This window comes from Aegilops tauschii, chromosome 6 (genome assembly GCF_002575655.3).
Source record: "Aegilops tauschii subsp. strangulata cultivar AL8/78 chromosome 6, Aet v6.0, whole genome shotgun sequence".
NCBI lineage: Eukaryota > Viridiplantae > Streptophyta > Magnoliopsida > Poales > Poaceae > Aegilops > Aegilops tauschii.
In genome coordinates this window covers 68,624,262-68,696,350 of record NC_053040.3, presented here as the reverse complement: position 1 = coordinate 68,696,350, position 72,089 = coordinate 68,624,262, and the positions used below count along the sequence as shown (strand labels likewise).

The 72,089-nt window shown below is 48.4% G+C and overlaps 1 protein-coding gene across 1 annotated transcript in view; it reads right to left on the bottom strand.

The window, feature by feature from the left end:
- Positions 1-71,636: 71,636 nt before the first annotated feature.
- LOC141025828 (uncharacterized) overlaps positions 71,637-72,089 on the bottom strand; it is a 1,196-nt gene continuing 743 nt past the window's right edge. The window contains exon 2 of the mRNA XM_073501756.1: positions 71,637-71,681. Coding sequence (XP_073357857.1) covers positions 71,637-71,681 — 45 coding nt within the window. The remainder of the gene's footprint in view (positions 71,682-72,089) is intronic.

The following is a 72,089-nucleotide window of genomic DNA, read 5'->3' as shown; positions in this document are numbered from 1 at the left end:
TTTTCGGTTTAAACATGTCTCTTCCGCTTAGATCTGTCATGTTTTGCACTGGACAATTTGATACAGTCATGTTTTGCCCTGGACAATTTCATACTGAATTGATTTGCTTGTTCAGAGCAGAAATATAGCGCCTATTCTTCATCAGACCAAGGATATCCATGTTCGCAGTGATGGAAGAGGTGAAATCGATACAAACGAAATTGAGCATCCAGTCATTGAATCATGTCCTACACCTCCAATGTAGGTCCACCCTGCCAATAAATTCACATGCAAACCACTAGTATTACTATATAATGATAGTACAAAAAGAGTAGCAAGATAGTAGCAAACCATGTACCTTCTTAATGAACAGCTCATAGTGCCACCAATTGGATATAAAGGTTTGGGAGAAAACATGCTCCTAATGTTGAACCAGTTGGACTTTTTGTGCAGTTCCACTAAACTTGAGCATCCCTGTTTGCATAGATATTGAAAGTGTCATTACTATAAAAGTGGCACTAGTTCAAGCATAGACTCACAAATATAAGCATTCCAATTTCTTAATGTGAAAAGGTAGCAAGACTGTTTCTAACCACCTTTTTGAAGGAATAAATAAGGCAACAGAGGCTGATGTCAGAAAGGCATATATAGTTCTTTCTGAAAGAATGATCGATTCCTGACCTTTCCTCTTCTTTTAAGCATATTTTATGTAGTTCAACTAAAATAAAATGCCATCACCGCCTTGACAATTCAGTGACACTGTACAAAAGGAAATGACTTAAAATTACATCATGATGTCAGGTATGTAGTCGACAGGCATTAGAGACAAACTTACAGACCTCCTCCGATAACATAATGAACATTAATTTTAACAAAGGTGTGACTAGCTTTACCGGGATAATTTGACTGAACTCTACACCCTCTGTTCTTTAATATAAGAGGTTTTTGCGGTTCAGTTTAAAGTACCCAAACGTCTACTGGTATTTAGAAAAACAGGTAGTAGTTTTCTTGAGCACAATCTGGGAAAGCTTGCCACCCTTTATTTATGTCCATACGCTAATGCAACACCATTCGAAATTTCAAATACTACAAATATACACTAATCCAGTGGCACTGGAAGATTTTAGTTGTGGCTGAACAGATTTCAATAAACCCTGGCACTGGAAGTATAAGAATTAACAATACAAAATGTAAAGGTAACACGTTTCAACATTGGTATACTAGCTGTGCATGAGCATTAAACCAAATACAAAAGTCTGAAGGTAACTAGCATTATTAACTAATGACAGTATAAAAAAATTGCAAACCATGTACCTCCTTTCGAACTCGGGGGGACCTTAAAAATTGCTATCCCAATCTTCATAATCGATCAAACATAAAAACTTGATCGAACGAATCAAGAGAACAGCCGGAGGAGGAGGTGCCCACTCTGAACCTTTCCTCTTGTCTTCATAATTTTTTGTGTAGTTTAACCAAAATAAAATGACATCAGCGCCTTGGCATTTTGGTGACACTGTACAAAAAAATTAACTTATCTCATGAAAGTGAGGTATGTAATCTATAAGCATTAACAGTGCAAAAATCTGAAGGTAGTAACAAGTTTCATCGTTGGTATACTGGTTGTGCAACATCATTAGAATGCCTTAGTTGAAAAATCTTTAATACATCCACAATCAACAGCTAACCCTGAAATAATCCAGTGACATTAAATGGCATTGCTTAATTTATCGGTGGCATTAGACTGAGTGCGGCATTAGTTAAATTTGGCATCACTTTAGCAGTAGCATTGCTTGACTTGACTGCTGGCGTTATACTAACAGCAAAAATGTTAGACTAAGAGCATGCGAGGCCCATGCGGACAGTGGGCGCACCAGTACGATGTACCTCCACGGACGCATAGAGTGGTGAGGGAGGTATGGTTGCCCAGAGCAACAAATATCCAGGCACCATATGTGGATTACGTCCCATTTTTGTTATGTTTAGCCACCTTTTTCCTATGTGAGGACAACAAACCGATCGACCTGGTCATTCTCTATTGCGTTGTCATGCCTTTCTACCCTTCTTCAACCAAGAGACACGAGACTCGTTCCTTAGCTACTGATTTTCCCCTTCTCAACCTAGATGAGGGTTCGATGCCTACTCTCTTGGACAGTACAGTCTCCCTTCCTTTCCTTATTCAACCCAGACATGGATTAGTCTACATGAAGTAGGGTTTCCTTTAATAGTGCAAATTAAGGTTTTTGTCTGCGTGACCAGCAGAGCAGAGGATAGCAAATTGGGAAGATGGTGGAGTGGAAAAAGATCCACATGCAGCGACGTGGCAGATGGGGCAATAGAACAAGGGTATGGTTCGAAAAGAGGTAGCATACCTGAGGGTCGGCGGGAAGTGGCTTCGCTCGTGATCATGGTCCTCCACACGCACTACGACAGTGAGCTTGGGGACGGAGGCCATCCCGCGCGGGCGCTAGGTCTGAGAGGACGGCCTTGTCGTCAGTGCGTGACCTCACTCGCCGACGACGAGTGCGTCAATACTGCATGTCTTTTTCTTCCCCAGTGGATCTGTGACCACCGGTGAGGAGGGAGAGAGAGGCCGTCTTTTTTAGATGTGGAGAGAGGGTGATAGTGTGAGAAGCAAGTGGGAAGCCCTTAGCAAGAAAGCTCTGACGCTCCAGCCTATATATCTTTTTTATACTACTAGTACTAGAGGTGGAGTAGTGGTAGAGTAGTTTATATTTTCTCTGCAAACAGTACCAGTTAGTCGTGCTTCAAAACTGAACGGCACGCCACTAAAAAAATAAAGTCGAGAAATAATGCGGCACCTCGGGCCAACACGGCCAGATCGCATTTTGCACGAGAAATTACACACGATGTTTCGTTGACATGTGGTCCCGTTACAACATGTCAGTGAGACGACGGCGAGTCCTTTCGTACAATTTCCAAAAGGACGTGTAGGCCGGGGCGCCTCTTCGTGTACCATGGGAAACTGGCAACCGTCCACCGACTCTTCGCCTTTCCCTCTTGATTTGGAACTGTTGTCGCACGCTCTTCCTCCCTCCTCCATTTTCCTTCACCCTTCCTTCTGCCATTGTTCGATCGTCTTCTCCATGGAGGGAACAAGCCGGAAACGACCCCGTTATTCTTGCCCCGATCTGAAAGATGACGTGGTGGGGGAACTCATTGATCGGTGTGACATCATCACCTCGGCTAGCATGGCAGGTTCGTTCAAGAACATTCTCGACTCAACTAATAACATCATTACAAGGAACCCAAGGGTCCAGGAGCGGTTTGATCTCCCTTATCTTCTTTGCTATAAGCCTGTTCGCATGGGCGCGGACGACGGAGGCCTCGCCTTGTGCAAGTTGATGCCGCTTGATAATGATACGTGTGATGTCAAGATGCCATCGCTTAAGGGTAAGTCCTGGGCTGGCGCGAATGGAGATTGGGTTGTTTATATTGGGTACAATTGCGAGTGGGAACTTGTGAATGTGTACACTTGTCAGCGGATTCCACTTCCAAAAATCTCCGAGTGCCCTGAGGTTGAGCACACAGATGATCTACGTACGTTCAAATACGATCATGGTGACTGTCGTCTACTGAAGATAGCAATTTTTTGAGTTCCCAACCGCTCTTGGAATTACAAGAACTATCAAGTTGTTGCTATCTTCGACAAGCTTGTTGTCGTCCTTCGTGGTTCGACTGGATGGATATTGCTCAAAAATCAGTTTCTATACACGGATGTGTACTGTGATGCAATTGAATACGAGGATCTTGTGTTTGCTGCCACCACTCGTGGCACTATTTTTGCATGGGATCCTCGTAGTTTCGGTACGTTTGTCTTCCACCGTAATTATAATTGTTTCATCCACATGCATGCGGGTTAGCAAGTTTCCTTTACTAATTAACCTTCTTCTTGTGTTTCCAAGGTCCTGTGAACATTCCACCACCTATACTTGAAAAAATTTATAAGCAAGGGGGATATGACGATGGTGATGATCACAAGCATGAGGAGGAGCGGAACTTATATACTCAGTGGCGCCTGGCAACTAATTCCGATGGGTCACCTCTTCTTGTCTGTATACAATGCACTCAGACTGTTACTACTGAGGAAGCAGGTGTTGTCTCCCATGGTCACCCTCTCCTGACGTATTCCAACACCCATTGCATGGTATTCAGGACAGATACTAGTGTGCTAGCGCCAACACCTTCTCCCTGGTTCAGTATTGATAGTCTTGGAGCAAACTCGCTCTTCCTTGGACCAAACTATCCAATGATGGTGAAAGGCAATCCAGCTGCTGTTGACACAACGTTACTACCATTTATGAGAAGCAACTGTATCTATACCTCAGACATTTTGGTGTTTCCCTACCCTGGTCCTGATATATGCCGCTTCAGCCTGGATGATCAGTCCTGCGTTGCTCTCGATATTGACAATAGCTGGCCCTCCCCAGAGCACCTATGGTTCAAAGCAAGCGTTTCCAACGCTGAGGATTGGTTGAGTTGAAGTTCATTTCATTGCTTGTTATTTGTTGTGTGATGAAAACTTTAGTATTTGCTAAAATGTTTTGTTGGAAATAATCTATAATCCAACATGTATCCTCGTTGTAGTTGTGTGTTGATGACTTGTTGTATTTAATGAATGGTACATTTCAGTTGCAAATGCATGTCATAGACTCAATTTATGAATGGTTTTCGAGTCACTTCTTGGAGTGTGAGTACCGTCGTAGTATAGCCAGCATCCGATTAGTATATGAAGTTGCCACATCACATAGACCCAACCTAATATTGGAGTATGCTAGTCCTCCACCGGCGCGCCGCTTCAAATGGCGGAGGAAGTGAGAGGTCGCGTCACCTTGTATCCAGATCTGAGATGCCACGTGTACCAGATGAATGACTCCAAATTCGACCACCGTGATGCTAGGTGCGAGCCCAAGAACACTGTTGGAGAAAACCCCCTCATAATTTTCCTACATTGGTTGTTTGATTCATAGGATAGAATGCTATAGGATTTTTTTCTATGTAATCATGTTTTAATTGGCAATCTAGCATCCACTCCAACTTTTGTTTCACTTCCTTTGTTCCTACGAAGAGAGTACTTGCTCTAAATGATGTGCCGCTGCAAGAGCCGCCTATATTTATTAACCTTGCTCTAAAAAGGTGGACCAGCTTTGGCTATAGTAGTACTGTATTAGGTTAGTAGGTGACCTTGCGCTTGGCTCTTCTCCTCTTCCCGAAGTCGAACAATAATGATGGTACTACAGTAGTACTTCTAGCAATCTGACACCAAATGAACTGCTGCACGTCCACCGCTTGTAAGCAAAAGTTTCTCCTCGTGCTACGAGCCACCGCGCACGCGTTGGCGAGGGAGAAGGCGTAGTAAGCAAGCTTCTCGTCATTCTGCGAGTTGACGGGACACATCAAAGTTATTTATTAGTACTCTCTTCGAAAAGGGCCGGCCATGTCCATGGCTACCATCCCATGCTCTGTCATTGAGTACCTGCACTATTCACGTGCCATCGAGGAGAAACAAATATTGCGTAGTACTAGGTGCCATCGAAGTGCATAACTCACTTACGCACTACATATCTCCATTTTCTTGCATGACACACCACCTTGATGCTAGATTTCCCGCGTCGTTGGAAATAATCTCCATTGCATATCTCCAGTTTGTTGCAAATAATCTATAATCCAACATGTATCCTCGTTGTCGTTGTGTGTTGATGACTTGTTGTATTTAATGAATGGTACATTTCAGTTGCAAATGCATGTCATAGACTCAATTTATGAATGGTTTTCGAGTCACTTCTTGGAGTGTGAGTACCGTAGTAGTATAGCCAGCATCCAATTAGTATATGAAGTTGCCACATCACATAGAGCCAACCTAATATTGGAGTATGCTAGCCCTCCACCGGCGCGCCGCTTCAAATGGCGGAGGAAGTGAGAGGTCGCGTCACCTTGTGTCCAGATCTGAGATGCCACGTGTACCAGATGAATGACTCCAAGTTCGACCACCGTGATGCTGGTGCGAGCCAAGGAACACTGTTGGAGAGACCCCCCTCATAATTTTCCTACATTGGTCATTTGATTCATAGGATAGAATGCTATAGGATTTTTTTCCTATGTAATCATGTTTTAGTTGGCAATCTAGCATCCACTCCAACTTTTGTTTCACTTCCTTTGTTCCTACGAAGAGAGTACTTGCTCTAAATGATGTGCCGCTGCAAGAGCCGCCTATATTAATTAACCATGCTCTAAAAAGGTGGACCAACTTTGGCTATAGTAGTACTGTACTGGGTTAGTAGGTGACCTTGCGCTTGGCTCTTCTCCTCTTCCGGAAGTCGAACAATAATTATGGTACTACAGTAATACTTTTGGCAATCTGACACCAAATGAACTGCTGCACATCCACCGCTTGTAAGCAAAAGTTTCTCCTCGTGCTGCGAGCCACCGTGCATGCATTGGCGAGGGAGAAGGCGTAGTAAGCAAGCTTCTCGTCGTTCTGCGAGTTGACGGGACACATCAAAGTTATTTATTAGTACTCTCTTCAAAAAGGGCCGACCATGTCCATGGCTACCATCCCGTGCTCTGTCATTGAGTACGTGCACTATTCACGTGCCATCGAGGAGAAAAAAATATTGCATAGTACTAGGTGCACGACTCACTTACGCACTGCATATCTCCATTTTCTTGCATGACACGCCACCTTGATCCTAGAGTTCATTTGGTGTCACGCCACCTGACTCATTAAGTCGCCGGAGTTGGTTCCTCGGGCACCGAGCCTCTTAACGACGACATACGAACGGACGGCATGAATGCGGGCAGCTGGCACCGGCTGGGAACGCACCGCGCGACGGCGCGAGGGACGAGGGTTTTGGTGTGCCAGGGTAGTCAGCTGCGGTCGTGGCAACGTTGGAGATGCCCTTTGCTCACATGCGATCCCCGCATGTCATTGAAAAAGAAAGACGACCCGGCATGGTCTGAGGTCCCGAGGATGCAGTTGGCCGCGCTACACCACTCCGCGGACGCGTCGCAGCGCCCCGTGCATCCTCGCCGAGCCGGGTGTTGGGATGTGTTTCCATTTTGGCCAAAGTGCACCTTACCAAAATTTTGGTCATGACCCAAAGATTGGTCTTTGTTTGGATGGTTGCCATTTTTTTGGCATGCCAATGAACTCTAGCCAACTCTAGTTCATTTTTCTTGCCAATGTCGGCCAAATCATGGGCAACCAACACCTCAACCAAAATTTTGGTCATGACCCAAAGATTGGTCTTTGTTTGGATGGTTGCCATTTCTTTGGCATGCCAATGAACTCTAGCCAACTCTAGTTCATTTTTCTTGCCAATGTCGGCCAAATCATGGGCAACCAATACCTCAAGCAAAATTTTGGCTACCCAATGCTTTGATGGGGCAACCTTGGGCACAAACCAAACATACCATTGGTCGTGCCACAGCACTAACGCCACCCTCGGCACACTGAAACCAACCGTGTCTAGCGACGATATGAGCGTGTCGCTCACCGCGGTCGCCATGTCCAGAGGCGGTGTTGGAGCTGCGCCCCGTTGTAGGACCCAACGACCCACATGAACGGTTGTCGGTGGCGAGGAGGTCGTGGGCCAGCTCCTCACATGGACTAGTCTGCGCTACGTCGTCCCGACGGGTGTGCCCCACATGTCGGTTTCCCTGTTTTCCCGGCCATATTCGAGCGTCAGTGCTCCGCGTTGCGCATTAGGCCTTTGTGACACCCCAAAATTTTGACCTTGTTTTATTTATTAAAATGTTGTCAGGAAATAAAACTTTTCCTTTTGTCAAGATTTACCCTTTGTGATTTTGGATTTTTGCCTCTAGTGGAAAAACCTTCAAGGAGTATTGTTTGACTTGAATACTCTCTATGATAAACCAATTCTTTATCAGTGGATTTAAATTGCAAGATTTGTTTTCTCAGAGCTTTATTCTTTTAAAATAATTTATTTTGAATTTGGAGCCTGTTTTGCACTACAACCATTTGACAAATGCATTTAAAATTTCCACCAAAATTTGGGGATGTCATGTGATGTTTCCACATCACTTTTATGCAAAAATACCTTTTGGCCATTGGAGATTTTGAGCTCTACACCAACTTTTCCAATTTGGTCCAGTAGGCACTTTTGCCCTACAACCCATTTAAATATTTCTTTAAAAATTCTTCCAAGTGTTTGGAGATGTCAGTGGATGCATACAATTCATCTTCATGCAAAAACCCAGTGATGTTCTCTGAAAAATTTGAGTGAATCACCCTCTTTTGCAGTCTGGTCCAATTTGGTGGTTTGTACTGCAACCCTATTTTCTTTAGGTCTAGTGCCCCTGAGCTTTTTCCTCCTTGAAGCCCTCCCTGCAAAACCCTTAAGACCAGGAGATTGGACTCATTGGAGGATTTTAAGTGCCTGCAATGAGCCCCTGTTCTTTCTGGCCAAAACTGAAGTTTTGCAAAACTTGCACTAACAAGTTTCTGGTTTTGCCCAAGTAATCTTGCCACCATCTCCTGCATCTAAAGAGACCCTGATCTGGAGATTTTGGCCACTCCAAGAGTTGCCTAAGTGCACTTGGCATTCTGTCGAACACTTAGTGTGCACAGTCAGTGTTGGGCATGTTTCCTAGTTTGCACTGTGAACTTGCTCCAATGACCCAGCAACCATGTCCACTGAACTCCTAGTTGCCTCTATCCTAGTCCTGTTAATTGCCAGCCCCACCCTCGCGCTCTAGATCGCCCTGGCATATCGTCGAGCATGTCCCGTGCGTGCTCTGGGCGCGCCCAGAGCGCACGTTTTGCACGCGCGCGCGCACTGAGCCGTCGCGCCGCACTGCCGCACTCGACGCGACCCGTCCCTGGCCCCTGCTCCACCGCTGAACCACGCACTAGCTCGCCCCCTCTCCATGCCATCTTAGGCGCCCTGCAGCGCCGCTGGCAGAGCCCTTGGCGGCACGCCGGCGTCGGCAGTGGCCTCTGCCATGTTCGGCACCGCCCAAGCCACCCGCGCACGCCAGCTGCCCCAGGGAACAGCCCGTGCTTATCCTCATGCTCGTCGGCACACGTTCGCCGCCGCCACGACGCCCTGCAGCTACAGCAACGGCGCCCCGTCGTCGATCTTATCCACCACCGCGGAGCCAGCCCCGTCGTGCTATATAAGGAGGCCGCGTGCTCCTCCGAGCACTCAGGCAACCCCAGTCCACCCCCGTAGTGCTCCCACAGCCAGCAATGGTCAGGGAAAGTCCTTTCTTCCTCGTCTCCGGCCAGCTCGGTCGCCGCCGCAATCCAGGGCCATTCGTCGCAATCGGAGCTTCCCCCGCCAATCCAACGCCACCAAGAGTTTCCCCATGGTCGTGCGGAGCTGCCTAGCGCCTCAGCTTCGACCAAGGACCACCGCAGCCCAAAACCCACTCTGCTCCCGAACCTCCGTCCGCCGCGGAGCTCGCCGCCGGTGACCTCCTCCGTCCCCGCCTGCCTAACACCCACCGAGAGGACCGCCTCGGTCTGGCCGACCCATCCCTGCCCTCAGATGCCCTCGAGGAGCCGCCGTTCGTCGCCGACGATCACCGGAGCCCCGCGCCGTTCGGGCAGAGAGAAGGGAGGGAGAGGGAGAACGGTCAAACCTGACCAGTGGGCCCCTTGGACCCACTGTCAGTGACCCGCGCGGCCGTTCTCTCTGTTTAAGTGAAAGCGCAAAGATCCGGAGTATGTCACCTCTGCTTTGAAAGCGTATTTTCCCCGAAGCGTTTTCCTTTTTCTTGTTTTATTAAAACAGAGATTTGACCAGACTTTGACCAGCTATAACTTTTAAAAAAAAGCTCGAAATGAGTTGATTCTTTTTCCTACCTCTCCCAAATTTCACCTAGTTTATTTTAAGATTTATTTCAAAAATATTTGAGACAACTTTTTGTACTATGTTTGAAATATGTGTTGTTTGGATTTTTCTCAAAATAGGATTTTTGGAGAAAAGGGAAAGCTTTCAAAAAGTGCATCCTTTGCATACTCTTGAAGGCAAGCATTTCTAAACTCTGGCATAATATTTTGTGTATGGTTACAGCACCATTTGACTTGGAGCATACATTATTTTATGTGACGATTAAAATCATTCGCGTATGTGCATAATGGAGATATTTTTGCTATTAGTAATGGATACGCTGGTGATGATATTCACCCTCGTGAGCTTCTCATGTATACCGGAAGGAAGCCGGGAAAGTCGTGGTCTTGGGTAGACACGAACTTGTCCCTAGTTCCTCGTTGAGACGAGTATGTCCGGTATAGCATGGAAAGGCTTGATGAGTGGTGAGTTTATCTGTTAATGGTAATATTGTTGGAGGATGCTTGGACCACCTGAGTTGGTCGTAGGTCGAGTCTTGATCAGTAGCTTCCCTATTTGTTGGTACCACCACTTGTCCCTGTCACAGACGGGGTATGGTTCAGTAAGTTGTCAACCCCTTACCAAAGCACACGCCGTACAGAGAGGCCATGGTGGAAGATACCGGAGGCCTCCGGTAGGCATGCCACCTGGTCCGGGGGCATGGGTGTTTCCGGTTGGAGCCGAGGGGGGTAGCTCCCCTAGTGTGCGCGCGTTATAAATTTGTGATCCCATGCTACGTCGAGGTTGTAGCCTCCCCACTTAGAGTTTTGCTTGGCAGGTGTCGTGGGTGATTCCAGACATCGGTGAGTTAAGCTGGTGTGTGTGCAGGTCAGGCGTGTTTTCACTTAAAAGGCCATAGGCGGAATTAGCCCCGATGGACTAAGTAAATCCATTACTCGTGGGAAAATAGTACCCCCTCTGCAGAGGATATATCCTGTTGGATAGCCATGTTCATAAGTAAGGACCACAGTCTGAGTTGAATCTAGTAACGGTTTTCGGATGGAGACACGGCTAACTGGATCATAGTAACGGTATTCGGATGGAGAACGAATTAGTTAGAACTCAGCGACGGTCTTCGGATGGAGAAACGGCTAGACTAGATTTTTGTTTATGACCTGTGACATCTGAGGATCATGTTTTAATTTTGTTATTATTATGGACTAACCATTTACATTATGTATTTTATTGAGTATCCCTGGGATGGTTCTACCTCCTGGATATTCACTGTAATTATTCTGTTATAAGCCTTTTCTGTGGTGTCGCTCAGACGCCCGACTGCGGCATGCTTGTTGTTTATTTATTCTTTTATAAGCCCTTTATGAGATGTCGCTCAGACGTCCGACTGTGGCACGCACTGTCTTTCTTTTTCTGTTATAAGCCCTTTATGTGGTGTCGCCCCGACGCCTGACTGCGGCATTAATATTCTTGCATTTTCCTCTCGAGGAGTCATTCAGACCCTCGTTTGGCACCGGCATTATTATTCTTGCAGTTTCCTCTCGAGGTGTCATTCAGACCCTCGCTCAGTGCATTTCTTTTACTTCCGTATTGCACGTCCATATTTTTCTCTGCACGCGTGCATTCCCATATTTCTGTTTACTTCATGGCAGACTTATCATCATAAATGTTTGGGAGTATGATTATCTCCTGTTATATTATGCCCATGTTCTTAATGTTTGCGAGTACATTCAAACGTACTCACTGGCTTGTCCCTGGCTATTGTCTTGGCCATATTTTCGCGCATGGAGATAAGCATCGCGGTGACAGCCTCGGAACCTACGTGTTGACGATAGCAGCCTTGCGAAGATAGGAGTTATCCTGGTCAGCTGTTCTTGTGGGAAATGGAGTCCCATAGGCGCAGATGTATCCAACCGCTTCCGCCCTCAACCATTAGAAACCAAATGTTGTACTCCTAGGCCACAATGGTCTTGTACTACATATTTTTGTACCTTGCTTGGAACTCTTGTATCAAGTTGGTGCCTCCTCAGCTAACAGTAATCCTGGGGCTGGTGAGCACAAAGGCCGTTTTTCTGGGAAATTATTATCCCGAAAATACGGTCGTGACAGACTTTCACTATGTAGGCCAAGCGAGACAACTTATTGTTTATTTGAGCCGTTCAAGTATAATCATGTGGCGTTTGCTTATTTCTCATTCCTCTCCAACCCTCTTCTCCATCGATCATGTCGCCCTCCAGTCGAGTCCATCCTCCCGCACGCCTCATTTGAACATTCCGCCGAGTATCATTCGCATGTACCCACCCTAGTCCTCTTTCAATAGATCTCCGGACCCCGAGATGAAATCGAGAGGGAACGAGTGGGGGCACGTGATACCTAAGGCGGATTCAAAATTTTGAACCGGTGATCATAGCATCCGCAAATCATATATAAAGGGTATTCAATGTTTGTTTCGTTTTTGAACGTACAATATACTCCCCCTATCCTTTCTAGTGTACATATAAGTTTTATGTGTAGCCAAAGTATCTCTACTTTGATCAAAAAGGTATCAACATTCAACAACGCCCAATCAATATTGTTAGATTCGTACGTACTCCTAGATTTGTACTCGAGATGGTTTCCAATTTGACTATTGACAAGATTAATAGTACATGAGATGTATATTGTGAAAATTATATCATTGGAAACTCCTTTCACATACGAATTTGACCGTATGCTTTGTGTAAGTTGCATGTCATATATTATTACTCTAACATTTAGTCAAAGTTAGCCTCGAAAAACGCATTAGACCCTGTATGCTTTGTGTAAGTTGCATGTCATATATTATTACTCTAACATTTGTGTAAGTTGCATGTCATATATTATTACTCTAACATTTGGTCAAAGTAGTATAGTGGAAGTGGATCCTCTGACGTAGGTATCCCTGCCTTACCCTCCCTTTCGGTCACTTACTGGCGGACCCCATGCTTGCTAGGCCCCGCATGTCAGTTACTCAATGGGTTCGGCCATGTCAGGGGATCCTCATCCGTAGTATACTCCCTCTGTTTTTATTTACTCCGCATAAAATGGAGGGAGTGGTGGTATAATAAATGACGCGGGCGGGGGAGGGGGAGGGACGTCGGTTTGCTCTCAACTGCTGTCCCACAAGCGAGCGAAAACGCAAGACGAAGCGCGTACCATTCGGTGATCGACGTGGAGGGTCCAGCGTGCCGGGCTACAACGCGAACGCGACAAGAGTGATGTACAGTCAAAACCGATTGATCGGTCGTCACCGGAACCACTATTCACACCAGAACCTTCGCTGCTCGACCTACGCCAGCCACTGCCCTAAAACCACACCAAATCTCCAGCCCATTCCCCCACCTTTCGATCCCCTAGCCCGCATCAAGCGTCCCCTAGTTCGCCGGAAAGCCATGGTGCGCCGCAAGATCACTTACTACAAGATGCTGACGCCGGAGCGCCGCGCAGAAATTGCGGCGGCGGTCGGCGCTACAGACCTCCGTTCCCAAGCTCGCTTTGTGGCGGGCCAATCCCCGAGTTCTCTGGAGCCAAGCTACGAGGAGGAGGAAGCCGATCCAATGTTCATGGCGGAGGTCGCAGCGCAGAAGGCCCCCGATGGGTATGAGACGATGGAAGTCGACTTCGTGCCGGCGTCCGAGTCCCCCATGGTGCAGGCGGACCAGCGGTTCAACATGGCAATACTAAAGGAGGACCGGGAGGCAGAGGCTCAACTCGACGTGGAGCGCGCGCATGCCACTGCCATCGAGGCTCTCCTGCAGGCGGAATCGGATTCGTGGATGTGAACCGGGCGGCGGAGGCTCAACTTGAGGCGGAGCGCGCGGATGCCGCTGCCACCGAGGCCCTCCTGCAGGCGGAACCGGACGTCCTGGACTTGAACCGGGTGGCAGAGGCTCAACTCGACGCAGAGTGCGCGGATGCCGCTCTCATCGACGCCCTCCTGCAGGCGGAACCGGACGTCCTGGACTTGAACCGGGCGACCGAGGCTCGGCTCGACACGGAGCGCGCGGATGCTGCTGCCATCGAGGCCCTCCTGCAGGCGGAACCGGACGTCCTCGACTTGAACCGGGCTGTGCTCTCGTCCGTGCAGAGCGCCCGCACGCTCCGCTTGAACGAGTAGCTGAAGGCCGAGGACAACCACGGTGCGGAGACACACGTCGGCAGCGACGGCTGGTTCGCGAGCAGTGATAGTTTTTCTTTATGTTGTTGTTCTTATGGATCTTTTGTTGTGTAAAAACATATATTTGTTATGGAAGTCGTCTGACTTGGGTCAGTCTACCATTTCAGGCGGTTGGATGAATATCCTATGTCTCCTAACCCTTCTTTCCTTCTTCCTCACCTCTACTTCTTCCCCAACAGACCACCGCACGGGCCGTACGGATACTCCCCAACATGCGGTTGGATAAACATATTCTATGAACGAAAATTATGTGTCAGCGATAGGATGGCTGAGTTTGGTTTGTTCACATGCGACAGCACATGTCAGTGAGGGTGCGTTCCCTTGGCTGGGTTTGCGGCGTGCAGGAGCGACTGTGTGAGGGTGCGGTGCGACCGGGACAGCCGTGCGCAAGTGTACCTCCTTCTCATTTTGAAAACTTTAGGCAAGCTTGGCAAAAATGTGTGGCGAAGTTTGGCAATGCAAGGCCTAGACCCAAACAGGATAAGTACGTACGTACTAGGAGTACTAGTGTTAAAAAAGAAAGGCGGGGTTTTCCTTCGCGGGATTTAATCGATACAAATCCTCAACTAGTGCGGTGAGATGGTTTCTCGAAGAAGACGATGGATAAGCGGAGTCAGCGAAGAGTGAAATGATGGTTGCTTCGTCCGTGCTTTTGTGATTTGACGCCTCACTGCTTTGTGATCTGTGATAGAAGGGACAGGGGAGTAGACTCTGTGCTCTACACTGTACTACATGCGTCCAAGCATGGGAGAAAGAGGAGAGACGTTGCATTTTTCTGTTCCTTCAATCAATCAATCAGGGAGCTTCGGTTCCATCTTTTTGGCTTTGGCAACACCGTCCACAATGGTTCCCACGATGCCAAAAGCTATTTTCACATTTGGCTACACATTGTGGATGCCCTTAACCGTACCACTTGGTTTTGCTCCTGTGTGCTATCTATATAAATCTCAATTATATTGATCTACAAATCAAGATTAGTAAAAAGGGGTTATTTTGCCGCGCGGATGGCGGGGGAGGTTTCTTATTTGAGCAATGCTACATCCACGTAATGGTTTACGTAAAGTTACGAACTGATGTGATGTGGGACTATTTGATTGGATTAAAGGAGAGGATTAGGCCCACTCCACCTGAAAATCAGGGGGGCATATATAGATTAGATGGAAAGTATACGTAGCAGCTACGTTGCCCTTTGTAAGTCTAGTATTAGGCTTCTTAGTATCGGAGGACGTTGTCCTGGCGGTTTGCTAACATGCGGTCCCATGTGTCAGTGCTTTACCAAGCCGATCCGCGTCCCACATGAGGCAAAACAACGGCAGAAGCAACATGTGGTTAAGTTGAAGAAGATGAGGGAGAAGCGGATTCAGCAACGAGTGAAATGATGGTTGCTTCGTCCCTCCAACTTAACTGCGGGAAAGGTGCAGCTTTGTGATTTGACGCCTCATTGCTCATTACTACGCCGTCGCCATGACTGGGGTGCTTCACCCTGGCTGCTCTGCACTGTATTCCAGTATGGCACGTGGACCCGGTAGCTTGATGTCCCACATGTCGGCGAAAGGGACTAGAAGATTTATGATAGCGAGCGCTCCACTCTTACGACGGAGGAGTAGACGACACGACAACCCAGTGAACTGTCACTTGTAGTACTATATAGTACTATAGTTTTGCTGTTTCGCATGATCCATCGATACAAACCCGATTAAACATGAAAGGGCGGGAATTTTCCCGCGCGGTAGATGATACTGGCCATACATTTCCAAGGCAATTTTAATGTATGCAAACTAAATAATTATAAGTAACAATTATCTAGTAAAACTAAAAACACATATGATTTATTGTGTTAGAGTGTAGTAGTAGTGCTGTATTGCATAGTTGTTAGATGTAACATGCGAGAACGTGTAGAGATGTAGTTTTGGAGGGCCTACAGAGAAAAGCGTAATACGGTCACCGAACTTCAGAATAAGCTGATTACGGTCACTATATACGTTTTGCGGTGATTATACGGTCACTTGCTCACAGTTCAGCATCGGATTGCACTCTGTTGACCGGCCAAATAGTCTGCGTGGCGCCATGTTGACTAGTTAAATTGACCATGTTCCTGGTGGGTCCCACCTGTCAATTCGCATAGGCAAAAGGTCAGATAAACACAAATTTACGCAGGCACGACAAGGCTCCAACCCGTGCCCGGGAATCACCTGGTTGTGTATGTGTTTGTCAGGGCCTGATGTGTGCGCATGCATGTGTAGGTTGAGCACTTGAGCGTGAGAGTGTGTGTTGGTCGTGTGGTGTACTGGTGTGTGCATGCATGCGTGCGTGTGAGTGTTGCGTGCGTGCGTGGCTGCGTGTGTACGTGTGAGTGTTGCGTGCGTGCGTGGGTGCATGTGTTTGTGTGAGTGTTGCATGGATGCAGTTCGTGTGCATGCGTGCGTGTGTGTATAATCACCACACCAGCTCCTGTGTGTTAAAACAGATGGCTCAGCATACCAATACAAGGCCACCTTGTCCGCTGTGCCCGCGGTCATGACTTCGAACCACCGTCCAAATATTTTTTTGTCGTTTGTTTTCATTCTTACTAGCAAGATGCCCATGCGTTGCACGTAACATCAAGATGCATTTGTATGACTTGTTTATCTTGAGAGAGAAAAGGATGAACGAGGGAAGGCCTTATTTGCAAATGTGGAGAGGTGTGTGGGTACCTCTTTGCAAAATTGCCGTAGTTTCTTTCCTATCCGTCAAATATAAATCGGACGGCCTATATTGCAGGATGGCAGGCACACCATCATCACCAACTCTGTTTTTTATAAGTGTATTTTATGTATTTTATGAGAGTGTAGATGTAGAGTAGATACAAGTCGACAGGGGGGCACGATGGTAGTGAGATAACGTGATGCAACACTAGAGGTGCCACGTGGAGCGTTTAACTGGTCAACTAGTCATGTCATGAGCAAATACAGAGTTGTACGGTGAGCCCGTGACTGTATAATAACCACTAAACGTAAATGGTGACCGTAATGAGTGGATTCTGAAGTCCAATGTACGTATCGTGCTTTCGCTTCAAATACAATGATCGTCATTGCATATATCGCGAGAGAAAGATGAAACATGCGTGAATTTTCTTAGGGCTTACTTTTAGAGGACCTGGAGATAGTTTTGTGTGCATACGTGAAAGGGGCGTATAGGGGGGGTATGCGATGGAGAGAGAGATGCTCTTCGTTTCTCTTTATTATGACTAACTTTGTATATAGTATAAAAATATACAAATTCATAGTGCGGAATAAATATCATTGTGGGCACCATGCAATGCAAATTAGCGTTCGTACACCTCCATATAACTTTGTAATGTTGTATATATGTAGAAACTCTAAAATAATTTTTTGGCCACACTTTATTCAAAAGGAATGTTGTATGCGAAATAAACGTGAAGAGAGGGCTTCTTAGATCAATGGGGTACGTGATGTAACATGTGTGAATGTGTAGTTGATGCATTTGGCGGGGCCTAGAGAGGTGTGTGTGTATTACGTATTCGAGAGAGGCATGGATAGAGGGGCCGACGGGGGGGGGGGGCGTGGGAGAGATAGCACGAGAAATGAGAGTGGTCTAGAGAGAGAGACGAATATGACGTCACGACAAGAGATTCCATTCCCTTGAGTGTGTATATGCAAGGGGGGAGGGAATAGAGGCACCAGGAGAAATTTTCTCTGTGTGTGGTGTTTGTGTTGGTATGTGTGGGTGTGAGAAGATAATGAGACGTGGGGGCAGAGCGTGTGTCACCGCGTGAGGTCCGGTGGGTCGAGGTGAGGCCCTTTGTTCGGTTCCGTCCTGCGCCACATTGGTCGGCCCGTGACGCATTTAGGAAGACCCATGGATGACTATTACTACAAGACAAAGATAGCAAAATTGTGAAGGACTCTGTGTCCACTGACAAAGCCGGCTAGGATTTGTAACCCTAGGTTCTCGGACTAAGGTAACCCCTTTATCTCTGATATTACTATTCATCCAACCTAACTTTAAGGGGCATCCTACAGAATGCTCTGCTAGAATCATACTCGTCAATTAGGAAGAGAGGTGTGAGACAATGCATGAGAGACAGGCGTAAAGATAATGTGCGTACATGAGACACGTAGGCAGGTCCATGTATATAGAAAGGGTCGATGAGGATTGTGCGTGTGTATGTTTGCGAGAGGAAGTGCTTGTGATAAAGGTTAGTGAAAACAGTTGTAAATGGTTATGAGAGGGAGGGAGGGTTATATCTAGAACATGTGTGCGAGAAAGACACCTCGGGAGAGAGTGTGTGAGCATGTGTGAGAGACCATCGATGGAGAGTGAAACTACACGTAAAAGACTGCTCTACACATTGATTAAAGATATAAATTGTATCCAAATATTAGGATGGGATCATGATATTTGCAATTCGCGTAAGGAGCGGTCATTGATCCATCAGACATCTAGATTCTATCGAATTTGAGCATGTCTATGTTATTATTCGACACAATTGATCCACATAGTTAGTATTTTGAAATCCAGATAATGCATCGCTTTAGCAATCGAATATAAACGTGAGTATAGTTCATGTTGTGTGTGTAAAGCACATTATACATACGAAAGTTACACAATGGACATTATAAATAGCTACCTATGAACTAGCATACATTTGAATTCAACTTAAGGTGGTTTAAAAAAATCGAATTCAACATGAAGTCCATTCAATTATTTGAATTTGATATCATGGCATTTATAAACCATACCTAAATTATGGGGGCACCAATCTTTGCTCTGATTTTGTACATAATAGCATATGTAGTCGTGTACAAAATAGATTCAAATTTAGCTCCTCCATTCCAAAATAATTGTAGTTATAGGATTTTCAAGTGTCAAAATTACAAAAAGAAGCGGATAATTTAATGAGGTTTTCAAACATCCAAGGTCAAATATAACATTGTCTATTTAGGTCAATCCTCATAGTTCAAGAGTACTCTAAACGTGAATGCTTGTGTTTCAAAATTTTGAACGAAGCGCCAAAAGAGCCTCTACTCGCCCGAAACCGCGTGAGACCAATGTTTGGTAGTACAAGGAAATTACTTTTCTAATAACTCCGACCCGTGAAACCTACCGGCCCGACGTCCAAAGGTCTAAACCGGGGTAGGTTTGTAGCTTCATCTAGACGCCACGCAACCGCATCCGAAAAACATTAATACACAATGGTCGCCTAAGCACACATGCGTGCGGCCGAAATCGCTCCCGCCCACTATTTGGGACACCTGGGATTACCATCCTACCCCGACCCGCAGTAGGTCCGAAATTTAAGAGGGGGGCAAAGTTTGTACTTTCCCCAAATTTCAAACAAGCACGTCCCATCTTCTGTTGAAAAAAGCCAAAAACAAGCGCGTCCCAGACCGAAACATGGTTCCCCCCACCCGTCCGATTCCCCATTCGTACTCCGTGGGCGCCAAAACTACCTCTCCACCAGCCGTGAAACCCCGGCGTCCTCCGTCCGCCACCCCATCCCACCCATCAACCGCCGCCCTCCTCCATCACGCCGGAGTCGATACCCCGACGTCGTCGTCCACCGCAACCTCAACCGCAACACCCTCCACGGCTAGTAGTTGAAGCCGAGGCCGAGCCGTCCGTACCCGAGCCAGTTCAACCACGCCGTCCTGCGCCTCACCGCTGCCACTCCAACTTCGCCACCCTCCACCGCACCGGAGTTCCTGCTACGCCGTCCTTCGCCACCTCGGATCTGCTTCCCCTCCGCCAACATACGGCCACGGCAACACAGTCAACAATTTGGCCATGGGTTCGTCCAAGCCTGCACCCTCCAGAACATCGGTTTCCCTGGTAAAAAGAAGAAGATCGGCGCGACATGCGGAGGTGACCACACTGGCAACCAAAAAAGGTACTCCTCTTCCCTTATTCGTGCAAATCTTACGTCTCTGCTTGCACGGTATTCATCCCACAAAAGACACTAGTTGACCGCTTCTTCTTGATACTAGATGTTCCTAGTAACTAGCGATGCACAAGGTTTCTCCTCATATACTATTTCACCTTAGCTAGAGGTCCGTCGCCCCCCTGAATTTCAATTTCTGGCCAGTTGATTCACAATTAACGGAAGCATACCCCGGCGTAACAGGCGCTAGTACGCCTATTACGCCGGGGAAGCAGCGCCTTGGTGTTTATCTTAGGGGCGTGTGCGGCCTAGAGCTACTGGCGCCCGATCTGGAGGTCGGCCGGGATTAAAGGGATGGCCTGGGGGCGCTGCCAAGCACGGCGGTGGTGTGAGGTCGATGAGAGGGCGGGGCGGCGGAGGCAGGGGTCTGGGCCGGTGGTCGCTGGCGGTTCGAGAAAGATCATCAACAGTGACTGGCGGGAGGTAGACGAAGGCCATCTGCCCGTTCCTTATAGATCGGACGGTTCATGAAAAAAATCGACTGACCTATTTATTTTCAGTCGACTGTTATCTTAGATATGACCACAAGTGGTGGTGTGCTGGAGGAGTACCTGCATTTCCTGTGCTCATATATTACAAAATCTTACGGAGTAGAATCTAATTTTGTTTGCCATGCAATGTTGTAGAGCTATCATATGTCTCCTGACATTTATTTTTCAGCCACCTGCTATCTGCTACTTTTACAGTGCACTAGTTCTGCACACACTTCACCCTTACTCTCACTATTGTGTTTTTATGCAAGGGTATTTCAGACTCTGCTGCCATGAGAGAAGCCAAACAGAAAAGAGAGAAGTCGCTCCAGCTTCGTATGCGGGTAGGCAAGACACGTTACAACGCTATAAAGGGTGCAGTGTCAGCAGATGGAGACGGTAAACGTAGCTCTGGCGTTGATGACCTCACTCGCAATGAACCACCATCCCAGGTGCTTGCTTTAACTTCGCGGTGTCATATGTGGCTGCATGTTCCATTCGGTGTCTAGCTTGTATTCGAAAGGCCGAAGTCGGTAAGATAAGGAAAGATATTTTTTTTACATGAACCACCATCCCGTGAGCACCAGAAGACAAATAGCTAGTCAGGGCACTGGCCGAGCCAGTGACAAGCCCAACAAAGATAGGCATCACCTGGAAGCCAACTAAAAAGCTCCGATGGTGACGAAGCAGCCCACCTCCCACGAGGCTCTCAGGTCCTAGATGATCATGCTCACCACTCCAGCCGGATGTCTAGCTTGTATTGCTTCCAATTTGGTTAAATTGCATCTGCTTAGCTTACACATTATACCTTTGAATATGACATGCCTTTCTGTTTTTGGTACATACTAGTACATCTGTGTATTAACCATGTTCTTACATCAAATTAATGTTCTTGTGTATCCCTCATCAATCACTTATGATGAGGCAGGCAGGCAAGGGGACTACTCCTCATTTAAAGAATGCAGCGTCAGCCTCCCGACATGATTCTCAGGAAACAGAAATGCTAGATGAAGATAGTGAACGTAGCTCTGTAGTTGATTGCAGCATTTCCCCTACACTAGCATCGCAGGTGCTTGCTCTAACTTGGCAGCGTGATATGTGGTTGCATGTTGCATATGGTGTCTAGATTGTAATTCTTCCAATCTGGTTAAACTGCATGTGCTAGTCTGCTTAGCTTATACGTTATACCTGTTAATGTGACATGCCTTCCTGTATTTAGTACATAGTCACTAGTAGGAAATGGGGCTTTTACCCCGGTTTGTAAGGGCCTTTTGTCCCAGTTTTTGAACCGGGACTAAAGGGTCGTTACTAAAGCCCTAACCCTTTAGTCCCGGTTCTTACACGAACCGGGACAGAAGGTCCTCCACGTGGCCGCTGCTACCAGCCCAGGCAGGGGGGCCTTTGGTCCCAGTTGGTGCCACCAACCGGGACCAATAGGCAGGGCCTTTTGTCCCGGTTGGTGTCACCAACCGGGACCAATAGGCATCCACGCGTCAGCATTTCAGGGGCTGGGGTTTTTGTTTTTTTTTGAAGGGGGGGGGGGGGGTTGGGGGTTTTGGGGGGTTAATTTAGGTGTTTCATATATTGTGTTAGCTAGCTAATTAATAGAGAGAAGTGTCCTCTCTTATCTCCGTGCTTGGTCGACGCTACGTACTATATACGTATGGAGAGGACTAGACACGCTAGCTAGTAATCAAATGAAGGAAACAGAAGATCGTCATGAACATATGCATACAGAGAGAAGTGATATCGACCACCTCTCCTTCTCCGAGAGATTGGTCCAACAACAAGTTCTCGTATATCTATCCGACACTACCGGCTACATATATACAATAATTATCTCTTACAATACAATCTCCTAATTAAATTTTAAGAACACAGGGTCCACATAGTATTCTCCGTCTTCAGCGATCACGTGGTCAAGGAAGAATGCCGCCAATTCCTCTTGAATTGCTCGCATTCGATCTGGTGCTAGGAGTTCATCCCGCTTCCGAAACATCTAATTTGAAGAAGGGGGTCAATACATATATATATGAATAAATGAAACTCAACAGAAATGATGGTAATAAAATAAAATTGTGAATATTATTGCTTACGCACTTCATATTGTTCGTCAGAGTAGCCCCGCTCACAGGTCGTGTAGCGGATGGACTCGCAAACGTAGTATCCACAGTAATTATTCCCGGCTTCCTGCCACAACCACTTTACAAGAAATAGAGGTCAATCAAACTGAGAAGCAAGCATGCTAAATGGTATTGATGAAACTAGCGCTTGAATCACTAGGAGATGCGCGGAACATGCTACTATAGTACTTATTTTCGGGTGTTAAAATTGCAGCTTCTTCGGCAGTCCCGGAGCTTTTGTGGTGAATTTTCTCCAAACCCTGCCAGACAAAGAAAACAATTACTTGATATCAGGAAATGAACAAAGTTGCTGATATGGTGGATAATGATCGATTTAACTTACTTCTCGAGCATTTGAGTCATGTTCGCATAGTCCTGGGGATCTTTTCGTCTCGAGTCTAAGACGGTTACTACTCCCTGCTCAAGCTTAATCTCTAGGAGAATATAGTGGAAGCTACGCATGCATGCATAAGTCATCAATTACATTACCATAACCTGGACTAATAAGGGAAACCGAATATGCACAAGACAGTAACACTCACTTGAAGTTGTAAGGAAAGAGTATTATATCTTTGTTTTGATTTAATACCAACGATTGTAGCAAGTTGGCCTCGGCTTCTTTGGGATGTTTTTCAACCGTATATGCATCTATGAGATTTGTGTTAATGAACCCAATATCACCAATTTGTCTTTTCTTCAATTCGGCGATCTTCAATCTGCATAATATAGTGAGGATAATTATAAATACATGCAATGAAAGAGCTGACCTATATAGAGACTTAATGACAGAAGTAGTACTACTTACAGACAGTAGCAAGTGATCGTTGTTTTATCGAGGGCCTTTTGATTGTAAAACTGGAAGAAATCCTCAAATGGAACATTCAGCAGATCAATTCCAACGAGGTCATGCTCCGGTTTAACTCTCAGCGTCAAAGTATTCATCCCATCAGACTCTCTGCAAGTTTTCATGTACCAATCATGTAGTCTTCGCATCATCGTTGTTAGAGATCTTTCATCTTTGACGAGAGGCTTCCCGTAATGGTATTTGTGTTCGTCGACATCCATGATTTCATAATGTACATCGTCGGGCAGGTAATCTCCAAGATTGCTATAACCGGCCACCATCCTCGGATCATTAGCGACGATGTCTTTTGACACCTTGAGCGGGGGGCACGATTGGTTCGCTTGTTCGCCGAGCTGGGCAATTTTTTTCCCAGCTCGTCGTTCTTTTAACCTTTGATCACTGACAGTACTTCCCGAACGCTCCGCTTCAGCATATGTCTTTGCAAGAATGCGCTCATAGTTGCCACTAGGCGGAGACTTTGGTGGTTTTGTCAGGGCAGCCAGAGTGCGCGTTGCTTTCACCGGATCTACCTTCTCCTCCGGAGGTGGATGTTTCTTTGCTTTCACCCCTTCAAAGAAGTTTGTCACTTCGGCTCGCACAATCTTCCTGGTTTCCTCCTCGGTCCTCTCGTATGGTAACTTCTCTGCAGACTAAGGCATAGCCTAGTGGTGGGAAGGGGCTGATGCCTTCCCACCCACCCAGGTTCAAGGCACGGTACTTGCAATTTGGGTTTGTTGCACCAATTATACTGTAGGGGGTTCCCTTGCAGTCTTTCTATCAAAAAAAAACTTCTCTGGAGTCTTCAGAGAAGGACCGAATCTGTATTGCCTCCCGCCTCTAGCAGCTGTACTGCTAGACGCTGGTAGAGCAGACGGAGCGGCTGCGGCTGTCTTCTTTCCTTGCTTACGAGGCGGAGGAGAAGGACTACGAAGCACCGGAGCAGCCGCAGCGGCGGCGGGTCTCTTCCGCCCTTCCTGACGAGGCAGAGAAGGAGGAGGTTGGCTGCTCTGGCGTGCCGGCGCAGGCGGAGAAGGAGGCGGAGTGCCGCCACGCACCGGAAAAGGAGGCTGAGTGCCCTGATCACTCGCCGGAGGAGGAGGCGGAGTGCCGCCACGCGCCGGAGAAGGAGGCTGAGTGCCCTGATCACTCGCCAGAGGAGGAGGCGGAGGAGGAGGCGGAGTGCCCTTACTCGCCGGAGCCTTCCAGTTCGGAAGCTTGATGAGCTCCTTCCGCCATAGGCATGGAGTCTTCAGAGCTAAACCCAGCCGAGTCTCCCCTTCACCGGTAGGGTGGTCAAGCTGGAGGTCCTCAAATCCCTCCGTTATTTCATCCACCATCACCCTAGCATATCCTTATAGAATCGGCCGGCAGTGGTAGGTTGCGCCGGGTTCAGGAGGTAAAACAGGGCCAACAGCCGCCTTGACTTTGAAGTTCTGCCATTCCGCCATAAGGTGGCAATGTTGAGACTCTGTGATAGCATCAACGGGGTAGCTTGCAGGAGCCGTCAAGACATGCTCCAGCTGAAGCAGCTCGGTGGAAGCCACGCTGCTTCTCCGCTGAGATGGCGGGGTAGCTTCGGGGGTAGTTTCGGCATGTCGACTGCCGTCTCGTTCCTCTAGCGCTTGAACCCTTTCGTGCAGCTTCTGAAGTTGGATCTGCTCCACTTTTTTCCTCCTCTCTTGGCTTTTGTAACCGCCCGCGTCCGGAAAACCAGCCTTCCACGGAACGGAGCCTGGCGTGCCTCGTGTCCGTCCAGGGTGCTCAGGATTCCCGAGGGCCATTGTGAGCTCGTCGTTCTCTCTGTATTTTATGAAGACTCCATGCTGAATCTTCTTGACTGGTATTCTCAAAAGCTCGTTCGTCCAAACGCACCTCCCTGATACAGGGTCCAAGGTTCCGCCAGCCCCGAAGAACCAAGTCCGGCAACGGTCTGTCCAGTTCATTGTCTGTGGTTCGATCCCTTTTTCAAGCAGATCATTCTCAGCCTTGGCCCACTTAGGTCGGGCTTTGAGGTAGCCACCTGACCCCGTGCGATGGTGAAGCTTCTTCTTCGCAGCATTCTTCTTGTTTGTCGCTAATATCTTCTTACTCTTTTCCGATGTCTTGTGGGCCACAAATGCGGGCCAGTGATCTCTGATCTTCTCATACCGGCCGATGAATTCTGCTGTCTCTTCTTTGTCGACAAACATTTTCAGCTCATTCTTCCACCTCCTGAATAGGTCTGCCATCTTCTTAAGAGCATGAGACTTGATTAATTGCTCTTTAACTGGCTTCTCCGGATCCTCCTCTGGCGGTAGGGTGAAATTTGCCTTCAGCTCAGTCCAAAGATCATCTTTCTGCATATCATTGACATAAGACACCTCAGGGTCTTCCTTCTTAGGCTTATACCATTGGTGGTTGCTAATCGGGATCTTGTCCCTAACTAGAACCCCGCACTGAGCAGCAAATGCATCCTTTGTCCTGATGGGTTCAATCGGTTGGCCGTCACGCGCGATTGCTGTGATCTCAAACCTTTCATCCGAGCGCAACTTCCTCTTCGGGCCTCGTCTCTTTACCGAAGTTGTGCTCGATCCGGAGGGCTAGAAAAAAGAAGAAAGACGAGTGTTAATTAATATGTGTACATACCAAAACAATGAATGAATCAATTAGCTAGTCAGCACAGGCTTAGCTAATATATTTACCTGGCCAGACTCTGTTAGGTCACCGGAGCCGTCACCACGGGCTCCTTCTTGCACCAGCATTGGGTCACCGGAGCCACCATAATCATGTCTTTCCTCCTCCACTCTTCGATTACCGTAGCCTGCTTCTTCACCCTGTTCTTCCAGACCATCATTGTCGTTAAGATACGACAAGATATCACCTCCGGCTAAGATTATGTCCCCCAACACCTCTTCTGCTTGCTCGTCTCGTCCATGCTCCATTGTTTCTGCAAATATTACAACATGGCAATTATTACACAAACATGACAGCAGGTGGATATATTAGTGCAAATGTAGACCTAGCTTATTCCGGGTTTGGGGTGGCCTCGGCAACGCTTCAAGGGTAGGGGCGCGGCGGGAGGGGGTAGGAGACCGAGATTTTGCTCGAGCGAGAGGGCCGGGGGGTGCTCCCGTGGTATAAGTTATCACGGTCGAGAGGGGGTATAAATATCGACCGTCCATCATGTCGAAGTTATCTGGGAGGGAGTTATATATATCGACAACGACGACATACATACATGGGAAAATAATGTTATCGGGGAGGGGGTATATCGACCCCCCCCCACGTGTTGAAGTTACCGGGAGGGGGTTATATCGACAACGACGACATACGTACATGGGAAAATAATATTATCGGGGAGGGGGTATATCGACCCCCCCTCGTGTTGAAGTTATTGGGAGAGGGGTATATCGACGACGACAGACCCGATAAAACATAAGAAAACGAAGAATAAATAAAAAGAGGAGAAGAAGAAAAGGAATAGAGGAGAAGATCGAAGAAAAAAAAAGAAGAAAAAAAAAGAGGAGAAGAAGAAAGGAATAGAGGAGATAAGAAGAAAAAATAGAATTTTTTCTATTTTTTCTTCTTCTCTTCTATTCCTTTCTTCTTCTCCTCTTCTTTTTCTTCTTTTTTCCTCTTCTTATTTATTTCTCCTCTTCTTCCTCTCCTCTTCTTCTCCTTTCTTCCTCTTCTTATTTTCCATTTTCCTCTCATTCAGAAAAAAATGTTCAAATAGAAAATTTCAAAAAAAAGTAAAGGTTTTGCCTAATGCATTGTTCATATGAATATACAAACATTTGCATATTCTACAATAATTAATATCACCAAAAAAATCTATGAACAGAAAAAAAATCCTAACTTTTCTAAAAATCTACCTTTTGCATATATACATGAACATATACACAGAGAACATATATACACAGAGAACATACATATATATACACAGAGAACATATATACATGAACATACATATATACATTTTTATAAAAATGCAATAAAAAGACAGGGAGGAAGGGGGCAGTGCCGGCCCTAACCAAGGCGACGGCGGCGCGTCGGGGCAGGGGCAGGGGCAGAGGCGTCGGCGGCGAAGGGCGGGGCAGGGCGACGGGGACGACGGGGACGGGCCGGGGCGGCGCACGTCGGGGCAGGGGCGCGGCTGACGGCGAGGGCGCGGGCAACGGCGACGGCGACGGCGGGGGCGGCGTGCGGCATCGGGGCGGCGGGCGGCACCGGGGTAGCCTGGCGGCGTCGGCGTCGTCGGGGCAAACTGCAGATGAACTCTGAAAAATTTCCTAAGTGTTTGCTTATATAGCAAAGCCTTTAGTCGGGCTTTGGTCCCGGTTGGTGGAACCAACCGAGACTAAAGGGGGGGCATTGGTCCCGGTTGGTGCCACGAACCGGTACCAATGCACCCCTTTAGTCCCGGTTGGTGGCACCAACCGGGACCAAAGGCCTCTTGCTGCCCGCGTCGCGGCCAAACGTTTAGTCCCACCTCGCTAGTTGAGAGGGGCTCGGAGTGGTTTATAAGCCCCGCTGCGGCTACTGTCTCGAACTCCTCTCTATAGCAGGCTTCTGGGCCTAACTTTGGCGCGCTGCCCGTTGAGCCCTCTAGCCCTGTATTTGCAAACCCGAGGGTTGGAGGACCCAGCGGGCAGCGCCCCAACAATTGTTTTTGCTGTATTTAGTTTTTTTGTTTTCTTTTTTGCTTTATTTATTTTGTTTTGTTTCTACTTACAACAAAAAACTTATTTATTTTATTTTATTTTGTTTCTAATTACTTATTTATTTTACTTTATGATAATTCTTTTTGCTATTAAAGTTTCTATCAAAAAAAGTTCTTTATGAAAATTCTTTTTGCTGTATTTAGTTTTTTTGTTTTCTTTTTTGCTTTATTTATTTTGTTTTGTTTCTACTTACAACAAAAAACTTATTTATTTTATTTTATTTTGTTTCTAATTACTTATTTATTTTACTTTATGATAATTCTTTTTGCTATTAAAGTTTCTATCAAAAAAAGTTCTTTATGAAAATTCTTTTTGCTGTATTTAATTTTTTTGTTTTCTTTTTTGCTTTATTTATTTTGTTTTGTTTCTACTTGCAACAAAAAAGTTATTTTATTTTATTTTGTTTCTAATTACTTATTTATTTTACTTTATGATAATTCTTTTTGCTATTAAAGTTTCTATCAAAAAAAGTTCTTTATGAAAATTCTTTTTGCTTTTAATGATTTTGAACATAAAATACTTTGTTAATTTTAGTTGCATCAATTTTATTAAAGTTTATTTTATTTTGTCGGAACACAAGAAGTCCGGAGTTGTAATAAGTTATTAAAAATAAAAAAAGGCGCAATGCTCGTTGATTTGCTTCAAGCCTTTCGGAATAGTGTAGACTGCACTGCACATAGCTCCGTGCAGTCTACCTTATTCCTCAAGGCTTGAAGCTAAGCAACATGAGCATTGCGCATCTTCTTCATCGTCTCTGCACTCAGGGCTTATAAACCGCTCCTAGTGCCTCTCAGCTAGCGAGGTGGGACTAAAAAACTGCTTAGTAAGAAACTCTAGTACCGGTTCGTGCCACGAACCGGTACTAAAGGTGCTCGTGGGGCCACAGCCTCACTAGTACCGGTTCGTGGCACCAACCGGGACCAAAGGGTGGAATTGGTCCCGGTTCGTGCCACCAACCGGGACCAATGGCCTTGCACAGCGGCATGGTGGTGGGAGTTTAGTCCCACCTCGCTAGCTGAGAGAGAGCCGCACCTTTTTATAAGGTGTGGTGCGCCTGAGCTGTCGAGCTCCTCTCTAAAGCAGGCTTACGGGCCTAACCTCTCTGTACATGCCTGTGGGCCTACTGGGCCTTCTGCGGGCCTGAATCCTAGCCCGTGGATGGGTTTCTAATTGTATTCAGGCCGTGGTGGCCCAGTAGGTGGCATAATTTTTAATTTATGGCCTGTTATTTTTCATGCATTTACTAATTATTCTGAGCTATAAACCCTAAAATTGAAAAGCATTTCAAATGAACTCTTAAAAGGTTGAAATTTGGCATGGTATCATCATTTCATCCACATAGCATGTGCAAGAAAGTTGAAAGGGTTACGGCAAAAACTAGATGTATTTCGTGTACAAAACGGACAATGGTATCATACTCGTCTGTTACAAAGTTGGCATGGTATCATCATAATAGTTGCGGGAGAAAGTCTTCACTTTTTCTTCGCTTGTGTCATTTGCTTATTGCGCCGTAACCATGGATAATCTTCATCGTTTATCAGGATGCTTGGGTCAGCCTTGACTTTGAAGGGAGGAATTTCATGAAACTTTTCATAATCTTCAGACATGTCTGTCTTGCCCTCCACTCCCACAATGTCCCTTTTTCCTGAAAGAACTATGTGGCGCTTTGGCTCATCGTATGATGTATTCACTTCCTTATCTTTTCTTTTTCCCGGTCTGGTAGACATGTCCTTCACATAGATAACCTGTGCCACATCATTGGCTAGGACGAACGGTTCGTCAGTGTACCCAAGATTGTTCAGATCCACTGTTGTCATTCCGTACTGTGGGTCTACCTGTACCCTGCCTCCTGACAGATTGACCCATTTGCACTTAAACAAAGGGACCTTAAAATCATGTCCGTAGTCAAGTTCCCATATGTCCATTATGTAACCATAATATGTGTCCTTTCCCCTCTCGGTTGCTGCATCAAAGCGGACAGCGCTGTTTTGGTTGGTGCTCTTTTGATCTTGGGCGATTGTGTAAAATGTATTCCCATATATATCGTATCCTTTGTAAGTCAATACAGTCGAAGATGGTCCCCTGGACAACGAGTACAACTCATCACAAACAGTGGTGTCACCTCTGAGACGTGTTTCCAACCAACTGCTGAAAGTCCTGATGTGTTCACATGTAATCCAGTCGTCACACTGCTCCGGGTGTTTGGAGCGCAGACTGTTCTTGTGTTCATCGACATACGGGGTCACCAAGGTAGAGTTCTGTAGAACTGTGTAGTGTGCTTGAGACCAAGAATATCCGTCCCTGCATATTATTGAGTCCCCTCCAAGCGTGCCTTTTCCAGTCAGTCTCCCCTCATACCGTGATTTAGGGAGACCTATCTTCTTAAGGCGAGGAATGAAGTCAACACAAAACCCAATGACATCCTCTGTTTGATGGCCCATGGAGATGCTTCCTTCTGGCCTAGCGCGGTTACGGACATATTTCTTTAGGACTCCCATGAACCTCTCAAAGGGGAACATATTGTGTAGAAATACGGGCCCCAGAATGACAATCTCGTTGACTAGATGAACTAGGACGTGCATCATGATATTGAAGAAGGATGGTGGGAACACCAGCTCGAAACTGACAAGACATTGTGCCACATACCTCCTTAGCCTTGGTATGATTTCTGGATCGATCACCTTCTGAGAGATTGCATTGAGGAATGCACATAGCTTCACAATGGCTAATCCGACGTTTTCCGGTAGAAGCCCCCTCAATGCAACCGGAAGCAGTTGTGTCATAATCACGTGGCAGTCATGAGACTTTAGGTTCTGGAACTTTTTCTCTGGCATATTTATTATTCCCTTTATATTCGACGAGAAGCCAGTCGGGACCTTCATACTGAGCAGGCATTCAAAGAAGATTTCTTTCTCTTATTTCGTAAGAGCGTAGCTGGCAGGACCTTCATACTGCTTCGGAGGCATGCCGTCTTTTTCGTGCAAACGTTGCAGGTCCTCCCGTGCCTCAGGTGTATCTTTTGTCTTCCCATACACGCCCAAGAAGCCTAGCAGGTTCACGCAAAGGTTTTTCGTCACGTGCATCACGTCGATTGAAGAGCGAACCTCTAGCTCTTTCCATTAGGGTAGGTCCCAAAATATAGATTTCTTCTTCCACATGGGTGTGTGTCCCTCAGCGTCATTCGGAACGGCTAGTCCGCCGGGACCCTCTCCAAAGATTACGTGTAAATCATTGACCATAGCAAGTACGTGATCACCGGTACGCATGGCGGGCTTCTTCCGGTGATCTGCCTCGCCTTTGAAATGCTTGCCTTTCTTTCGACATTGATGGTTGGTCGGAAGAAATCGACGATGGCCCAGGTACACATTCTTCCTGCATTTGTCTAGGTATATACTTTCAGTGTCATCTAAACAGTGCGTGCATGCGTGGTATCCCTTGTTTGTCTGTCCTGAAAGTTTACTGAGAGCGGGCCAATCGTTGATGGTTACAAACAGCAACGCGTGCAGGTTAAATTCCTCCTGTTTGTGCTCATCCCACGTACGTACACCGTTTCCATTCCAGAGCTGTAAAAGTTCTTCAACTAATGGCCTTAGGTACACATCAATGTCGTTGCCGGGTTGCTTAGGGCCTTGGATGAGAACTGGCATCATAATGAACTTCCGCTTCATGCACATCCAAGGAGGAAGGTTATACATACATAGAGTCACGGGCCAGGTGTTGTGATTGCTGCTCTGCTCCCCGAAAGGATTAATTCCATCCGCGCTTAAACCAAACCGTACGTTCCCTGGGTCAGCTGCAAACTCAGCACAGTACTTTCTCTCGATTTTTCTCCACTGCGACCCGTCAGCGGGTGCTCTCAACTTCCCGTCTTTCTTACGGTCCTCACTGTGCCATCGCATCAACTTGGCATGCTCTTCGTTTCTGAACAAACATTTCAACCGTGGTATTATAGGAGCATACCACATCACCTTTGCAGGAACCCTCTTCTTGGGGGGCTGGCCGTCAACATCACCAGGGTCATCTCGTCTGATCTTATACCGCAATGCACCGCATACCGGGCATGCGTTCAGATCCTTGTACGAACCGCGGTAGAGGATGCAGTCATTAGGGCATGCATGTATCTTCTGCACCTCCAATCCTAGAGGGCATACGACCTTCTTTGCTTCGTATGTACTGTCGGGCAATTCGTTATCCTTTGGAAGCCTCTTCTTCAATATTTTCAATAGCTTCTCAAATCCTTTGTCAGGCACAGCATTCTCTGCCTTCCACTGCAGCAATTCCAGTACGGTACCGAGCTTTGTGTTGCCATCTTCGCAATTGGGGTACAACCCTTTTTTGTGATCCTCTAACATGCGATCGAACTTCAGCTTCTCCTTTTGACTTTCGCATTGCGTCCTTGCATCGACAATGACCCGGCGGAGATCATCATCATCGGGCACTGGTTCCTCTTGATCTTCAGCAGCTTCCCCCCTTGCAGCATCATTGGGCACATCGTCTGGTTCCTCTTGATCTTCAGCAGCTTCCCCCGTTGCAGCATCACCGTATTCAGGGGGCACATAGTTGTCATCGTCCTCTTCTTCTTCGCCGTCTTCCATCATAACCCCTATTTCTCCGTGCCTCGTCCAAACATTATAGTGTGGCATGAAACCCTTGTAAAGCAGGTGGGTGTGAAGGATTTTCCGGTCAGAGTAAGACTTCGTATTCCCACATATAGGGCATGGACAACACATAAAACCATTCTGCTTGTTTTCCTCAGCCACTTCGAGAAAATCATGCACGCCCTTAATGTACTCGGAGGTGTGTCTGTCACCGTACATCCATTGCCGGTTCATCTGCGTGCATTATATATAATTAAGTGTGTCAAAACCATTACAGAACATCATGAACAGATAATTAGGTGACCAAATTAATAGAAGTTCATCATCACATTAAAACCAAAGTACATACATAGTTCTCATCTAACAACATATATATAGCTCTCCAGAGCACCTAATTAATTAAACCATACATTGAAACTATGTAAAACATTTCAATGCGAAAACAAATGCGACCATAATTGCAACCAAGGTAACAATTGATCCAATGGCATAATGATACCAAGGCTCGGTATGAATGGCATATTTTCTAATCTTTCTAATCTTCAAGCGCATTGCATCCATCTTGATCTTGTGATCATCGACGACATCTGCAACATGCAACTCCAACATCATCTTCTCCTCCTCAATTTTTTTATTTTTTCCTTCAAGTAATTGTTTTCTTCTTCAACTAAATTTAACCTCTCGACAATAGGGTCGGTTAGAATTTCCGGTTCAACCACCTCCTAGATAAATAAAATCTATGTCACGTTGGTCGGTATATTTGTCATAAACAATAAATGAACCAAATAGTTATAAAAAGATAATATATACCACATCCGAATATATAGACAGGACGAGGGCCGACGGGGGCGGATACCAAAACCATCGCACTATGTAATAAGAAGGAATAATAAAAGTAACAAAATTAGACAAGTATCTATCTAAAGTAAGAATTTTTTTCCTTACAGAAAGAAGATAAGAACAAGAGGCTCACCACGGTGGTGCTGGCGACGAGATCGGCGCGGGCGATCGACGGCGGTGAAGACGGGGACGGGACGTGACGGACCGCTAAACCTAGACAAATCTCGGGGAAAATGGAGCTCGGAGGTCGAGTTTCGAGAGGAGAAAGATTAACTAGTGTGGCTCAGACATTTCATCGAACACCTCATGTGCATAGGAGGTGAGCTAGAGCACCCAAATGCCCTCCCCTCGCCGGCCAGAAAAAACAGAGCACCGTGGAGTGCTCTGCTGTGGCGATGGGGTATATATAGAGAACTCATTGGTCCCGGTTCGTGGCACCAACCGGGACTAAAGGCCTTTGGTCCCGGTTGGTGCCACGAACCGGGACCAATGACCCCCTTTAGTCCCGGTTGGTGCCACCAACCGGGACCAAAGGCCTTGTGCTGCCCCGCGTCAAAAGTTTAGTCCCACCTCGCTAGTTGAGAGGGCTCAAGAGTGGTTTATAAGCGCTGCTGCGCCCACCCTCTCGAGCTCCTCTCAACTGCAGGCTTTCGGGCCTAACTGTTCTCTTTGCCTGTGGGGCCTACTGGGCCTTCTGCGGGCCTGAATCCTGGCCCATGGATGGGTTTCAAGTCGTATTCCGGCCGTGGTGGCCCAGTAGGTGGCATAATTTTTTTCTCTGTTTTTTGTTTTCTCTTTTTCTTTATTTGTTTTGTTTTGTTTCTACTTACAACAAAAAACTTATTTATTTTATTTCTAATTACTTATGTATTTTACTTTAATTATTTTATTTTTATTTATTTTACTGCTGCTATTTTTATTTATTTTACTGCTGCTATTTTTATTTATTTTACTGCTGCTATTTTTATTTAATTTATTAAGGTTTATTTATTTTAGTTACTATAGTTTATTTTATTAAGGTTTATTCATTTTTATTTATTTTATTAAGGTTTATTTATTTTATTTACTATAAAAAATGAACATAGATGCGCCTATAGAGAAAATTCAACCTAAATTCATAATAAATTTCTATGAAATTCAAAGAAATTTACTATGAATTTAGGTCAAATTCCCTGTATAAGGGCATCTATTTTCACTTTGAGAGGAGTTCAACAAGGCAGAGTGGGACGGGCTTATAAACTGGTGTGAGCGCCCTTCGGTTGGCAAGGTGGGACTAAACACTGGCCGCAACTAGGACCAGCTCTTTAGTCCCGGTTTGTGGTATGAACCGGGACTAAAGGGTGGTGGGCCAGGAGCGTGGCCCATTGGTCCCGGTTTGTCCCACCAACCGGGACCAAAGGGGCCGGACGAACCGGGACTAATGCCCCCACGAGGCCTGGCAGGCCCCTGGCCGCACGAACCGGGACCAATGCTCGCATTAGTCCCGGTTCGTGACTGAACCGGGACTAATGTGGATATTGCCCTGTGACCAAAGCCCAGTTTTCTACTAGTGAGTACATCTATCTATTAAGCATGTCCTTACATAAAACTATTTTTTTTGTATCCCGCATCAATCAACATGACGAGACACCTTTAGTATATGCAGTGCGATATTAGTTGCATCTTTCATATGATTTATAGCATGCGCTGCTTCTAATTTGTTGAAATTCCATTTATGATGGGACGCTTTTAACTTGGCAGAGTCATATTGGTTGCATCTTTCATGTGGTGTCTAGCTTGCATTGCTTCTTATTTGCTGGAATGGTTTCTGCTTAGTTTACACAAACAGTTGTGAACATGCCATGCCGTCCTGTTTTTCGTATCTATTCCATCCTGGTATCATGTGTTTGCCTTACATCAAAGTAGTGATTGTCAGTATCATGCATGAATGAGTTCTGAAGAGAGAATTTTATTGCTTTTTCTTGTCGGTTTTACTTGACAATTCAAAATCAATAAAGCAGAAGGAAGTTAGCAAGGCAGCGGATAAAGGTGCTCCTTCCGAACGGAGGGCCTCTACAGTTTCTACTCCTCCACACCCCCAAGATGATTTCCAAAACAACACATGCATAGACACTCAACAAAGCTGTGTTTATGATGAGCACGTCTCCCCTAGTGCAGCATCACCGGTGCTCCCTCCAACTTGGCACTGTTATATGTGGTTGCATGTTATGTGTGATGTCTAGCTTGTATTCCTTCTAATTTTGTTGAATTCCATCTGCTTACTTTACACATTATACTTGAATAAGACACGTGTTCCTGTTTCTAGAACATACAATATCTGTCTATCACACCATGTTCTTACATCAAATTACTACTGTTGTGTAAACTGCAACAATCACTTATCATAAGACACGTTTGACTTCGGAGTGTGATATAGGTTACATCTCACATTCTTTTCTAGCTTGTACTACTAATTTGTTGAAATGGCACTTTTGACGAGAGAGTTTTAACTTGGTAGAGTGATATTCGTTGCATCTTTCATATGGTGTCTAGCTTTCATTGCTTCTAATTTATTGAAATGCCTTCTCCTTAGTTTACACATCATAAGCTGTGAATATGCAATGCTGTGAATATGCAATGGCACTAATGACGAGAGACCCCTAACATGGTAGTGTGATGTTGTTTGCATCTTGCATATGATTTATTTCTTGTACTGCTTCACATTTGTTTAAACGCCATTTATGACGAGACACTGTTAACTTGGCAGAGCGATATTTGTAGCATCTTTCATATGGTGTCTACCTTCCATTGCATTGCCTCTAATTTGGTGAAATGTCTTCTTCTTAGTTTACACATCATAGTTCTGGTTATCTCTTCCGTCCTGTTTTTCATACATATTACATCCTCCTATAATGTGGTTGTCTAACATCAAAGTTCAGTTCGTCTGCATCACGCATCAATTTGTTCTGAAGAACTAAATTGTTATTCGTTTTTCTTGTCGGCTTGACTTAACATGGCACAGAGAAAGAGGAAGAAACACAGAATGGCTGGGAATGAGAAGCGGATGAATCCTGCAGATTCTTCTGGTACTGATGGTGCAATAGAAGGTCAAAGTACAGCGGAAAATTCTACAAACACGGCATCCCATGCTACATGAGTTGCAAAAAAAGCCAAACAGAAACAAATAGCTGCCACCAAACAAGCAGAGACAGCCCTAGTTCTTGCAACACCTACCACAGTACTACCAGCTGCACGACTTACTCGTGCGTCAACTGAGCTAGCAGCACGTTCCCAAGCTCCCTTGCCACCTGACACTACTTCCCAAGCACTCTTGACACAAGACGAGTTGGCAATATCAGATGAACCTTATGAGCTTCAACAGCAAGAAGGTAGTTGCTGGAGTCAAGTTACAGTTGCATGCTTCTTTATATGTAGTCTCACAGTTTGATGTACACTAACACTTCCTATGTTCGTTGTTGGACTACCTAGGTGCAAGAGGAAACAAACATCAGGGATAATGCTCGATAGGTTAACTAAATCTAGAGGAGGAAGAATGGAGATCCGTTTTGAGGCAAGTTTAAAAAGGCCACGTGATGCTACAGAGTCAGCCAAGTTAGTATCACAGGCAGCGGTTGCCGTTAGGTGTCATGTATGTATCCTCCCAACATGGATTCAGTACAGGAATGACAAAGACGAAACCCAGTTCAACACCTTCCTTGACCATTTATCTATAAGTATGGTTATGTATGGAAACTAGTAATATCGTCTTGCTCTGTCCCATACTTTCTAGGTTGCTGATAATGAGACTCCCATAATTTTCAACAGATGAGGTTCAAGTTGGATAGCCAAGATGATGCAACCAGACAAGCTTGCACCCATGTTTTCAAGTCTGCTCTGCGACAGTATCGGTATAACTCGAGGAAAACTCACTTTGAAGGCAAGGCTAACAGTGAACTTTCCCAAACATCTCCAGTGGAAAATATATCGGATGAAGACTGGAGGGGCCTTGTTAAACACTGGTCTAATCCGAAGTATCAGGTACATTATATATATGTGATCAGATCACATGTTGAAGTCCTATTTACGCATGTGCCACATAAATCTATCTTCTTGTAGGTGAACTGTTCAAAGAACAAGGCCAACCATACGAAAGTGAAATTCCAACAGACGACAGGATCTCGTAGCTATATTGCACACTGCGAGGCTCTTGTAATTAGCTGCTATTTCACTCTTTTCGCTGTACCATATTATCAGATCTATATTGACTTGTTCGAAATGCAGAGGAAAGCCCGCAAGGACCAAAAAGTACCTGAACCAAATGATGTGGAAATCTTCAAGGACTGTCACACCAGCAAGAAGAAGGGCATGACTACACTAGTCAAAGCCGCTGTTGTAAGTCCTTAATCCTCATGCCTTTTAACTACTACTTACTCTAACTTGTGCCTTGAACTGCATGGTTTGCAGCCAATGTCTATTACTCTTTTCAATTTCATACACAATTTTCTTAGCATATCATTGCACCTTACAAGGCTTAAAAGAGAGGAGTGATGTTCCTTTGATCTTGACCCGTAATCTAGCTCCGTGCTGGACTTGCCCACACAACGTTACAATTGCCTGTTTGTCTGTTCTCAGTTGTTTTGTGATATGAATGATGTCATACTATGCTTACCGTATTATAAACTTTGTCTCTTTATCCTTAGCCCTCAATACAATGTGAAGAAATAGACAATACATTAGCGATGGTACATGGTCATATGTTTGGAACCTAGTTTTATTATGTACTTTGCAATAAAATACAATTAATATTTTACATGGGTTCACCAGAATAAGTTCTGTATATAGACCAAAGCTATTTTGTTTTGTTTTTCTGCCTCCTTAATATCTTCTGTTCTGGTACTACTAATGTAAAACCTCAACTTTTCAGCGAGCTATGGAAAAAATGGTGGAACCGCCACCTTCTGAAGGTGGCGAGGCAACTGTAACCGCAATGTCAGCTCTTGCTGCAGTGGGTCAGTACCTGTCCACTAACAGTGCCAAAAGCACGTTCCTGCGTAATACTGGATTGGTTGTTAAGGCAATGTCGTCCAAACTGCCTCATGATCAAGATATGCAAGCTCAAAGCAATGTTGTATCTGCGCTCCAGACACAAGTCCATTCCCTAACAGAGACCCTTTGTGAAACAAGGAGAAACATTGCTCAATGTCGTCAAGATATGCATGGTTTTGAAACCAGACTATCAGACATTTGCTATGTTGTTCAGGAGCCTAGGGGAAATGAAGGCGAGGGTTATGGTGCTCCATCGGACAATACAACATGAAAACGTAACAGTCAGGTCAAATGAACTGAGCTTCTGAACTTCTGGTGGTGCATTTATCTGCTAGACTGTTAAGTTTTATGCCAACCTTCCTTTTGTTATATAGTTGTAATTTGTTTTGGTGCGATACAAAATTCATTCTTAACATGCAGCCACCAGCTGAAGAAAATAGAAAGCCATTTTTGTATAGTGTAGGGTGTTCCCTATATTTGCACTGGTGGCGATCTTTGATGCCGAGTGGATGTAATCTGTGCAATCGCCTTAATAGCCTAGCGTTTGTTTTGGCCTTATTTATTTCCTAGTCTTCTTTTTCCATGGGCCATATACGGGCCGTAGGATCCATGGGTCTCCTACGGGCCGTCGATAAATGGGCCTGTAATCGGTGGGCCTCGGGCCGTCGGATAAATGGGTCTACATGGGCCATAATCGGGCGTAATTGGTATCGGCCCAGCACGGTAATAGGCCGTTAACAGGCATAACGGGTCGTTAATGGGCCAGAATATAGGACGGGCTGGAAACGGCGCAACAGGTTAATAGGCCAGAAACGGGCCGACTATTGCCATGGGCCGAATTTGGCCCATTAGGGTAACAGGCCAGTAACGGGCCGACTCTTGCCATGGGCCGAATTTGGCCCATTAGGGGAACAGGCCAGTAACGGGCCGACTCTTGCCATGGGCCGAATTTGGCCCATTAGGGGAACAGGCCAGTAACGGGCCGGAAGTAATCGACGGCCGAAAAGGAGCCCAAGAACGTATGGGCCGTCAATAGGCCGAAAGCTAACACGGTCTGGAAACGGCCCATGTAAATCACGGGCAGTTACCGGGTATAAAGAAAATTACTGTTCATTATGGGCTAGAGTCACCGTGGGCCTGTAAAGGGCCGAAAGATACGAAGGCCTCATATGGGCCAAAAGACATCGTGGGCCATACATGGGCCGAAAGTGAAATGGGCTGGTGTTATATTCGACGGCCCACATGACGTTGTTGGGCCGATTTCCTTTAGGGCCTAACGGGCCGTGAGTTAACGGGCCGTAAAATGGGCTATTTGGGAAGAGACCGTTAACAGGCTTTTCATGGGCCAGCCCGTTAACTTTTGACCAAGTCAAACGGGCCGGCTTTGTAAGCTAAATGGGCCAGTGGTGGGCCGTGGCACGTGTCGACATATCATAGGCGCCTATCTGACCCACTGACGAGCTGACACGTGTTTCGTCCGGCCAATAAGAATTTTACACGTGGAAATTTCCCATCGGTCGGGGCTGTTAACGGGTTATCGGATCCAAAACCCGACCCCATAGCTTAACGGCGTTCCGTTACAGTGGATGCCACGTGTCGGTCACCCTTGACGAAAGCACTTCTGTGACGCGCGATTTATTGTCATGTAAGTGGACACTTCCGTGATGATAATTTTGGTAATGTCATGGAACACTTCTACGACAGCACAGGTATGACTATCTTGATTCTGTCATAAAATCGTCATGGATGTACATGCATGACAAAAAATACGACCTACTGTGACGAACACGTATCATCACGGAAGTGTATTTTTTTACTAGTGGTGGTGGATAATGTGATACAATATAACAATCACATCGAATGCCTAGATCTGCATCTCTTAGAAACTACTTTGAACTCCTACCGAGGGACCTTACCGGAGATTATATTCGCCAGGTTCTTTGTTCTCAGAGCAAGGGTGCTGAAGGAAATGAGGTTTGCCCTACATTTATTTCACAAAAATGAATGGTTTGTTGATCAGCGCCGGCGCCTGCGGCAGAATGGAGTAGGCTCCAAAAATGCTGAATTTCATTTTGGAACTTCAGATGACAGAGTAATCGGAAGTCATCGTGTCAACCCCATACATGACTTCTCAGTGGCTGACCCCTTTGCAAAAAATGTGAGGTTTCGAAGCCAGACTTAGAAGCGGTGATATTAGTTTGAACCTATCTAATATCCATGTTCAGCGGATCAACGCGAGCATTTGCACCTGATGAGTTGAATTTCATTTCTAATATCAGTTTGAACCTTGTAATCTTCGAATTTGAGCCATATAACTTTGGAATTTGAACCTTGTAACATTTCGAGCTTTTGTGGTACAATCGTTGAAATGGCATCGTATGAGACTCGTATATTGCTAGCACTATTTTGACCTTAATATGCAATGGTCTTAGATTTTATTAACCATTCTCGAATCAATTTACCTTGTCGATCTCACAACACACGATCTGTATAGCTAACTCGACTGCGATCTTTGACATTATTACACACAGTTGGTTTCTTCCACCGTGTGCAGTGTAGAGCGCAGAATTAATTATCGCCCTCGATGTCCATTATCACCCTTCTGTGTAACTTTGACATCATCACCCAAGGGTAAACTTATGACCAAAGTCATTCCACACACTTTGTTTTTACAAAGCTTTTTCCCAATAAACGCCCATGATTTGTCCCTCTTCCAGCCGACGCGTGGCCAAACTAGCCAGGCGGGAAGCTTGCGTGGTAAAAAGCGCGGTAGCGCGGGAACAGGCTCATCGATGATACATTTGGCGCCTCTTCGAGCCCACACGTGCGGTGCGGTGTTGTCAAGCGTGCACTGGAATCCTCTGCTATGAATGTCGTGACAAGACGTGCTGATTACAGGCCGGCCGGCCCCCATTTATTACAGCGGCCATTTAACCTACCCTTGTGTCTCCTCAACCTTTCGATCACGCCCCACCATTGCAAGAAGCACACCCAGCACGAGAAATTCTTAGAGGGTATCCTGCGCGGCTCCAATGGCGCTCTGAGTGGCTGCCGACGACGAGCAGTAGTTCACCATGCGTGCCATGGTGGACACCCACAGAAGGTTCATGGACCTCTCGGTGGTGTACACCAACGACCCGGTTTGGGTGGAGGACTCCATCCACATCATGGAGCTGTTGCTTGCCGAGGAGAAGTACAAGGTGGTCGGGTTCGACCTCGAGTACACCCGCGCTCGTGCTGGGTCTCGTCCCAAGGTTGTCGTCGCCCAAATGTGCATGCGCCACCACGTCCTCGTCTACCACTACTGCCTGGCCACAAGGCCTTGTGAGCGTTTCACCAGGTTTGTCAACAGCCCCCACTACATGTTCTCTATGGTGGACATCACCAACGATGTAAAGGCGCTCGAGAATTCGGGCATCGCCTGCCAGAATCTTGTCGACATCCAGGGCCAATACAAGATCATGGGCAGCAAGGAGCATGAGAAGGACTCACCGGTTCACCTCGCTGAGGCCATCATCGACCCCTACTACAGAGACATGAAGGATTCGTGCAACAAGGACAAGTGTGCCTGGCACTCGACCTAGATGGAGAAACTCGACAAAGCTCACGTCGTGTACGCGGCCAACGAGGCATACACGATCTATGACATGTATAGGCGGATCGTTGACATGAGGAAGTCCCTCCTTCCCCAAAACGGCCAGGGATCCAGCCGGAAGCAGAGCGATGGCAAGCGTCGTCGCAACAATAAGTAGATGATTAGATCCTCGTTTCTGCTACTTTAGTATGCATGTAATTGCTTACTTTGGTGTGTGGAAATGTTATGTGTGTAGTCACTTGTGTAATTGTATGCTTAATTTGGTTATGCAATGTTGTCTTTTTAAGTATATATGTTGATGCTCTGTAGACAGAGCATAGATTGTCGTGCGGACAAAGAAAATCACATCGCACACGGACTAAACAATGGAACCCGTCGGTGATGTTTTCATCAATCACTCACAATTGTATACTAGCAATCGTTTGCTCACAACACACACGGCTTGTTAGAAGTAATTTTACGTGTTGTTATCGGTCTTCGCACACGTTTCTGATTACAGACATGTTTGCCTCGTATCACACACATCTTGTTCATTTGAACCGTTTCTGTTCTCATTTCTCAACGCAAACAGTTCATCCGAGTGAACCACATGCCGTATATCGCACACACCTTTGATCTAGCTGACCGTTTCTTTTGTGTTTCCTAATCACAAATAGTTCATCCGAGTGAACCGTATGCTATGTATCGCACATGCCTTCATTTGGCTGCCCGTTTCTTTTGTTCCTCCTCATCACAAACAGTTGATTGAACTGAACCGTATGCCCTTCATCGCACACGCAACTAAAACCTGAACCGTGTTTGATGCATCCGTCATCGCAAACATTTCCACAGCACCGTTTGCGATTATTGCATCGTACACAGTTTCTCGAAGGGTCTCTGATCATAGTGTCGCGTTAGCAGCATCCTGCAGTAGTGACGATACTCAGCCTCGGCACTGGAGCGGGATACCGTGGGTTGTCGTTTACATGACCACGATATGAGTGAGGGACCTAGGTAGACACAGTAGCCGGAAGTGGAGCGCCGCGTGTGCGGACAGCCAGCCCAATCGGCGTCACTGTAGGCGACTAGGTCAAGGCCGTCAACGTCAGACCGAGAGCCGTGGTGCCACAGATGTACCGAAGAATCCGCTTCACCAGGTTCCAGTGAGTGTCGCGAGGGGCGTGCATGTTGAGGCACACCTGCTGGACGGCATACTTCAGGTTCGGCCGAGTGAGCGTCAGGTACTAGAGGGCGCTGACGATGGAGCGATAAAACGCCGCATCCGGCGCGGGCGAGCCGTCAAGTGCAGAGACCTTGGCCTTCGTGTCGATAGGCGTGGGGACATGCTTACAATTGAGCATGCCTGCCCGCTCAAGGAGGTCCTGAGTATACTGCTGCTGGTGAAGGAAGAACCCATCGGCGCGTCGCACCACCTCAATGCCGAGGAAGTAGTGCAACGGGCCGAGGTTCTTAATGGCGAACTCGGCGCTGAGGCGAGCAGTATGCTGACGAAGGAGCTCAGGCGAGGAAGCCATTAGGATGATGTCGTCGACGTAGAGGAGCAGGTAAGCAGTCGCCTGGCCCTGGTGGTAGACAAACTGCGAGGTGTCTGAGCGAGTAGCTCGAAACCCAAGCTGATGCAGCAAGGCGACAATGCGCTGGTACCAAGCTCGAGGGGCCTGCTTCAACCCGTGGGCTGCTGATAGAAGACCTGCTCCGAGAGATGTCCATGCACGAACGCGTTCGACACATCCATCTGATGCACCGGACAGGCGCGAGAGACCGCAAGCTGAAGGACCGCTTGAATCGTGCCCGGTTTCACAACCGGGGCAAAGGTGTCAGTGAAGTCGACTCCAGCGCACTGACGGAACCCGCGGACCACCCAGCGAGCCTTGTAGCGCTTGAGAGACCCGTCAGGACGAGTCTTATGTTGGAAGACCCACTTGCCGGTGATGACGTTGGCATGGGGGGGGTCGCGGGACGAGCTGCCAGGTGCGGTTACGCAACAACGCGTCGAACTCCTCGCGGATCGTAGAGAGCCAATGTGGATCGCGAAGCACGGCTCAAGCTGACGACGGGAGAGGTGACGGTGCGGATGTCGAGGCAGTGAGGAGGTACTCATCCGTAGAGTAACGCGTGCTGGGGCGGTGGATACCGGCGCGAGCACGGGTGACCATGCGGGTGGTCGGGGCAACCGGTGGAGCCACCAGCGGCGAGGAATCAACCGAGGGCGAGGTCGAAGAAGAGCCCGTCGGGATCACCAGTCAGGTCGTCGAGGAGCCGGGGTTAGGCGCATGGGATGCGCTCGCTGACGAGGCTGCGGACTCGACGGGAGTCGGAGGCGTCGTCGCCGCCAGCGAAGGCGCGGCCGGTCCGGCTGAAGAGGCTGGCGCGACAGGCGTGGGCGGAGGGTCTAGTGCTGCGGACCCAGATGAGGGCCCAGGCGCAGTGGGGGCGCCGAAGCCGGGAGGAGGCCCACGCACGGCGGGGGGGCGCAGCCGGGAGGGGGCCCGAGCGCGAGTGAGCGGCAACCACGAGTGGCGCCGGCGGGTGCAGGTGATGATGGCGAGTCGTCCGGCAGCGGTACCTGGTGAAAAGGAAAATACCTCTCGTCAAAGTAAACGTGCCGTGAAGTGAAGACTTGGTGGGAAACCGGATCGTAGCAACGGTAGCCTTTGGTGTTTGGTGGGTATCCGAGAAAGATGCATGCCACAGAGCGAGGTGCGAGTTTGTGAGGAGTGGTGGCGATGATGCTAGGATAACAAAGACACCCAAAAACACGAAGGTCGTCATAGGACGGGGGGGTACCGAAGAGAAGGTGGTGTGGTGCGAAATTCCCACGAGCATGACTTGGACCAATGTTAAGAAGGAGAGAGGCGGTGGCGAGGGCGTCCGGCCAAAACCAGGGTGGGACGTTAGAGTGGAAGAGAAGGGTACGCAAACAATCATTGAGGGTGCGAAGGATCCGTTCGACGCGACCATTTTGTTGGGAGGTATACGGGCAAGTGAGACGAAGAATCGTGCCATGTGTGGCAAGAAGGGTGCGAACCCCGACGTTGTCGAACTCCTTCCCATTGTCAGTCTGCAATGCATGAATGGGGCACCCAAACTGCGTAGCGACATAGGAGTAAAATGTGGTGAGAACGGAGAGTGCATCGGATTTTCTCCACAACGGGAAGGTCCACACATAGTGAGAAAAATCATCAAGTGTGACAAGATAGTATAAAAAAACCCATATTACTGGCAACAGGAGATATCCATAAGTCACTATGAATCAACTCAAATGGATACGACGCCACCGATGAGGAAGCACTAAACGGAAGATGGACATGCTTGCCGAGACGACAAGCATGACAAGTATGATCATGGGTTTTATTACACGTGAATGAAAAAGTCCTAAGAATATGACGAAGGGTGGCGGAGTTCGGATGTCCCAACCGAGCATGCCAAAGATCCACCATGATGGAGAGGGAGACCGGAGTGGAGGTGGTGGTGTCAGTGGAGTGGACCGGGTAGAGGCCGTCCGGGCTGTCACATCGGTGGAGTACCATCTAAGTACGGGTGTCCTTGACAGAAAAACCCACTTCATCAAATTCAACAGTTATAGGATTTTCACGTGTAAGAGAACGAACGTAAACAAGATTTGTGACTAAATCAGGTGAAACTAAGACATTAGACAGATGTATAGGCATGGAGTTAGACAGAAAAGAACCATAACTGACATGAATAATGGGAAGGGATGATCCATCCCCAACAGTGATACGACATGCGGTAGAAACTGGATACGCGGAGTTGAGGTTACCGGGGTTGGAGTCATGTGAGATGTAGCCCCGGTGTCCATATACCAGTCGCCGCCTCCGGTGTATGTGTTGGGTGTAGGAGCGGAGTGAAGCGCCACAAGGAGGGCCGGTACCAAGGTGCCAGCAGAAGGGCAGCGCCCGCGGCAGGAGGTGCGGCGGGGTAGGCGGGTGCGGCGTCGGGGTAGCCACCCGGAGCGGCGTATGCGGGCGGGGATGGCAGAGGCGGATAGCCACCAGGCGCGACGTACATCGCCTGGTGGGCGGCGGGACAAGCGCCGAGGATGCCAGCCGGGACGGGGGCCCGCGGCACAGGCATCGTGTACGCATGGACCACCCCGGTCCAAGGGTTCGGCGCGCCCGCCCACGTAGCCGGGGGCAGCTGCTGCTACGGTTGGCGGGGTGCCCCCTTCCCCCCCCCCCCCCCGCACCGTGCTGCTGCTGCGGCTTCTTGCCGCGGCGGCCCACGTTGCCAGGAGGGGACGGCGGCTAGTTGTGGGCCGCCGTCAGCGGTGGCGCCGAGAAGTAGAAGCCCGCCGGTGGAGTGGGGAACCGCGGGGGCTGCGGGGCCGCGGGCGGGGCGGCGCGGGAGGTTCCCGCGGCGAGCGCCGTGTGTGCGGCCCGAGACTTCACCATCTTCACCGTGCTCTCCTCCAAACGAAGATAGGCCACAACCCTAGGAAAGGTCAGGTCCGAAAGAAACGTGAGGTTGGAGGCCGTGTTGCTGAATTCTTCGCTCAGGCCGGCAGTGACAGAGTCCTGGATTAGGGGGTCCTCGGACAGCCGGACTGTTGGACTATGAAGATACAAGATTGAAGACTTCGCCCCGTGTCCGGATGGGACTCTCCTTTGCGTGGAAGGCAAGCTTGGCAGTTCGGATATGTGGATCTCCTCCCTTGTAACCGACTGCGTGTAACCCTAGCCCCCTCCGGTGTCTATATAAACCGGAGGGTTTAGTCCGTAGGACAACAACAATCATAATCATAGGCTAGCTTCTAGGGTTTAGCCTCTACGATCTCATGGTAGATCAACTCTTGTAATACTCATATCATCAAGATCAATCAAGCAGGAAGTAGGGTATTACCTCCATCGAGAGGGCCCAAACCTGGGTAAATATTGTGTCCCCCGGCTCCTGTTACCATCCGCCTTAGACGCACAGTTCGGGACCCCCTACCCGAGATCCGCCGGTTTTGACACCGACATTGGTGCTTTCATTGAGAGTTCCACTGTGCCGTCACGATAAAGGCTTGATGGCCCCTTCGATCATCGGCAACGATGCGATCCAGGGTGAGGTTTTCCTCCCCGGACAGATCTTCGTACTCGGCGGCTTCGTACTGCGGGCCAACTCGCTTGGCCATCTGGAGCAGATCGAGAGCTACGCCCCTGGCCGTCAGGTCAGGTTTGGAAGCTTAAACTATACTGGCGACATCCGTAGAGACTTGATCTTCGACGGATTCGAGCCCATGTCAGGTGCACTGCACAGTCACGACGAGCATGACTTAACTCTGCCGTCGGACGGTGTTCGGGAGATCACACTTGTGGCTACTCCGGCCCTCGATCCGGAGCAGATCACACCGTCCGAGGACGGGTGGATGGACCCCGCCACGGAGGCCGCACACTCAGCGGTGTTAGAGCCAAATACTGACTTCACCTCTTATGAGACCTGTGTTGCCGAACCCTTGGATTCGTCCCCAGCCACGGGCTCCGAACCGCTTGCGTCCGTGCCTATCGAATCTGATTGGGCACCGATCATGGAGTTTACCTCCGCGGATATTTTCCAACACTCACCCTTGGGTGATGTGCTAGATTCATTAAGGTCTCTCTCCTTGTCAGGAGACCCTCGGTCGAACTATGTCCGGCTCGAGTGGGAAGCGGACGACGAAGAAATTCGTACCCCACCCACCACCCACTTAATAGCCACTGTCGACAATTTAACCGACATGCTTGATTTCGACTCCGAAGAAATCGACGGTATGGATGACGATGCAGGAGAGGAACAGGAACCACCGCCCATAGGGTGCTGGACAGCCACTTCATCACACGGTATATACATGGTGGATACACCCAAAGAAAACAATGACAAGGAACGGAAGGATGCAGCGAAGGATAATCCCCTCGAGAAGCAACCAAAGCGACGACATAGGCGCCGCTCCAAATCCCGCCTCAGCAAAAACAACGATAACAGCGCAAGAAAGAATAATACCCCGGTCGACTCCTAAGAAAACGACGACCACATGGACCCAGCGATAGAGCAGGCCGAGCCAGCGGACGGCGAACATAGTACGGAGCCGCTGTCCGATCACGGCGACGCCGAGGGTAAAGCTAATCAACCTGTCTCCGGAGAGGAGAACAGTCCGGACGATGATGCACACATCATCCCGGAAAGGCACTTGGGGCAAGAGAACCTCCATAGAAGGCTTATTGTCACCGCGACGATTCTGAAGAAGCAGAAGCAAAGGCTTAAAGCCGCGCAAAATACACTCAACAGTAGATGGAACAAAGTGCCCGACACTGAAGAAAAGTACGGTGGCAGTCACCACACAAAGAGCTATCCAAAGAGCAAGCCGCTGCCTGAATTCGACGACGGGGCTTTAGAGCCCACTCAGCCGAAAAATTAAACGGCCGATCAGCCGGATCGACCACCCCGTGGCCGCGATAGGGCGGCTAACAATGTCGCACGCAAGTTAGCACACGATCTACGTGAGGACTTGCACCAAAAAGCCGGTATGACCAGGTCCATCTACGGATCTAGGAAGCGCGCTCCGGCACAGAATCAAAACCGAACACTACAACCGTCAGAATGCCATGACACATCCAAATACAGGGGTGCCGTGCACCCCCTATGCTTCACCGATGAGGTGCTGGATCACGAATGTCTAGAGGGATTCAAACCCGTGAACATAGAGGCATACGACGGAACGACAGACCCTGGGGTCTGGATTGAGGACTTTATCCTTCATATCCACATGGCTCGTGGAGATGATCTCCACGCCATCAAATACTTGCCCCTCAAGTTGAAAGGACCAGCCCGGCACTGGCTGAAGAGCCTCCCCGTAAACTCAATTGGAAGTTGGGAAGAGCTCGAGGATGCTTTTAGGGCTAATTTTCAAGAGACCTATGTCCGACCTACAGATGCAGACGATTTAAGTCATATAATTCAACAGCCCGGAGAGTCAGCCCGAAAGCTTTGGAACAGATTTCTCACTAAGAAGAATCAAATAGTCGACTGCCCAGATGCCGAAGCCTTAGCGGCTTTCAAACACAGTGTCCGAGATGAATGGCTCGCCAGACACCTCAGCCAGGAAAAACCGAGGACAATGGCAGCCCTAACAAGCCTTATGACCCGCTTTCGCGTGGGCGAAGACAGTTGGCTGGCCCGTAGCGACACCAGCGACCCAGGCACATCCGAAGTCAGGGATGGAAATGGAAAACCGCGACGCAATAAAAGCAAGCGTCGAAACAATGAAGACAGCTCAGACAACACGGCGGTAAACGCCGGATTCAGAGTCTCTCGATCCGGTCAACGGAAAAATCCATTTAATGGCAGCAGAGATGGACCGTCCAGCCTAAACAAGATTCTAGACAGATTATGTCAGATTCATGGCACCTCCGGCAAACCTACAAATCACACCAACAGAGAATGCTGGGTCTTTAAGCAGGCCGGCAAGCTAAACGCCGAACACAAGGGGAGGGAGACACCAAGTGAAGATGAGGATGAGCCTCGCCAGCCGAACACTGGGGGAAAGAAGAAATTCCCACCAGAGGTCAAAACAGTGAACATGATTTACGCAACTTACATACCAAAGAGGAGGAGCAAGCGCGCACTCCGAGACGTATGCGCCGGGGAGCCTGTCACCCCCAAATCCAACCCTTGGTCGGCCTGCCCGGTCACTTTTGACCGCAGGGATCATCCGACTAGTATCCGGCGCGGAGGATCGGCTGCATTGGTGCTAGACCCAATAATCGAAGGATACCATCTCACCCAAGTCCTCATGGACAGCGGCAGTAGTATTAATCTGATATACAGGACACCGTCTGCAAAATGGGGATAGACCCGACAAGAATCAGCCAAAGCAATACTACCTTTAAAGGAGTAATACCAGGCCCAGAGGCCCGCTGCACGGGCTCTATAGTACTAGAGGTTGTATTCGGTTCTCCCAACAACTTCTGAAGCAAAGAATTAACCTTCGACATCGCTCCATTCCGAAGCGGCTACCACGCACGACTCGGAAGAATGGCCTTCGCTCATTTTAATGCAGTACTGCATTACGCTTATCTCAAGCTTAAGATGCCCGGTCCACGTGGCATCATCATAGTTAGCGGAAACACAGAGCGTTCCTTACGTGCGGAAGAACGTGCCACGGCTTTAGTAGCCGAACACTGAACGGCCTCTCCAACCAGAATAAATGATCGGTCGTCAAGACCGCATACACGGTTTGACGAGTCCAGCGCACCACTAGCTGTAACAGCTCAGATAAACCTGAGATTGGGTAGACCCCCATAGAAGGTGCTAGGGGCTTCCCGCATGTCAAAAGGGATACAGTTCGGCTTGACCCTATTTAGATTACATTTTAATGGTTCATTAAGAATAACCAATTTTTTGCACGAAGACTTTTATATGGTTTTCTCTTTTTTCCTCTTTTACAGATGATAATCGTGCCACACCCTTCCAGGATACGGCACAACAGAGACACAGGCGCAGACATGCAGCAGGGCCCCGCCCAAAGGTTTCTTTTTAGATTAAGACCCTGCGTAAACCTTTTTTACTGTCTCTTGTTGCTTCACACCCTCCGGATACTCAACACAACCGAGAGGGATGATGGCGTTATTGACATTTCGTCACGTCAGACTAATGCACGTACATGGAAATTCAGGGTTTATTATCAAGGGCGTTACTCAGCCCAGCATATGTTGTAAAGTCCGAATACATTAGGGAGTGTTCGGCGTCGCGAGTTTGGCCTTATATGCATTAGCTCCGAATCATGTCTTTGGTCAATAGTTGGGTTTGCCCGGCTCCCATGTTTTGCTACCTTATGTTCCGTTCTATCGGCTAAGGTGGCACCGAGAGAACTGCTGCGATTGTCCCCGGGTTCATCTTGGATGAGCACCTCAGCAGAGAAAGCCAAAAACTGACTGTCATGATAAAGCGCGAGACTGGTCAACCACTCGATGACTCATCGGAATCTTCGCGATTCCTCCGCATTAACGAAGGACCGGTTTCCCGGTCTTGTATGTACGCGCACCGTATTCGGACGAGCGTGGAAGTACCAGGGGCTATATAGTAGCCCCGCCGTGAAACTCCTATGGCTAAGTGAAAGTGTTAAAGCAATATAGTCCGATTGCCTTGTTCGCCGCGCGATCACCTCCTTAATGGACCAAGACGTTGGATCAAGTGTGAATATGCGCTTTTCCGAACACCCCCGCATTATATGTGTGGGGGCCGAGGCCGACGACTGCAAACTTTCAGGTTATATACATACATAAATGGCTGCATAGGAGGCATCATAATAATTTCAGGCAAAAAGTATAAACACAGCCTTTATAATCCAAATAGCATTGTTTTTACAATCGGGATACATGTCACTCAAACATGTTACTTTTCGAGCACTGAGCCTCCATTAAACGAGCACTTTCTAGGACTTCTTCAAAATAGTGCTCGGCCGAGACCTGGCCTACGGCCGGATCCTGGGTTGCTATAGCGGTGGCCTCCATCTCTGCCCAGTATGTCTTAACACGGGCAAGAGCCATCCGCGCACCCTCTATGCACGCCGACCTCTTTATAGCGTCGATATGCGACACAACACCAAGGAATCGTTGCACTAAACCAAAATAACTATTCGGCCTCGGTCCCTCCGGCCAAAGATGATCTACTACAGACCTCATGGCAAGTCCGGACAATCTATGGAGCTCGGCCCACTTGGCCATTTGTTCATTTAACACCAGCGGACGCGTTGGAGTACTGAACTGCGACCAGAATAATCTTTCCACTTCATAATCTTTCAGATCTTTGAAAAACTCGGTCGCATCAGCAGCACTCGTTGCCAAGTCCAAGTACGCATCTGCATCACCCCATAATTGATCCAGAGGGCATACTTCGGATCTCCGAACCTTGTCCGCAACAAAAAGGGCTTCCCAGCCGTGATATCTCCGGCTTGACGAAGCTCCTCCTTCGCTGCTCTGATTTTAGAGCGGGTTTCCTTGGCCGCTACCATGGCTTTCTTTAGGTCCGCCGTTTTCGCTTCACTTTCCTTTTCAAGAAGCTCATACCGGTCGGCGGCATCCTTCAGCTCAACAGCCATCTTGGCTATTTTATCTTCGCTCTGGCGATGAGCAGCCTGTTCGGCTCTTAAATCTTCGGCCGCCTTTAGTGCGGCCGCATCACTTCTCCTGGGTTGTTCCTTGGCTCGGGCAAGCTCTGCCCGAAGGGTCTCCACGGCGGCAGCTCCATCTGCAGTCACAGCATATTATAGATACTAGCATAATGCTTCTCTTAATATCTGTTGACCACTGGAAAATACATACCCTGTGCCTCGTCAGGCCGCTTGTTTACAAGCACGATGTCGGCATCTGCCGCATCAAGTTGCCGCCTCAGTTCGGCAAACTCACCAGTTCGGCCAGCCACCAGACCCTCAGACGCCTGCACATGAAAACAGCATGATCATTACCTGGGACTATGATCCTCTGTTTGCCTCCTTTGGACGGCAACCAGAGTCTCAGGGGCTACTATCTTTATAGGGCACACCTTGCGTGTGCGGTACCGTCAAAACATATATATTACTTTGCGTACCTCAAAGCCTCTTAGCAGGCTCATAAAAGCTTCATGCAACCCACTTTTGGCCGAGGAAATCCTCTCAACCACCGTACCCATCAAAGTACGATGTGCCTCTGAGATAGCCGCTTGCTCCAGAAGACCCATCAGTGCGTCCGGTCGTGCACCGGACAGTCCCGGACTCTTTCCGTTGCTCTCCTTAAGAGCCGAATACTCCGGACTTCGGTTGGCCGAAGGGTTACCTTCTGGCCTTGGCGGATCAGGAGAAATCCTCCGTGACGACACCTCAGGGTCGTCTGCCTCACGAGGCGGGGGGACAGGGGGAGGCGTCTCGCTCTCCATCATCTCCAGGAGAAGATCCCCCGAAGACAAACTCTGTCGAGAAGGGTTACAATCCGAACTGCAAGACATACGTCTCGGTTATTGTCCTCGGAGATGAAGCAGGTTATATTTACCAAAAGTACTCTTGTTCACTTACAGCTCAGTGGAGGGCTGATCCCCTTGCGGGCACTGTGCGGTAAGGATGCCCTCCGGGGTAGGGCCCCCTGACGAAGGTTTCTTCCCTCATTTGGAAACCCTCGTTTCCAAGTCTTCAGAGGCGGTCCTTTTCCTTCCTTGGGGAGAGGGAATTTTAGATTCTTCTCCCCGATTATCCTCCTTCGCGGAGACACTAATTCCCCTGGTTTGGATGAGTAATGCGTGAGACCCGCTTTCGGCTTCTTTATGTTGGAAATATGCCCTAGAGGCAATAATAAAATGGTTATTATTATATTTATTTGTTCATGATAATTGTCTATTGTTCATGCTATAATTGTGTTATCCGGAAATCGTAATACATGTGTGAATACATAGACCACAATGTGTCCCTAGTAAGCCTCTAGTTGACTAGCTCGTTGATCAACAGATAGTCATGGTTTCCTGACTATGGACATTGGATGTCATTGATAACGGGATCACATCATTAGGAGAATGATGTGATGGACAAGACCCAATCCTAAGCATAGCGCAAAGATCGTGTAGTTCGTTTGCTAGAGCTTTTCCAATGTCAAGTATCTTTTCCTTAGACCATGAGATCGTGCAACTCCCGGATGCCATAGGAGTGCTTTGGGTGTACCAAACGTCACAACGTAACTGGGTGACTATAAAGGTACACTATAGGTATCTTTGAAAGTGTCTGTTGGGTTGACACGGATCGAGACTGGGATTTGTCACTCCGTATGACGGAGAGGTATCTCTGGGCCCACTCGGTAATGCATCATCATAATGAGCTCAATGTGACTAAGGAGTTAGCCACGGGATCATGCATTACGGTACGAGTAAAGAGACTTGCCGGTAACGAGATTGAACAAGGTATTGGGATACCGACGATCGAATCTCGGGCAAGTAACATACCGATTGACAAAGGGAATTGTATATGGGATTGATTGAATCCTCGACATCGTGGTTCATCCGATGAGATCATCGTGGAACATGTGGGAGCCAACATGGGTATCCAGATCCCGCTGTTGGTTATTGATCTCCCGAACCCGTAGGGTCTACACACTTAAGGTTCGGTGACGCTAGGGTTGTAGAGATATTAGTATGCGGAAACCCTAAAGTTGTTCGGAGTCCCAGATGAGATCCCGGACGTCACGAGGAGTTCCGAAATGGTCCGGAGGTGAAGAATTATATATAGGAAGTCCAGTTTCGGCCACCGGGAAAGTTTCGGGGGTTATCGGTATTGTACCGGGACCACCGGAAGGGTCCCGGGGGTCCACCGGGTGGGGCCACCTATCCCGGAGGGCCCCATGGGCTGAAGTGGGAGGGGAACCAGCCCCTGGTGGGCTGGTGCGCCCCCCATTGGCCTCCCCTGCGCCTAGGGTTGGAAACCCTGGGGGTGGGGGGCGCCCCACCTGGCTTGGGGGGCAAGTTCCCAGCCTTGGCCGCCGCCCCCCCCCATGTAGATGGGATCCCAGGGCCGGCGCCCCCCAGGGGGCCTATATATAGTGAGGGGGAGGGAGGGCAGCAGTACCCTAGCCCCTGGCGCCTCCCTCTCCCTCCCGTGAGACATCTCCCTCCCGCTTGCGCTTGGCGAAGCCCTGCCGGGATCCCCGCTACTTCCACCACCACGCCGTCGTGCTGCTAGATCTCCATCAACCTCTCCTTCCCCCTTGCTGGATCAAGAAGGAGGAGACGTCGCTGCTCCGTACGTGTGTTGAACGCGGAGGTGCCCTCCGTTCGGCGCTCGGTCATCGGTGATTTGGATCACGACGAGTACGACTCCATCAACCCCGTTCACTTGAACGCTTCCGCTCGCGATCTAGAAGGGTATGTAGATGCACTCCTTCCTTCTCGTTGCTAGTAAACTCCATAGATGGATCTTGGTGATGCGTAGAAAATTTTAAATTTCTGCTACAATTCCCAACAGTGGCATCATGAGCCAGGCCTATGCGTAGTTTCTATGCACGAGTAGAACACAAAGCAGTTGTGGGCGTAGATGTTGTCAATTTTTCTTGCCACTACTAGTCTTATCTTGTTTCGGCGCATCGTGGGATGAAGCGACCCGGACCGACCTTACACGTACGCTTACGTGAGACAGGTTCCACCGACTGACATGCACTAGTTGCATAAGGTGGCTAGCGGGTGTCTGTCTCTCCCACTTTAGTCGGAACGGATTCGATGAAAAGGGTCCTTATGAAGGGTAAATAGAAATTGGCATATCACGTTGTGGTTTTACGTAGGTAAGAAACGTTCTTGCTAGAAACCTATAGAAGCCACGTAAAAACTTGCAACAACAATTAGAGGACGTCTAACTTGTTTTTGCAGCATATGCCTTGTGACGTGATATGGCCAAAAGGATGTGATGAATGAGATATATGTGATGTATGAGATTGATCATGTTCATGTACTAGGAATCACGACTTGCATGTCGATGAGTATGACAACCGGCAGGAGCCATAGGAGTTGTCTTTATTTTTTGTATGACCTGTGTGTCATTGAATAACGCCATGTAAACTACTTTAATTTATTGCTAAACACGTTAGCCATAAAAGTAGAAGTAATCGTTGGCGTGACAACTTCATGAAGACACGGTGATGGAGATCATGATGATGGAGATCATGGTGTCATGCCGGTGACGAAGATGATCATGGCGCCCCGAAGATGGAGATCAAAGGAGCAAAATGATATTGGCCATATCATGTCACTATTTGATTGCATGTGATGTTTATCATGTTTTACATCTTATTTGCTTAGAACGACGGTAGTAAGTAAGATGATCCCTTATAATAATTTCAAGAAAGTGTTCCCCCTAACTGTGCACCGTTGCGAAGGTTCGTTGTTTCGAAGCACCACGTGATGATCAGGTGTGATAGATTCTAACGTTCGCATACAAAGGGTGTTGACGAGCCTAGCATGTACAGACATGGCCTCAGAACACACGCAATACACTTAGGTTGACTTGACAAGCCTAGCATGTACAGACATGGCCTCGGAACACGGAAGACCGAAAGGTCGAGCATGAGTCGTATAGAAGATACGATCAACATGACGATGTTCACCGATGTTGACTAGTCCGTCTCACGTGATGATCGGACACGGCCTAGTTAACTCGGATTATGTTTCACTTAGATGACTAGAGGGATGTCTATCTAAGTGGGAGTTCATTGAATAATTTGATTAGATGAACTTAATTATCATGAACTTAGTCTAAAATACTTAGAATATGTCTTGTAGATCAAATGGCCCACGTTGCACTCAACTTCAACGCGTTCCTAGAGAAAACCAAGCTGAAAGATGATGGCAGCAACTATACGGACTGGGTCCGGAACCTGAGGATCATCCTCATAGCTGCCAAGAAAGATTATGTCCTAGAAGCACCGCTAGGTGACGCACCCGTCCCAGAGAACCAAGACGTTATGAACGCTTGGCAATCACGTGCTGATGATTACTCCCTCGTTCAGTGCGGCATGCTTTACAGCTTAGAACTGGGGCTCCAAAAGCGTTTTGAGAAACACAGAGCATATGAGATGTTCGAAGAGCTGAAAATGGTTTTCCAAGCTCATGCCCGGGTCGAGAGATATGAAGTCTCCGACAAGTTCTTCAGCTGTAAGATGGAGGAAAATAGTTCTGTCAGTGAGCACATACTCATAATGTCTGGGTTACACAACCGCTTGTCTCAGCTGGGAGTTAATCTCCCGGATGACGCGGTCATTGACAGAATCCTTCAGTCGCTTCCACCGAGCTACAAGAGCTTTGTGATGAACTTCAATATGCAGGGGATGGAAAAGACCATTCCTGAGGTATATTCAATGCTGAAATCAGCGGAGGTAGAGATCAAAAAGGAGCATCAAGTGTTGATGGTGAATAAAACCACTAAGTTCAAGAAAGGCATGGGTAAGAAAAGCTTCAAGAAAGACGGCAAGGGAGTTGCCGCGCCCGGTAAGCCAGTTGCCGGGAAGAAGCCAAGGAATGGACCCAAGCCTAAGACTGAGTGCTTTTATTGCAAGGGAAGTGGTCACTGGAAGCGGAACTGCCCCAAATACTTAGCGGACAAGAAGGCCGGCAACACCAAAGGTATATGTGATATACATGTAATTGATGTGTACCTTACCAGTACTCGTAGTAGCTCATGGGTATTTGATACCGGTGCGGTTGCTCATATTTGTAACTCAAAACAGGAGCTGCGGAATAAGCGGAGACTGGCGAAGGACGAGGTGACGATGCGCGTCGGGAATGGTTCCAAGGTCGATGTGATCGTCGTCGGCACGCTACCTCTACATTTACCTACGGGATTAGTTTTAAGCCTCAATAATTGTTATTTAGTGCCAGCTTTGAGCATGAACATTGTATCTGGATCTCGTTTAATGCGAGATCGCTACTCATTTAAATCCGAGAATAATGGTTGTTCTATTTATATGAGAGATATGTTTTATGGTCATGCCCCGCTGGTCAATGGTTTATTCTTAATGAATCTCGAATGTGATGTTACACATATTCATAGTGTGAATACCAAAAGATGTAAAGTTGCTAACGATAGTCCCACATACTTGTGGCATTGCCGCCTTGGTCACATTGGTGTCAAGCGCATGAAGAAGCTCCATGCAGATGGACTTTTGGAGTCTCTTGATTACGAATCATTCGACACATGTGAACCATGCCTCATGGGTAAGATGACCAAGACTCCGTTCTCCGGAACAATGGAGCGAGCAACCAACTTATTGGAAATCATACATACCGATGTGTGCGGTCCAATGAGTGTTGAGGCTCGCGGAGGCTATCGTTATGTTCTCACTCTCACTGATGACTTGAGTAGATATGGGTATGTCTACCTAATGAAACACAAGTCTGAGACCTTTGAAAAGTTCAAGGAATTTCAGAGTGAGGTTGAGAATCAACGTGACAGGGAAATAAAGTTCTTACGATCAGATCGTGGAGGAGAATATTTAAGTCACGAATTTGGCACACACTTAAGGGTATGTGGAATAGTTTCACAACTCATGCCGCCTGGAACACCTCAGCGAAATGGTGTGTCCGAATGTCATAATCTCACTCGATTGGATATGGTGCGATCTATGATGTCTCTTACCGATCTACCGCTCTCATTTTGGGGCTATGCTTTAGAGACTGCCGCATTCACTTTAAATAGGGCTCCGTCGAAATCCGTTAAGACGACACCGTATGAATTATGGTTTGGGAAGAAACCTAAGCTGTCGTTTCTAAAAGTTTGGGGATGCGATGCTTATGTCAAGAAACTTCAACCTGAAAAGCTCGAACCCAAATCGGAAAAATGCGTCTTCATAGGATACCCTAAGGAAACTATTGGGTATACCTTCTACCTCAGATCCGAAGGCAAGATCTTCGTTGCCAAGAACGGGTCCTTTCTGGAGAAAGAGTTTCTCTCGAAAGAAATAAGTGGGAGGAAAGTGGAACTTGATGAGGTGATAGTCACCCCTTCCGAACCGGAAAGTAGCGCAGCGCGGGAAGATGTTCCTGTGGTGCCTACACCGACTGGGGAGGAAGTTAATGATGATGATCATGAAGCTTCGGATCAAGTTACTGCTGAACTTCGTAGGTCCACAAGGACATGTTCCGCACCAGAGTGGTACGACAACCCTGTCCTGGAAATCATGATGTTAGACAGCGGTGAACCTTCGAACTATGAAGAAGCAATGGTGGGCCCAGATTACGACAAATGGCTAGAAGCCATGAAATCCGAGATAGGATCCATGTATGAAAACAAAGTATGGACTTTGACTGACTTGCCCGATGATCGGCGAGCCATAGAAAATAAATGGATCTTTAAGAAGAAGACAGACGCGGATGGTAATGTGACCATCTATAAGGCCCGACTTGTCGCTAAGGGTTATCGACAAGTTCAAGGGGTTGACTATGATGAGACTTTCTCACCCGTAGCAAAGCTGATGTCCGTCCGAATCATGTTAGCTATTGCCGCATTCTATGATTATGAGATATGGCAAATGGACGTCAAAACGGCATTCCTTAACGGCTTCCTTAAGGAAGAATTGTATATGATGCAGCCGGAAGGTTTTGTCGATCCTAAGAATGCTAACAAGGTATGCAAGCTCCAGCGCTCCATCTATGGGCTAGTGCAAGCATCTCGGAGTTGGAACATTCGATTTGATGAGATGATCAAAGCGTTTGGGTTTACACAGACTTATGGAGAAGCCTGTGTTTACAAGAAAGTGAGTGGGAGCTCTGTAGCATTTCTCTTATTATATGTGGATGACATACTATTGATGGGAAATGATATAGAATTCTTGGAAAGTATAAAGGCCTATTTCAATAAGTGTTTTTCAATGAAGGACATTGGAGAAGCTTCTTATATATTAGGCATCAAGATCTATAGAGATAGATCAAGATGCCTCATTGGTCTTTCACAAAGTACGTACCTTGACAAGATATTGAAGAAGTTCAATATGGATCAGTCCAAGAAGGGGTTCTTGCCTGTATTGCAAGGAGTGCAATTGAGCACGGCTCAATGCCCGACCACGGCAGAAGATAGAGAAAAGATGAGTGTCATCCCCTATGCCTCGGCCATAGGGTCTATTATGTATGCCATGCTGTGTACCAGACCTGATGTAAACCTTGCCGTAAGTTTGGTAGGAAGGTACCAAAGTAATCCCGGCATGGAACACTGGACAGCGGTCAAGAATATCCTGAAGTACCTGAAGAGGACTAAGGATATGTTTCTCGTTTATGGAGGTGACGAAGAGCTCATCGTAAAGGGTTACGTCAATGCTAGCTTCGACACAGATCTGGATGACTCTAAGTCGCAAACCGGATACGTGTATATTTTGAATGGTGGGGCGGTCAGCTGGTGCAGTTGCAAGCAAAGCGTCGTGGCGGGATCTACATGTGAAGCGGAGTACATGGCGGCCTCAGAGGCAGCACAAGAAGCAATCTGGATGAAGGAGTTCATTACCGACCTAGGGGTGATTCCCAATGCGTCGGGCCCGATGACTCTCTTCTGTGACAACACTAGAGCTATTGCCCTTGCCAAGGAGCCCAGGTTTCACAGGAAGACCAGGCATATCAAGCGTCGCTTCAACTCCATTCGTGAAAGTGTTCAAAATGGAGACATAGATATTTGTAAAGTACATACGGACCTGAATGTAGCAGATCCGTTGACTAAACCTCTCCCTAGGGCAAAACATGATCAACACCAGGACGCAATGGGTGTTCGATTCATCACAATGTGACTAGATTATTGACTCTAGTGCAAGTGGGAGACTGTTGGAAATATGCCCTAGAGGCAATAATAAATGGTTATTATTATATTTCTTTGTTCATGATAATCGTCTATTGTTCATGCTATAATTGTATTGTCCGGAAATCGTAATACATGTGTGAATAAATAGACCACAACGTGTCCCTAGTAAGCCTCTAGTTGACTAGCTCGTTGATCAATAGATAGTCATGGTTTCCTGACTATGGACATTGGATGTCATTGATAACGGGATCACATCATTAGGAGAATGATGTGATGGACAAGACCCAATCCTAAGCATAGCGCAAAGATCGTGTAGTTCGTTTGCTAGAGCTTTTCCAATGTCAAGTATCTTTTCCTTAGACCATGAGATCGTGCAACTCCCGGATGCCATAGGAGTGCTTTGGGTGTACCAAATGTCACAACGTAACTGGGTGACTATAAAGGTACACTATAGGTATCTCTGAAAGTGTCTGTTGGGTTGACACGGATCGAGACTGGGATTTGTCACTCCGTATGACGGAGAGGTATCTCTGGGCCCACTCGGTAATGCATCATCATAATGAGCTCAATGTGACTAAGGAGTTAGCCACGGGATCATGCATTACGGTACGAGTAAAGAGACTTGCCGGTAACGAGATTGAACAAGGTATTGGGATACCGGCGATCGAATCTCGGGCAAGTAACATACCGATTGACAAAGGGAATTGTATACAGGATTGATTGAATCCTCGACATCGTGGTTCATCCGACGAGATCATCGTGGAACATGTGGGAGCCAACATGGGTATCCAGATCCCGCTGTTAGTTATTGACCGGAGAGTCGTCTCGGTCATGTCTGCGTGTCTCCCGGACCCGTAGGGTCTACACACTTAAGGTTCGGTGACGCTAGGGTTGTAGAGATATTAGTATGCGGAAACCCGAATTTGTTCAGAGTCCCGGATGAGATCCCGGACGTCACGAGGAGTTCCGGAATGGTCCAGAGGTGAAGAATTATATATAGGAAGTCCCGTTTCGGCCACCGGGAAAGTTTCGGGGGTTATCGGTATTGTACCGGGACCACCAGAAGGGTCTCGGGGGTCCACCGGGTGGGGCCACCTATCCCGAAGGGCCCCATGGGCTGATGTGGGAGGGGAACCAGCCCCTGGTGGGCTGGTGCGCCACCCATGGGCCTCCCCCTGCGCCTAGGGTTGGAAACCCTAGGGGTGGGGGCGCCCCACCTGGCTTGGGGGGCAAGTTCCCCCCCTTGGCCGCCGCCCCCCCATGTAGATGGGATCCCCAGGGTCGGCGCCCCCCCAGGGGGCCTATATATAGTGAGGGGGGAGGGAGGGCAGCAGTACCCTAGCCCCTGGCGCCTCCCTCTCCCTCCCGTGACACCTCTCCCTCCCGCTTGCGCTTGGCGAAGCCCTGCCGGGATCCCCGCTACTTCCACCACCACGCCGTCGTGCTGCTAGATCTCCATCAACCTCTCCTTCCCCCTTGCTGGATCAAGAAGGAGGAAATGTCGCTGCTCCGTACGTGTGTTGAACGCGGAGGTGTCGTCCGTTCGGCGCTCGGTCATCGGTGATTTGGATCATGACGAGTACGACTCCATCAACCCCGTTCACTTGAACGCTTCTGCTCGCGATCTACAAGGGTATGTAGATGCACTCCTTCCTTCTCGTTGCTAGTAAACTCCATAGATGGATCTTGGTGATGCGTAGAAAATTTTAAATTTCTGCTACGATTCCCAACACTTTATTCCTCCCTTTATCTTCCTCTGATGGCACTTGATAAGGTGCGTGCTCAAGCATCCTGGCTAGTACAGGATCTGGTGAGCCTTCTGGAAGGGGGGACGAACACCTGATCATCTTCGCCTTTTTTATCCAGTCCTGGTCAAAGAGCGACTTTTTCAGAATGATGTTGTGACAAATAAAAAGACAATATGTTCGGCCGCAGAATTACTTACGTGGGTATCTGGACGATTGCAGTTCAGACCCGCATCCTCGGTGGTGTCCGGACACTTTATTCGTGATCCGAAGAATAATCCATACATCTCTTCGAGCGTCATGCCGAAGAATTGTTGAATTGTTCGCGGTCCTTCCAGGTTGAACTCCCACATACGGAGAGGCCGACGTTGGCATGGTAGGACCCGGCGAACTAGCATGACTTGCATTACCTTGACAAGGCTGACATCTCTCTTGAGGAGATCTCGGATGCGACTCTGCAATGTCGGCACGTCATTAGCTGGCCCCCAGTCCAGCCCTTTGTTGACCCATGATGCCAGTTGTGGCAGGGGGCCTGGACGGAAGGCGGGGGCAGCTACCCACTTAGTACTTCGAGGAGCTGTGATGTAAAACCACTCCTGCTGCCATGAGTTGGACGTCTCCGGGAAGGAACCCTTTGGCCATGGAGCATCGGCGCCTTTGCTTATTATGGCACCTCCGCATTCTGCGTGTCGCCCATCGATCATCTTCGGCTTCACATTGAAGGTCTTGAGCCATAGACCGAAGTGCGGGGTGATGCGGAGGATGGCCTCACACACGACGATGAACGACGAGATGTGAAGGATGGAATCCGGAGCCAGATCATGGAAATCAAGCCCGTAATAGATCATAAGCCCTCTAACAAAGGGATCAAGACTAAAGCCTGGCCCTCGGAGGAAGTGGGAAACAAATACGACACTCTCGTTGGGTTTGGGAGTGGGGACGACATGCCCTTGAGCAGGCAGCCTGTGCGAGATTTCGGCGGTCAGATACCTAGCTTCTCGTAGCTTCTTGATGTCCTCCTCTGTGACAGAGGAGGCCATCCACCGGCCTTAAAGGTTGGATCCGGACATGATTGAAGGTCCGAAGCGCTTACCCTGAGCCTTGGGTGTTGGAATTCAAGGTGGGAGAAGGGAAGGATCGAGCGCGAGAAGAAAAGGACAGGCCTTGGCCCCTTTATAAAGAGGGTGAATATCAAGCGTCCTCCGCGTGGCCGTTTGGAACTTGCCTAAAATCGAGGAATCATACCAACAGGCACGGTTGGGTTACCCACACCCGTATTGATGAGAATCCCGTGATAAGGGGACATGATCTCTGCTTCGACAAGATGTGCCAAGAAAAATGCCTCGCAACGCGTGCAGTGGCAGGCTGGGAGAAACGGTTCGTAATGACCGGACCACGACGGGATGTCACGTTATGAAAAGTTGTCAGCAGATTAGACTTGTGGAATATTATACTCTCTACAGTGGTGTGTGGAAATTGTTTTGCAGAGCCGGACACGATCCTTGTGTTCACAATCTTCTATGGAGTATTTGGAGGAAGAACCCGCCTTGCAATGCCGAAGACAATCTGCGCGCCGGACTCATCGTCATTGAAGCCTCGTTCAGGGGCTACTGAGGGAGTCCTGGATTAGGGGGTCCTCGGACAGCTGGACTATGTACTTTGGCCGGATGTCGGAGTAATTGGCCACGGATACCCCGAAGACGGCGAGACAATAATTCAAGACATCGGGGCTAGCAAAGCCCCTCAGTCCGACTGCCCGGCTGCTCCTGCCGGCTCCCCGTCCGACTGCTCTGCCCGGCCGGCTGCCGGCTGCCGACTGCGCCGACCAGCCGGCTGTCGACTGCAGCCCGACCCGACACCGACAAGACCCCGACGTGGCGGCCATACCGCGGACGAGACGGCTGTACCTCGACGCCATCATGTACAGTGTCACTTGTCCCCTGGCACTATTTATGAAGTGACCCAGGGGACAAGCATGACACCCCACCATGCCTTGCTCCCATACCACCACATAGCTTAGATAGTAAGCTAGCTCCACACTATATATAGCTATCCATCCATCCATCCACTCTCACATGGAGTCCCATGGGCACACACATGCTCACGCACACACCCGCGGCCAAGAGCCATTCGGCCACTAGAGCACGCATGTTATCCAGCCACACGCATATACAAAGTCAGATGCTTATGGCACTGACCAAAGATACAGCTCCAGGAGCACTCTGTACCAGATATATCAGATATACTCGGACATGCAGGAGTAGGGGTATTATCTCTCCGGAGAGCCCCGAACCTGGGTAAACTAGCGCGTGCTACTCGCATACCCGCTCCCGGTGCTATCAACAGCAGTCTTACCCTCACACTAAGCCCTTGTGGCATCTGTCGACTCGCAAGCCCCCCGTGAGAATACCACGACAGTTGGCGCCCACCGTGGTGTGGTACTACTACTATGCTACCACGCTGCTGTTGGTTTCGCAGTTCGGGCGGGGCCATCCTCGCCTTCACCGCCGCGGCGTCGCGCCATCTCACCGATAGCGGTCGGGGGCTCGACATCGACACGCCCCCGGAGTGGCCGCGAGAGGCGACGCGTCCTTGCCGACGGCCTCACCATCCTCGCCTTCACCGCCGCGGCGTTGCGCCGTCTCACCGATAGCGGTCGGGGGCTCAACATCGACACGCCCCCGGAGTGGCCGCGAGAGGCGGCGCGTCCTTGCCGTCGGCCTCACCATCCTCGTCACCTCCGTCGCGGCGTCGTTGTCGCCTCTTCGGCCGCGCTCGAGGGCTCGACATTGACACGCCCCCGGGGCGGCCACCCGGGACGGCGCGTCCGCCTCGTCGGCCTCGACACCGCTGAGCCTGCTCACGCTCACCCCATTCATACATTTCCTAGATGCAAGTCATACAATGCTCATACACCACTCCTAAGCTGACCATGCATCAGTCAATCAAAGTCAAACAATAGCCATAACAACCATTGCCCCCTGCACGTTCTACCCTGTTTGACGACGTGCTCCACTATTACTGCTGCCAACGTCCCATACTGTGCTCAAACAGTGGAGCGACACTGCTCGTACAGTGCCCAGACACCAGCTATATGCTACTTGAACGGTGCTCCTACAGTGGCCGGGCACAAGACAGACAACGCCCACGCTACTTCGCGGGATGGCCCGCGTCGTTCGGGCCGCTACATCGCCACTGGCCGGATGCCGCTCCGCGTCCGGTTTCCGGCTACGCCCTATGACCCGGCGCCGGCTGCTGCTGTGCGGCCGGCTGCGCCCTGCGACCCGGCGCCGGCTGCTGCCCTTCGGCCGTCTGCGACCGCCCGCTGGCTCCCTGACGCCCGCGTCAACCCGGCCTCCAGCCGCGCCGGCTCCAGTACCCGGCCACCCCCGCGCTCGGATGCGCCGGCTTCCCGTCGCCGCGACCCGGCACCCGGCCTTCCTCCACTAGCGCTGGCCGCCCCGCTCACCAACCGGTCGTCTTCGCGCCGGCTCCGCCTCCGCCCGCGATGACCCGGCTCCGGTCTCGTCCCCGCGCCTCCTCCGGCTACGCTCGCTGCGCTCCCACCCGCCAGCCGGCTGCCCTGCTCGCGCGCGCCCGGCCTCCAGTGGCTCCCGCGCGCCTGCGCCCGTGGCCGCCTGGCCTCCCCGCCCTCTCGGCCTCTCCAGCACCCGGCCTCCCGCGCGCCTACACCCCCGGCCAGCTCCGCCTCCGCCCCAGCCGGCGCCCCGCCCCGCGGCCGGCTGTGCCGCGCCGTCCCCACACCGTCCGGCTCCCCGCTCGCCCGTTGCTGGCTCCTGTTGTGGCCGACTGCCCACACGAGGACGGGCAGAGAAAAAGAGCACAGTCGGGTAAGAGAAAAGTCAGAGGCCGACTGCCCGCTAGCCGGCCGGAGAAAGGTCAGGCCGGGTGCCCAGACGGCTGACTGAAAAAAAAAAGATGTGCGTTCGACTGCACGCAGCCGGCTGGAATTTGCGTCCGACTGCCCGCACCCGGCTGAAAATTGCGTCTGACTGCCAGATGTGCGTCCGACCGCCTGCTGTGAAGAAGGTGCTGGCCGCCAAGCCGGCTGCAAAGAGTCCGACTGCTGAGTCGGAGTCCGGCTGTCCAGCCAGATAAAAAAGAAATATGCGTCCGGCTGCCCACAGCCGGACAAAGAGAAGAAGAAAGAAGAATCAACTTCAACAAAAGAAGACAAAGTAGTTGCCGGGAGATCCGGCCCGACTGCTCAGCAGTCGTCCCGAATCTCGGGGGCTACACCCGGCGGGTGCGCTGATGCGCCCCCGCGAAAAAGAAGACAAAGTAGTCGCCGGGAGATCCGGCCCGACTGCTCAGCAGTTGTCCCGAATCTCGGGGGCTACACCCAGCGGGTGCGCTAACGCGCCCCCGCAAAGAAGAAGACAAAGTAGTTGCTGGGAGATCCGGCCCGACTGCTCAGCAGTCGGCTCGAATCTCGGGGGCTACACCCAGTGGGTGCGCTGGCGCGCCCCCACGGAAGATTGCAGACAAGAGAAGAGTTATGTCCGGCTCCCAGCAGCCGGTAGAAGAGAAAAGAAAGAAAAGGGCGCTGCCAGATGCCTCGCCGCCTGGCCGGCTGTGCCAGGCCGGCTCGGCTGCGTTCTGCTTGCCGCCTGGCCGGCCAGGCCCGACCGGCTGGACCCTCCTCGAGCGCCTAGAGGCTTGAGGGCTACACCCAGCGGGTGCCCTGACGCGCTCCGCGAGCGCCGAGCCACGCCAGCTGTCTTCGACGACCTCCGTCTCAGCTACACGAAAATCAATGTGAGCTCCTCACCCGCATATTTTTTCACCGCGAGAGCACAGATAACCCCGAGCGATGCTCGGTGGCTATCTCCGCATTTTATTACAGTTGCAGCACTGTTCGCCCCGGCGCCAGCCAGAGTTGGCCTGGGGGCTGGCCACTTAGCCTGAGACGTTTGTTCCCGCAGACGGCTTAGTAGCGTGCGCGGTACCAAAGGCCCACTCTTAGTCACAAACCGCAGAGCGGCTGTCCGGCTAGCAAGAGTGAACGCTGGAGGCCACCCACGCGAAAAAGTCCGGGAAGAAAAATGGTTCGGGCAACCCGGCCGTTTTCTTTATGAGTATCTGCTTGGTTAAATTCGCTCCCAGAGTCTGAGTATTGTACACTCCACTCCGCGGACCACTCTCAGCCACAGACCGCAGAGCGGCTGTCCGGCAAGCGAGAGCACAAGCCAAAGAGCGGAGGGAACACGAAAAAGATTGAAGGGGGCTCGGACGAAACCGAGTCGGCACCCTCCGCATAAAACTTGCAATGCTAAAAGCAATCATTTGATATACCTGCGTGGACTAACTTTGTCTTTTTGCATGATCATTTCCATGAACACCCGCCAAAAAACCTCCACCCAACTTTGCCAAGTTGCCCGGAGGCTTGGGGGCTACTGTCGGAGTAATTGGCCACGCATACCCCGAAGACGGCGAGACAATAATTCAAGACATCGGGGCTAGCAAAGCCCCTCAGTCCGACTGCCCGGCTGCTCCTGCCGGCTCCCCGTCCGACTGCTCTGTCCGGCCGGCTGCCGGCTGCCGACTGCGCCGACCAGCCGGCTGCCGACTGCAGCCCGACACGACACCGACAAGACCCCGACATGGCGGCCATACCGCGGACGAGACGGCTGTACCTCGACGCCATCATGTATAGTGTCACTTGTCCCCTGGCACTATTTATGATGTGACCCAGGGGACAAGCATGACACCCCACCATGCCTTGCTCCCATACCACCACATAGCTTAGATAGTAAGCTACACTACAAGAGATCAGGCCTACCATGACGAGCTCAAAAATGTCACGTAATAGCTAAAAACGTCACAAATACTCATGTGTGACGTTTTTCGAGCGTCACCAGCATCGTCATAGAATCCCCGTCACAGATTATTCATAGTGACGCAGCGCGCAAGAAAAGGTCACACGATATGGGACCTCGTCACTAGATATTTGGTGGGCTAATCTGCACTGGATTTCCAAATGGACCAAACCCAATAGTTCATTTCATTTTCTATTTTTGGATCTAATTTTTGGTGGGCCTTTGCCAATTTGCAACCCAATAGTTGTTGATCGAGCCCATTCCTTTTTATGGAGCATTTACTGCTAGCATTTTCAAGTATTATTTTCTTTGTACTTTTTCTTCAAAGTTTTGTTTGCATGGTCAGAAAACGCATCATGGGCTTGTCGTCTTTTTAAGACCATCTTTCCATTGACCAATTTTCACATAATATTACAAGCCAACAGTTTCTATACGGCGTCGATATTACACATCACACTTACATGCTCAATCCAAAATAACCCAAGCTACATAATCATTGAATACAACATCTTTTTTAATTTTGGAGGTCATCAATAGAAACTTTGTTGGTGTGACTCTTAGCTCCCACCTTCATCAAAACTCGAAACCTTTGTTGGATACCTCTTCTTGCGACTTCTTGAAGTCAACTAGAGTTGGTCAAATCCTCCTTTCTCCATATCAACTTCTTGAAAGATGACTTACGAATCAACCTATTAGAAACAAAGGCATAAATATAGCAGTATGAATGAGTTACAGAAAATGATCTACCATTGCAACAGAGACAAAAAAATGTTATTACTTGAAGCTCTAGGCTGGAATCTTAACATAAAAAAACATGTTAGTACTTGTCCAATAAGTGATATGAAAAAAAACATGTATGTGTGAGCATAAAAGGTCATCTGAAATATTATATTAGAATAAACACCTACTAATACATCAGAAAGTAAGCGAACTATTAGAATTAAGAAGACACACGTAAATAAGATCTCAACTCAAAGTTTCAAATCCCGAGAGGAACAAATTTGCATTTGTAGTAGTTACTCCTTCACAAATTAAAATGGTGCCAAAAAAATATATCAACGAAGCCTCGGAGGATGAAACATTCAATCAGCCTAGAACAGTAAAGAAAGCATGAACATCTTCCACATAGCTTAGTTGTTGTCCTTGGCACACATTTGATTCGAAGTGTGATCAATAAGACAATTCCATCCGAAAATAAATTACTAACAATTACGCTATGGTCATAGGCCGAATAAAAAGCTTGTTTAGGATTTGATCATTAGTTGTAGTATCTGCTTGCTTCGACAGTAATGTGCATTAGCCAGTATCACTTCTGATTACCACAAACGAGTTCAATGAATTAGTTCTCCATTAGTAATTTTCCAAAATCATGTCGAATCGCTCATAAAACTCCCACTGCACTACAACAGCAATTTACTTGCAAATCTATTCGCACTCCCTCAAACAGAGTTGTCTCGAGTTCAGAACTACAAATTAACATAACAAAAATGGGGGAGCATCAGCATAATGAAAATATTTTACTGCAGCTACTACTTAATTACTAACCCATTTCACATGTACGATCTTGGTTCTCATAATAATTTCTCTTAAACCTGAACCAGTACAATTTAGTTTACAAATTTCAACTTAAGTGACACGTAAAAACTAACTTCCATACTATTTGACCTAGCAAATACTTTGGGAGTACTATACAAGCATCTCACAGTTGACCAATAAGAACTCACTAACATGGAGGAACAGAACAAAACTAATATCTGAACCAATCCCGATATGTAAGCAGTTCATCTAAACTGAGAGCAGAGAGTTGAGCGTCGTACACATGTTAACCCAGGTTGGTGGTCGAGCTTGACAGTCCTCCCGGAGAACTCCGGCGTGCTCCTTTGGTCTGTGCTCCACGTCAATCTGACGGAAAAAAACCAAGAAGAGGAAAAACAGAGAGTCAACGAGATGTACTACAAGTGCGGAAGGTCGGACGACTACGGCCCGACTCATTAGTTAATCAAAAAATCAATCATACACTGTGGCGGTAGTCCCTCACGAAGGCGGTGAGGTGGGTGTCGTAGGCTAACCCAGGGTTCCGCACAAGGAAGCCATAGCTAGTACAACATCACCATGACTCATCCTCACCATCATTTGCTCCGATGGAATTGAGAAGTGTATGGACGAGTGGCACCACAGAGTGAGAATCCTGTCCCTGCAATCACACGAGAGGGATCAGAGGATGCACGCACGCAGGCACTCACATTAAGAAAGCATGTCACGCACACAAGCTGGGCCACCGCCGCGCGACCAGACTGGTTCGGCCGCGGTGCAGGCTGGGTCCGCCGCTGCGCGCCACGGAGGGCCCTGACGCCACTAGCAGCTTCCGCAGCAGGGCGCCCTCAAGGAATCCCAAGGGAGAGGGAGGAGAGAGCAGCTACTCCTGCAGCCGTCGTCATGCTTGGTAGCGTCCGATCTACCGCCGCCGCCACACGAGCGAAAGAAAACGAGATCGGATAGATAGGGTTTCCCTCCGGGAACAGAAGGTGGACGAGGGGAAAACATCGCTGCTTATATGCGTGGTTGAGCTGGCTTGAGCCCACGCAGAAAAGTTAAAGAAAGGGTGTTTGCTGGGCTTGACGGGCTATAGTCTATGCTGCGCCCGTCACATACGAAGTTAAGAATCCCTAGAAAAAAAACATAGGAAGTTAAGAACAGCCGAAACCAAGACGTGCCATGCCTATCCCGGTCGGGACAGACGAACAAATCGATCACATAGGCGCCGCGTAATAAATAACTAACCTTTTTTTTGGATCGGTAATAAATAAATAACCTGCTAAGTGTTACTAGTAGTATTTTTTTTGCGGGGTAAGTGTTACTAGTAGTATATGCGTGTATATATATAGTCCACACCATAATAAATATTTTTAGCACAAATTACATCAGTATCTTTTTTTTCAGAAAAAACATTACATTTGTATCTGAACTCTAGCCTATTAGCAACGTCGTTAGTTCAGACCATAATGGTCCTGGGTTCAAACTCCCTGTACCAAAAAATTTCCCGTTAACTTCTATTTCCATTCATTTTTGTGATAGAACCAAATAACATCACCCCACGAAAATGCATGGATTCAAGGTTTTTCTTTTTTGCCCGGACACTTTCTATTTACATTATATGAAATAAAATAAGTTCTCCTCAGGCCATTATCTATCTATCTTAAATGGAACTAAAAATAATTACAGCGCTCAGTAGACTGTGAAAAAACTATGGTTGGTCCTTATGCCAACACTCGTAATATTCGGTGACTCTAGTAAGCTTGTCATGGAAATTACCAAACCATCATAGAAATTGGTAGCCAGGTGCGCTCATAGGCTAAAGCGATTCAGTGACGTCTACGACACTGATTTGCGGTAATCAGTGACGCCACCTACGAAAACATCACACATTAGGTATTTCTATGACGTTGTCCATCTCCGTCACGAGGATTTTCGTCACAGTATCTCAGTTTTCTTGTAGTGCTAGCTCCACACTATATATAGCTATCCATCCATCCATCCATCCACTCTCACATGGAGTCCCATGGGCACACACATGCTCACGCACACACCCACGGCCAAGAGCCATTCGGCCACTAGAGCACGCATGTTCATCCAGCCACACGCATATACAAAGTCAGATGCTTATGGCACTGACCAAAGATACAGCTCCAGGAGCACTCTGTACCAGATATATCAGATATACTCATACATGCAGGAGTAGGGGTATTATCTCTCCGGAGAGCCCCGAACCTGGGTAAACTAACGCGTGCTACTCGCATACCCGCTCCCGGTCCTATCAGCAGCAGTCTTACCCTCACACTAAGCCCTTGTGGCATCTGTCGACTCACAAGCCCCCCGTGAGAATACCACGACACCGGACTGTTGGACTATGAAGATACAAGATTGAAGACTTCGCCCCGTGTCCGGATGGGACTCTCCTTTGCGTGGAAGGCAAGCTTGGCAGTTTGGATATGTGGATCTCCTCCCTCGTAACCGACTCCTTGTAACCCTAGCCCCCTCCGGTGTCTATATAAACTAGAGGGTTTAGTCCGTAGGACAACAACAATCATAATCATAGGCTAGCTTC